This window comes from Thamnophis elegans, chromosome 16 (assembly GCF_009769535.1).
Source record: "Thamnophis elegans isolate rThaEle1 chromosome 16, rThaEle1.pri, whole genome shotgun sequence".
NCBI classification, from domain to species: Eukaryota; Metazoa; Chordata; class Lepidosauria; order Squamata; family Colubridae; genus Thamnophis; species Thamnophis elegans.
The window spans coordinates 10,169,473-10,220,606 of record NC_045556.1 but is presented as its reverse complement, the minus strand read 5'-3'; the positions used below and the strand labels follow the sequence as shown (position 1 = coordinate 10,220,606).

Below are 51,134 nucleotides of genomic sequence, written 5' to 3'. Positions count from 1 at the left end.
TTCCTTGCAGCTTTGAAAAGAAATATGAATGTCATCAATGAATTCAACATTGTTTGAAGCAATGCTAAGCTTTCCCTTTTAAGGGCAGATTCAAAAAAAAAATCACATAATACAATCAGGAAAGTTGGAAGAGATTTTAGAGTCTTCTAATCCAACCCCACACCAAGAGCAGGTATCCCAGACAAATGCTTGAATTTCTGAAGTGAATACTTAAGCAACCTCACCTTGGCTGGGTATTGCTAATCTCAAGGGCCATTTTTGCATGCCAGTTTATGCCAGGAATCCTGGCTTCATAAATCAAGATGCTAACAAGCAATGAGTTGCTGCCTAGAGCTGATTCATTCCTCGCAGTGTGTAAGCAGATAGGTGTGACGTTGAAAGTTAGAATTAGGGCCAACATCTAGATTTTAAGCCAAGCACAAGCACTTGCATGGACTGGAAAATAATCCTAAATTCAAGCATCATATAAAGATGTCCTTTCTTAGCTTATTTACCTGCTTAAAAGCAAGCAGTTAAATACTAGTACACTGTGGTTCAAGCTATAGCAGGAATGGATTTTACTTTTAAATGCACATCTTTAATATTGCATTGCACGTGATACAGACACAGATAGACACAAAATAGAGTTTTCTCAGGGTATCTTCAAACTTATATGTGTATACACACAAACACAATGCCATCAAATTCACATTTATATATCTATACCAGTATGCACAATGCCATCAAATTCGTATTTATAAAAGTTGTCCAGGCAATAGACTTGTAACCCTCTCCTTTCAATTCTCATCCCTGGAAATTTGAATGTTATCCACACAGCAACAGTTTCATCTTTATGATCATAATGTTTGCAAATAAATTTTCTCTGTGTGGACCCATTTTCAGAGGCATGGTTTCTGTCCCACCTTCAATGCACGGCTTGCCAAACAAATAGCGATCGATTTGTAATAGGTTGAGTGATCAGTAATAGCAGCAATCAGGGGGATGTAATATGGGTGTAGATTAAAAGAGGAAGGATTCAGACAAATGGATACTTTTGTATTAAGCCATCACTTTGCAATTTGGCTTAATGTGTGAGTGTAGTCAGCTATTAGATTTTACAAACAATAAATTTTGACTTGATAAAAGAAATGACCTCCTGAGTTCGGCTCCAAGTGGGGAAAAAGTCCCCTTCGGGGGGAAAAGGGCGGCATATAAATATAATAAAATCAATCAAAATCAAAATCAAAAGACACTGGAGACATGGAGGCTGCTTGGAAAGATGGTTTATTGGACCACATGGCTTGAGTCCTAAACAGAAAAGGTGATCACATGCTTCAATGTTGGTGGAGAAGAAGAGAAGGGCTGAGGAAGGGGTTTGCTAGGCTTTTTAAAACCTGTTCAATCCCACCTCTCTGTTTCCTGTTCCTGTGTAAGAAATGTATTCTGATTGGTTGTCGGACTCCCATGGGGCCATGCAGGGGCAACTCTCTAGACTGTGTTTTGAATCCAGGTTTGGTTGAGTTCTCAGATGCCATGTGGTCAGTTGGGGCCAACATTATCATGCTTTCCTGTAGCTGAAGTGGAGAAGTCTTTATTATGTAAAGTGGACTAGCTCGGCCTTCTTAATGGCCCATTAACAAAGTGGGGATGGGCAGGAAGCTACAGGCAGCTATTCTGTCTTTTAAAACATGTTTCTTTCTTTTCACATCCAGAGAAATATTCTGCCTTTTCAATATTTCCTAGGATATTTCATTTTTCTGGGAGACAGCTGGGTGATAACTTCCTACAGACTTAAATCTTTTTTTAACAGTTAGTAAAAAATCCAATACAACTGCTTGCTGGGGGTAATTTGCTTTCTATATCCCTGAAAAAGATCTTATATGGGTGCGAAATGTTTTTGTCATTTTTGCAGAAGAGATCCATTCTTGTTTGGATTAAACAAGGCTGTTGCAGTCTGCGCAGTTATAAGGCAATATTTAGTCCAAAATTCCAAGAAGGGCTTTATAGTTAAAATGTTATTTAGCATATGCAACATCCTTGGAGGACATGCTTTCAAAGTCCATTTAACCAGAAGCAATATTTTTCTGGTTATTTTTCTTAGCTACCCTCAGAGGAAAGGGGAGAATTTGGCATATCGGCTAATTGTCAGGGTAACATCTCAAATAAGCCTTGACAGGAAGTCCAGATAGGAATTAAAGGTTTGGTTCTATTACATGCATTTTTATTTTTATGATGGTTCATGACTATAATAAAATTTAATTAACTTAAACAGTTGTCCACTCGTAAACTACATTCCATTTGGGGAATCTATTAGCATGTTAAAATGGGTGAGCAAGATATTTATTGATAGATGTATGAATAAATTTGCAGGCACTTTAGCAAGAATTTTTAACCCTGGTTGCTCAAAGATAACAAGAAGTTACCTTTATGTTTAGTTATTGTTTAAAAATAAAAGTATGACTTACTGTAATTCAAATGGATTTTTTAATGTATTGAAAACAAATCCCCCCCCCCCAATTCTGGAGCTCAAGATAAATGAGCTTGGTATGTATGGTTTTTAAATCTATGCCAATATTTTTCAAATTTGAGGTGGACTTCAATTCCCAGAATTCTGGCTGGGGAATTCTGGGAGTTGAAGACCACTCCTCTTAAAATTGCTAAATTTGGGTGGGGGGAAACAACACTAATTTATGCCTTTAGTGTTATTTTTTTGTTTTGTTTATGAATCTCAATTTTAAGCACTATTGTGCTCACCCTTGTTAAATAAAAGCATTTAATTTAAAGGACTTAAAGTAATTTAGCCCGCCCCTCACTCCTCCGATTGGCTAAACCTCCCAGCCAATCGCCGATCCGCTTTCTCTTCCCGCCACCGCCCGCGCCAGCTTTCAAAAGCAATAGAGCGGTGCGAGGCAACCCAACTTGCTTTAGGGAGAGGGGAGGGGAGGGGAGCAGACGATGCGAAAGTCCCGCCTTCCACGCTCTCCAACGCAAGACCCGACAGGATGACGTCTCATCTGATTGGGTGGATGCGTCGTCCATAAGCGCAAGACCCCTCCCCCCGAAGGAACAGAGGGGTTCGGTTGTCACACGGAAGGGGAGGTAAAAAACAGGGTCTTCCAGCGGGGATGCGAAGCGCCGAAGAGAAGGTGAGGTGCCCGGGCTGCTCATCAAGGCGGGGGGCCTGTGGGGCGCGGGATGGGAGTAAGGCCCTGCTCCTGGGTAACGTGGACGGTTAGGCTCCCGTGGAAGGGCCCTCGGGTGACGGTTGCTGCTGGTTGCTATGGAAACGAGGCCTCGACCTCCCCTCTGGAGCGCTTTTCCTTCTCCCGAGGTGCTTCGGGGTTTCCTTGACGACCCATCCTCGGAGAAACTGTTTAAAAAGTTCCACGCAGGCAGTATATCTTAAAAAAAAGTTTCCACACACATAGAGAGGCCAGTTCCTCACTGCGGACTAGAACCTTGACTGTCGTGAGAAACAACAGCACGCGCTTTCCGAAATTTGGGGGGGGGGGTTGGGAGGGCGTGGATTCCCTGCTGTAGCTGTTCGCAGAGGTGGCCGCAGTAAAAAAAGGGGGGGGGAAGTTATTGATTCGGGAGGATTAGATATTATGGATTAGGTGGTCGTTATCAGGCAGATGTTTCTGCCTGGATTTGGCCTTTTTTAATTAGAATTAATTAGAATTCTTTATTGGCCAAGTGTGATTGGTATCCTATCCATTTCATGTATCCATAATCATGTTTATACTTATATCTGGTTATCTTATACATGCTTGACAAATAATAAATAAATCAAATAAAAATAAATCAAAATCAAACATTTGTCTCAGGTGCATAAGCTACAGAAAAGCTACAAAATGATAAATCATGACCCACCTCGTCATAAAAATACATCCATCATAAATCGTAAGATGTTAACACTTGGTGATAGGCATAGCATACTAAATAAGCAATCAAGATAAATCATACTGTACTGAGAAATTAAATAAAACAATGTAAATCGTAAAGATACAAGCAACAAACTTATTACAGTCATAAATAGAAAAAGGAGATAGATAATAGGAAAGATGAGAAGAAGAGTAATACAGCCTTACTATACAATTTGACAGTTTGGCTGGTTCCTCACTGTGAACTAGAACCTTGATAGTCGTGAGAAACACATGCTTTCCTAAATTGGGGTGGGTGGGTGTTGGGAGGGCGTGGATTCTCGTTTGTAGATGCTCGCAGAGGTGACCGTAGTTAAAAAAAACAAACAGTGATCCGGGAGGATTAGATATTATGGGTTAGGTTATTATCAGGCAGAGAATTAATTCAAATTTTTATTGGCTAAGTGTGATTGGACACACAAGGAATTGGTCTCAGGCGCATAAGCTCTCATTGTACATAGAAAGCTATCAGTGATAAAACATGACCATCGTTGTCATAAAAATACATTCATTATAAATCATAAGATGTAATACTTAGTGATAGCCATAAATAAGCAATCAACATTTAGGAAACTAAATAAAGCATTATAAATCGTAAAGATACAAGTAACAAAGTTACATACAGAAGTAGAAAAAGAAGATAGGTAATAGGAAAGATGAGATGAGAAGAAGAATGGTAATACATCCTTACTAAACAGCTTGACAGTTTGGCCGGTTCCTCACTGAGGACTAGAACCTTGACAAGATTCTATTTTTTTTAGCCTGTTCTGTGCATTCTGAGTAAATCAGAAGGATTCGGTTAACCACATGTACCTTGATGCAAGGTACTTTTTATTTTATTTTTTTCTTTATTTTATTTTTTATTTTATTTCACAAGTAAGGTAATAACATATGCCACATATGTTACTTGTATCTTTACGATTTATATTGCTTTATTTAGTTTCCTAAATGTTGATTGCTTATTTAGTATCCTACGGCTATCACTGAGTGTTACATCTTATGATTTATGATTTAATCCACTAAAACTGGTTATTGATATATAGATAAGGGATACATGAATTGGGAAGGGGTAATCTTATAAATAGCTCCTATTTTTGAACAAGGGTGACTTAACCCAGGTGGTAACACCTGTATCTGCCTCCACAAATTTCCTTGAAAATCAAGAGCTCAGTGATTAAAAGTTGTAGTAAACAAAATAAGAGTTACAGAATAATTGTGTTACATTGGATTTGGCATTCTTTTACCAAAGCCTTACAGGGTTAATTAATTGCACATGGAATTTTAAAATAGCTATTTTTCCCAGGTGGCCCAAGAAATAAGTTGGGAAGGATGTCGCTGGATTTTGACAGTGCCGCTTTACAGATGCAACATGAAGAGGACGAATATGACCAAGAGGATTATGCTAGGGAGCAAGAGGTAAGAGTTACCTGTTGGCAAAACTTGTCGGAAGTATTAGCAAGCCTGTCTGCTCTCAAATCTTTGCCTGCCATAATTTCACTTGAATTTCAATTTAAGAGAGGCTAGACGTCCCTTATTTCTGGAAGTTGTCACCAGCTACTTTTTCATTGAAGCTAATGTTGCATTGGAAAGATGACGTTTCTGTGACATCATAATCTTCTTGAATTTACTCTTTGGTTTCTCATGATGTCAGCCTTATTGGAGCTGCTCCTTTAAAATCTGAATAAAAGTCCCTTGCTCATTTCTTCTGACTAAAGCTTCTGTACATCTCCAGGTTATCTGCTGTTGCAACAAACTGAGTTATGCCTCTTGTCTGGAGTATTTAGTGATGTGGGTAGATGGAGACATATATGCTGTTTTATGCACTAGTTCAATATGCGTATCTTATAAGTTTTAATTTTATTCTCTGAAAACTAGAGCATGTGAGGAAATGTTTTTTGTTAAGCATTTTGCTGCATCTCAGGGATTCCTCTTAGAATTTTATATTTTTGCTGCAGGACATTAGAAAGATTAATATATCACAGAAAGGCCTGTAGATACAAGTGTTTTATTTTAGCAAAGCTGTTTGAAATAGATTTGGTCTCGGAGAATTATGGAGTGGTACATTAGCTGACGTAGTTGTTACAAAATTGATTTTTTTCTTCTTACTTCATTATAATGGGCGTATAAATAAAAGTAAAGGCTAATGCAGATAGGGTAGGACTTTATTTTAGATGTTTCCCTCATTGTGCTGAGTTTAATTGTGTTAGTGTGAAATAAGATTTATTTGAAAGTAATTAGAAAAGTCAGCTAACCTCTGTGCCAGGAATTATCCAGATTTTGATAACGGAGGAACTTTAAAGTTTATTACTCTAGTTTGTCCTCTCGTATTTCTAGGCTGATTCCCTCCCCCCCCAAGTTAATAAACACATTAAAGGCTCCATCGAAAAGGAACATGGTAGATTATGATCTGATAACCGCTTATATTATTATATACAGTTTTCTAGTAATGTTGTGAAAAAAAGAAAATGTACTGCACAGATGTATTAGTTGAAATCCATTCTATGTACCAAAATCTCACAGAAGGTTTAGAAGAACAGGTCTATTCTATTCAGGACTCTTTGCGCCAAGTAAGTTCAGAAGATTTTTTTGAAAATGTATTTAATTTTCTCAAAACTGAAGAGCGAATAGCTGAAAAGGAGGGAACTGCGGTGGAAATATAATATAGACAGCCCTTGACTTACTGCTACAATTGAGCTCAACATTTCTGTTGCTAAGCAAGACAGTTGTTAAGTGAATTTTGCCCCATTTTGTGCCACAGTTGTTAAGTGAATCACTTCAACGATTAAGTTAGTAACACAGTGGTTAAGTGAATCTTGTTTCCCCCTTGATTTTGCTTTTAAGAAGGTTGCAAAAGGGGATTCCATGACCCCGGGACACTGCAACCATCATAAATATGAGTCAGTTGCCACGGGTCTGAAGTTTGATCACATGACCAGGTAGATGCTAAAATGGTCATGGGAAAAAATGGTCATAAGTCACTTTTTTCAGTGCCGTTGTAACTTTGGATGGTCACTAAATGAATTGTTGTAAGTCGAGGACATTGTACATGAACTATCTGTTGCCTTTTCTCCCAAAAACTAATCCTGCACAGATTTGGTACCATTTCCATTCTACCATCTGCTTAAAAAATATAAGTTAAATATTAGCATCTACTCCAAATTTGAGAGAAAGACAGTCTCTCACAACAATACCATGATTTTAATACATGCTACGATATTACTCACAAACTGAACGGCTCGTTATTTGAAGTTTATTTTCAGTCAAAAGATCAGTAGTTAAAAATATACTGAAGTGCATTAATTGCAGTTGTCTCACAATGCCTGAGGTAAGCCGTGTTTGGGTATGTGAGACAGATAGCTGCTATGTGATTGAGAAGGGGGATCAGCACCATTGGGGAAGGGAAAGCTCATGCGGAAGAATTAAGATAGGCTCACCCTAGTCTTAATTGTTTCTGAGAATGAAATAGATAATCAGAGGTACTTTAATTGCATATCCTGGCTCATAGCAATAGCACTTAGACTTATATACTGCTTCCCAGTGATTTACAGCCCTCTCTAAGCGGTTTACAGAGTCAGCATCTTGCCCCCAACAATCTGGGTCCTCATTTTACCAACCTCAGAAGGATGGAAGGCAGTGAACAGAGGTAGCCTGCAATAACGGCATTCTAACCACTGTGCCACCACGGCTCTTTGAAATATCTCTGATAGCAGTATGTCCTATTGACCAAGTTGATCAAAATATAGTTCTTGAAGCTGAATCTCCTGGCAAGCAATAGCAAACTAAAAATGGATCCACTTTTTTATAATTATTGTTTAAAACACAGTTCTCAAAGCTGCAGGTGTGCTAATTATTCAAGTGGCAAGCTTTCATAAATTTATTTGTATAATGGCTCTTTAAGTTCCCTAATTTCCTTCCTTACCCTGACCTATTTGTGCTCTCTAAGAAACATTTGGGGCAGAACAGGCAAATAGCAAACCATTAGACTGACTTTGTAGCAACATCCTTAAGGTAGTTCTTTCAATGCAAACTCCTCTGGTATTAAAGTCTAGAGAGTAGGCAAGATACGTTTTAGTGCGAGATATTTGTCCCGTATTCCCATACGTGTGTTTCCCTTTCAGCTACAACAGCTACTGACAGATCTTCCTCATGACATGCTAGAAGACAGCGGAGATCAGCTTTCTGACTTCAGTGCAGCTGAAGAACATGAGCAGTAAGAAAGTGGTCACTTGACACCCCCACCCCTTGCTCTGAAAAATGTTGTAACTACATTCAAATGGCATGTACACATTATCTTCTGAAATCTATCAGGAAAAATGTTGTACTGTTTGTGTGTGTGTGTGTGTGTGTGTGTGTGTGTGTGTGTGTGTGTGTGTGTTTGAAATCACAATAAGACTATACAAACAAATGGGTTTCTAAACCTCCTTTTTTTCTGTATAGAGTGCATGAACCCTGGGATCAGGATGCCACCAAATGGAATGATCGCCCAGTTGCAACAAACCCTCCGAGTGTGAGTTTTATTTGAACTGCTTTTGTGCAAGCTTAAAACATCTCCCGGCTCATTCAAAATGAACATTAAAATATTGTTCCGTCTGATTTGTTAGAAGCTGAATATGGTGCTTTATCATCTGTCTATCTGTCCGTCCATCCATCCATCCATCCAATCTAATTCTCTCTACCTTATCTTTCTACCTAACTACCTACCTAGTATGCCATCATCATCTATCAGTCATCTATCATTTATCCATATCTATCTGTATCTCTATCTGAATCTGTCGTCATCTATCAATATCTCTATGTCTATCTATCTCCTGCCCTTGCCTGTTTGTCTGTATGTAACCTTTAACAGGGTGAAATAGTGCATTACAGGGCATCAAATTTTGAACCAAGAAACCACAAATGGGCTAACTTACACAATGCGTCCAAAATCCGGGACCCATTACTCTCGTAGAATTGAAATTGGGCCAATTTTGTAAAATATTTCCTGCGCTATATAGCCCAACACTGGCTATTCTCAAGGAAATACATCTCTGAATATAGCACCAATTTCTGCAGTAACGGCAGTATATTAGAAGCTCTGTCACTTCTGAAGGCATGGATGAATCTGTTAAGTTTCTGAAATAATAGCTAATACTGGTGGTTCTTCCTGATGTTGCACCTGAGAGCTTTTATGCTGGTTGCTAACCTAGCAATTACAGAACTGGAAGGAGCTTTGGAGGTCTTCTAGTCCAACCCTCTGCTCAGTTACGCTCGGAGTCATCTTCAATTGAAGGGTCATTGAATAAACGAGTGAATTTAACATTTTATTAGTTCTTATTCCCTAACCTCAGTTTGTTCCCTCTTTTACTCACACGAGTATGTTAATACTAGTCACATTATCCAACTGAGATAGTGTCCGCTATATTCACTTAAACTGTTTATCCTCAGGATTATGGGCAGGACCAGAATATGTTTGCCAACTGCTTTGTGTACGACCAAGGACACACCCCAAGTGAAATGCATGCGAGTGACTGGCCTGTCCATCATAACGAGGCAGAAGATAAAAGCATGTTTGAGATCTCTGGCAGGGCCAGTGAAAACGGATCTGAAGATGTCTATCTTGGAGATGATTTCAAAGCCCCCAGCCATTACCCACAAAATGGGGTGTATGCTGTGCCGCCCAATTTTCGAGCCTTCACAAATGGCCACCAGCAAGACTTCAGTAACCAGCATGGCGTTGTACCAAACTTTGTTGATTCTCCACAGGAACCCTTGAAGGTAGGTCTGTGTGGATGGCCCTTTATTATTTGGTTGTGTCCCGGTTTTCATATATTAGCAGTTAGTAGCGTTCCGGAATGAAACTAAAAAGGAATTATAATTTCTGCATTGTTCATTCATGATTTTTGGATACAAAATTAGAGCTTGTCTGAGAAAGAACGCAGCCTGATGTAACTTGGATAGGGCTTGAGATCCTGGCTTTTGTGCCTGTCGATATATCATCTGTTAATTACCAGGTTGTTCGCCTCAGATTCCCGCCCCCCCCTTTAATATATATTACCAGGTTGTTCGCCTCAGATTCCCGCCCCCCCCTTTAATATATATATATATATATATATATATATAAATTTTAAAAATAGGAAACTGACGTGCTGCAACTTCTGGCATCTTGCTTATCTCCAAGAATGATTGTAGGTCCCAGTGGGCTTCATAAACTTCGTTAAATAAAAATCTCTGATTTTAGTAGCTTGCCTTGCTACGCAGAAAAACATTTTCATTTTCTGCAGAATGATTAATGAGCCGCTTGGGCGTCCTATTTGAAGTCAGCTGTACTTCTATTTATCTGTTTTTACTATCGGCATTGTGGACAAAAATGTATGTGGTCCCTAAAAAAATGATACGGAGTCATTTGACACGAGATAGGCAGCAAGTAAACTTCATAATAAATAAATGGCACCGAATCTATTGGCACTTTTTAATTAAAACTAAACAAGTACATAGCACTTACAAATTGTATTGTTAAAGTTGCAGTATGGTGGTTCAGAAACCAACAGCCAATCTTTGGAGCCTTACAAAGTTGTGTATAAACCCTACCAGAAGAATGTTCAAAAAACAGCCCCTATTTCATCAGAGGCAGAAGCATTTGAAGATCTGCAACAAGAATTTCTGGGTACTGGTGAAAGTAAGTATGTGCTTTTGATTATACGTGTTGAGCTAGAATCCTAGTTTTTTTTTATTGAATCGGGTAATTGTTTATGAAGGTTTTCATTTCTTCTTTTGTGAGTCTGATAAAAAGGCTTTTCACCTTTCTGCTACCTAAGTAAACCACAGTACATAATTTAAAAGAAGTATCTAGTAAGGCTGTCCAGCAAAACTTACGTACTTCTGTCAAGAAGAAATTCTTGTTCTCGGGGATTTTATTGAAGTGTGCATTTGGTTGAGAAAACCCTGTATACTGTATGCCTGACGTGCGGGAAACTTAATGTGAGTTGCAGGTTCTTCAGACAACAGGCAGATTCTTCAGCTGCAGGTTCTGAATAAAGCAAAAGAAAGAACTTTAGGAGAACTTACTAACCAGCTGGAAGAAAGAGCACAGCAAATTAGGTACCTTTCCCATCAGCTTGCAATTATGAAAGGTAAATATGTCCAAAAGATAAGACTGCAGACGTATACTTGGGCCATGTCAAGTTTTGTTATATGATGTATTCACAGAACAACAGTTGAAAAGGAGGTTGGAGGTTTCTAGTTCATCCCCCTGTTCAAGTAGGGGACCCTAACCCAGAACTGATGGAGGACACTTCCCGTTTCCTTCACTTATTTGGTTAAAATTAAACCCATGTTAACTTTTATTTAAACCCGTTTAAGTTTTCTGATTGTTGATTGATAAGAAACAATGTTTGAAATGTAGCAAAACTTGAGAGAAATAAGTAAGCCTTCCTTCCTGCTTATGCTAAATTTAAGACAAGCGGTTACACAGTTGGTATTTTTTCCAAAAACAGCCCGTCCCAATGATTGAATGTGCTACTTTGTATGATCCACAGTGCAATAACCTCTGGTGATTTGGGGGAATTGCCTCCTAAATTGGGTGACTAAGTCTTGGGAGTGCTTGCATGCTTAAGTATTGATATATTCTGGATTAAAGATGCTTGCTTATTTGTCATATGTAGAATATTTCGTCAAACTTCATTCACCAACTATTTTGGGTAGTAAATAACGTTTTCTAAAATGCCATAAATTTGAGATGAAAACCTCAGAACTCTGAAATAGGTGCTATTTCGTTGAGTCCTCCACCACATAAAGTCTTCTATTTTAGGGTCCATTCTCCCCCCACTCCCGAAAAGAGTATGTTGCAAATGATAAAAAGTAACTGAATAGTAATGTAAATGATTTTTTTCTTTTTTAAAGATGAAAAGGATGGCATGTTTCTTAGCCTCCAAGAAAGTCAAAAGCTCTACCAAAATAGCAAGGAAAGCGAAGTTCAACTTGAAGGCCAAATAAAAGCTCTCGAAAGCCAAATTCAGACTCTGACAGCTAACGAGGAGCAGGTAAGACAATACATTTGATCGGGTAAGGGCTTTGAAACTGCTTGCTAAATAATTCATTTAGAGGGTACATGAAACAATAAAAGCTCAAAAATGCAGAGCATCATTCCTCAAGCAAACCATAGAGCACATTCTGTCTTCTGAAAAGCTGAATGTGGAGATGAAATTATGGGAAAACCAACATTTATTGAGTTAAGGTAACGTGGCTTGTTGGTCTTACGTTGATTTTGGCTCAGCATATTGTAAGAACATAGCTATTATGGTTAGTAAACTATTATTTATAGCTTGGAATGTTGCCTGGACAGTAAACCATCCTTAAGCCATGACATACATGATAGGGGGAATTAATCATATTCAAACTAAGGTTGCGGCAATATAGTTGAGTACATTTCTCCCCCAACAATTCTTGACCTACAGCCAAATTGGAGTAAAGACAATACAGATGTCCCTCTCTTACTGACTCTCTTGTTTAACAACCATTCAAAATTACCACTATATATAAAAAAAATATTGCTTGTTGTTAGACATTGTTTTTCAATTGCATCATGTTTCTCAGTGTGCTGGAAAAGAGATTTGTCGCTAATGTATTTATCCTAGTGTAGTTCTACTAATATCTTTATATTGATTGAGAGTTTGCTTACAACATATTAAAGGGAGCTGGGTTACCATTTTGAATTAAATCCCATATCTCTATGACCCATGGTGGCGCAGTGGTTAGAATGCAGTGTTGCAGGCCAACTCTGCCGACTGTCAGCAGTTTGATTTGCATCAGCTCAAAGTTGACTCAGCCTTCCATCCTTCCGAGGTTGGTTAAATGAGGACCCAGATGGTTGGGGGCAATACGCTGACTCTGTTAACCGCTTAGAGAGGGCTGTAAAAGCACCGTGAAATGCTTTAAGTCTTGAGTGCTATTGCCGTTGCATTATTTTGTTTGCAGTTGATCAAACAATCCAAAGTGACAGAAGTTGCCATGGAAAGTATGCAACAGCAGCTCTTGGAACTTCGCCGTTCTGACACTCTTCAGCGTGCAAGGGAGCAACACGAGGCTATCGTTGCCGCACTCAAGCAGAAACTGGAAGAGCAGACTTCATCTTTGCAACAGAAACTCGATGTGAAGAATGCATCCCTCCAGGAGCAGGTCAGATCCTTCCTCATAATACGAAAATACTCTCACAAGGCATTCACATTACGAAACATAGTTTTCTCTGCTCAATAAGCTTCATAGCCCCAAATCTTCATTTGCTAATTCAGGTAGTCCTCAACTTACAACAGTTCACTCAATGATGGCACAACGGCACTGGAAAGAGTGACTTCTGGCTGTTTTTCACCCTTAACGGCCATTACAGCATTCCCACGGACTGCTGGATCAGAATTCAGACACTTGGCAAGTGGTTCATATTTATGACAGTTGCAGTGTTCCGGCGTCTTGTGATCCCCTTTTGTGACCTTCTGACAAACCAAGTCAATAGGGAAGGCAGAGTCACTTAACAACTGGATTACTAACTTAACATCTGCAGTGATTCACTTAACAGCTGTGGCAAGAAAAGCCGTAAACTGGAGCAAAACTCACTTAACGTCTCACTTAGCAACATAAATTTTGGGCTCAGTTGTTGTAAGTCAAGGACAACCTGTATTATGCTTTATTTCAGTATGAGCAGGAGTAAAATAAGAGCAAATATCAGAATGAATGTCTTTACCTGTCTTGTTTTAAAGACTGAAAGAAGTCCTCCAAAATATCTTTAGCTCCCTGTAGTAGTACTAATTTAAACATATTTTATAATATAGACAATAAATTAATGCTTTTATTTCTAGATATACCCTATTATTTGTCACTTGGGATCTGAATGTTTTCTCCAGGGCTATGAAGCTTTTTTAAGTAGAGCTCAGAAAAATACAGAAGCCGAAAAATAGATATCAATGGAACAATTTTTTTGCTAGTAATATATAAACATTATGGAAGTAAAGATGAATAACAAAGTTTATTGGATGAATATGTAGGTGAAATTTATGAAGGCTTATAAGTTGTGCTCCATTTTTATCAGATAGAAATTTGTTGCCATCTAAAGGAGCATGTGAAACAGCTTGAAAGAACTCTTGAAGGAAGTAAATTAGAAAAAAATGAAATAATAAATCGCCTCTCAAGAAGTCTAGAAGAAAGCCAAAACCAGTGTGCAAATTTATTACAAACAGGTGTGTTATTTTTGCTTTTTTTTTAAAGAAACCCATCCTCAACTATATTTAAATAGTCACCTTTGCAGTAGTCGTCATAGCAAGATTAGTTTAGTCTTATTAGTTTAATCTCACTTCTCAAATTTTCTTACATGACTAATGTCTGAAACACAGCATTTTGTGTGTGTTTGCTTAAAACAGGAGTGGGAAACTATGGCCCTTTTATGACTTGTGGACTTCAGCTCTCACAATTCCTGAGCCAGCCATGCTCTGGTTAAAAGTCATAAAAGGGCCATAGTTTTCTCCCTCTGGCAGCTGAAAATCTGCCGCCAGAGGGAAGGGAAAAATGAAAAATTATTATGCAAGACGAATTTTCTTCTGAAATTCATCTTGCATAATAAAGTGAATAAGCAGTGGCAAATTTCACAGAATGGTACTCAAGTACCATTCCCTAACCAATCCAGGCTTTAAAAAAAATCCTGCTGGCTAAGAAGTAGCATGCCATGCTTCTCCGGAGGATATTTAAAGTGGATTATTTAGACATCATCTTCTTTTATTTTTAATCCTCCACTCTATCAAGGCAGCCTTGCCTAGCAGCTTCACAGTTTCCTTTGGCTTCGGGTGTGCTAAAGCAGGGCTCCCCAATCTTTTGGACCTCAGGGACCACTAAATCCATAATTTTAAATCCCACAGACTACTAATATGATCTGCCTAATGACTGGCTAGGCAGTCATGTGACTGGATGGGCGTGGGCATCTTGATGTCACTCATGTCGAGGGACGCCTCTCTGGCCTCTACTCGCCCCTCCCCTTTCAGCCACTCCTCACCTGCCTGCCCAGGCTCCTTAGGGCCCCAATAGGAAGCAGTTGCTGGAGCTAAGCAGCCACCAGGAGAAAGAGTTGGCAAAATAGCTGGCTCAGTTCGAATTGGATCTGACCGAGAAGGAGGCTCAGCAGAAGCACCTCACTGAGGATTACGAGCATAGGCTTTCCAAGCAGAGGGAAGACCTGCGGGAGTGCAAGGCCAGTACCGGCGCCTGGACGCTCAGTGGGCTGAGATGGTCAGCCAGTTCCAGGCCATGATGCAGTCCCACTGGAACGAGGCCCTCCAGCTCTTTGCCACGAGCGGCGCTTCCCTCCAGCCTTCGCCCAAAGCCCCCCACCAGGAGGCTGAAGCAGATCCCAAGTTGGAATTTCTGCCCCTCTTGTGTCCCACACAAAAAGACCCCGAAGGGCGAGACTGCAGACATTTATTGCATGTATCTGACCCAGGGCTGTAGTTTGAGGATCCCTAATTAAGTGCAATATGAAAAATGCAAATAATTTTTCTGCAGACCACCAAAATTTTCTCGTGGACCACCAGTTGGTGACCCCTGTGCTAAAGAAAAGCAAATATACTTGATTTACTTCTCTGTCATTATTTTAATTTTAATATAGGAGATAAGCTAAAGCGAAATTACACAGTTCCAAAAGCTAGAAACAAAACAGTTCCGACTCTTTCCACCATATGACTACAATATCCCTGTACTTTCCTTGAACCTAGAGCATGGTTTAAATTAGTGAAAATGCGCTGTTTCGGTTGACCTTGTATCTTTTTCTCTTAAACATTTTTAGCTTATATTCATAAATTCATTCTTATTCCTTCCAGGCTTAGTAACGGAGACAAATCAATTACGTCTGCAACTTCAACAAGCTCACTCTGCACAGTTGTTAGGCAATGAGATGAACAAAGCTCTTCAGGTTCATAGTTTTTTCTTTTCTTAAATATTGTAGGAATGAATTGATGTGGATCAGTATAAAATTAAAAGTGCCATAGAAGAAATGCCTCCACTGTATAGCTTAATGGAAAGTGGATGATTGTTTTATCCTATAGTGCTCAAAATGAGATTGAGTTTATTTCCCATTTACCTGACTCTAACTGAATATCCCTATTTATAGGAAGAGATAAAGGACCTAAAAGAAGAAATTGTTCTATATGAATCAGCCGCAAAACATGGTGTGTTTCTCAGTGAACCAGCTGGAAATCTAAATGTGGAATTAACAGATTCATACGTAGATTTGGGCATTAAGCAAATCAGCAAGAAGACCAGATTACAGAGGTAATTACAGATTAATGCCCTTGTCATTTAAAACAAAATACATATTAAAGAACTTTCACAGAGGATATCTCTCCACTTTCTCAGCTTCTTCCAATTGCTGCATTTGCAAATAATGTAAAATCCCACTCCCTCAGGCTAAAATAATTTTACATGAGAACTTTCACTGAGTCTCCTTCAAGAAACAAAATGGGAGACATTTTGGTATGCATATTCTCTTTATAGCATAGCTTTGGTATGTTGTATTCTCTTAAGCCCTTAGCATCCAGTAACATGCCACTTCGGGTGTATATATGTGTGTGGTGTGTGTTTGTGTGTGTGTGTGTACACACACACACACACACACACACACACACACACACATACATACACACACACACATACACACACACACATATAAATATATAAATATATAAATATATATATCAAAGCTATCTTGAAACTTTCTCCAAGCACCATGGAATGAATTAACACAATAAGAGTCGAGCTCTGCGCAACGAGATGAGTTCCTGTTCCTTGCTCCAGCTCCTGCCACCTAGCAGTTCGATAGCATGCAAATGCAAGTAGATAAATAGGTATCACTTTGGTGGGAAGGTAACAGCATTCCGTGCGCCTTTGGCATATAGCTATGCACAGAAAACATCTTCAGACAATGCTGGCTTCCTCAGCCAAGAATCAGAGATGAGCACCATGTCCTAGAGTCAGACATGATTGACAGGAAAACCTTTACCTTTTCATTTAGTGCTAGATCAAAATAAGACATAACTGCCCCCATCTCCATGCTTAATCGTGGTTTGTTCAGCCATAATTGTTTGGGTTCACACAAATGAAAATTAAATAAGCCTGTTATGACCTGGTTCACATATCATGTTAAGACATTGCTGCTTCTACTTTGTTTTAAAAAAAATAACTACAATAGCTAAGATTCACACAGCAGATGAAACAATCATTGGTATCCGAAAGCACTGTAATTTTTCTGCAGTGGATGAGCGCATTGTCTAAATACAATTAGATTTCAGTATGGCTGAAAAGCAAATTATAACAATAAATTTTTTAATTCGGGGTAGTTTATGTGCAACCTTAGGTACTCATTTTATACAGTTCAGAATTTCTAATATAATCTATATGATTTCACTTCTCACCTCTCTCATCTTTAATATTTGACAGTTGTTCATTGAATAAAGAAACAGATAAAGGACTTTCTAAAGATGAAATAATTTTAGAGCTGAAGGTAGAAATGGAGCGGTTACTGAGCAGTAACAAAACAAAGAGGAGCCGGATTTCTCGACTGCAAAACGACCTTGAAGATTGTCACAAGTCCATACAAGAACTGAAGCAGCAGCTGGTAAAACCCAATGTATGCGAGAGGTGTTACTTGTTTTGCATGTCAATGAGGAATATAATTTTCTATTTTATGAAAGTGCTTTAGTACAGCGGATTGCAGGTTAGTGACCTGTTATCAAAAGACCCCAATAAAGGAAATAGGAGACAGCAAATACAATGAAAAATCTTATTTTAAGATTCAGAGGTATATTTCATGAGCAATTGGGAACATGAATAGCCATAATAGCATTACTGACATCAATAACCCATTGCAATGAGGTCCAGAGACGATAGCTGGGTCCTCCAAGGAACAGCTATGCCAGTGGCCTCGAACACATCCCAAGACACTCTTTTTATACTTTTCTGCGCACATTTTACCATTTCCTTTTACTGACCGTCAGTTTGCACATCAGTTAGCACATTATTGTGTGCGCATGTGAAATCTCCTTCCATCTGCTTACTTTCAGTTCTCTATTTCTCAATATCTTAATGTCCTGTATCCAAAATAGCTTCTGAAACAGCTTTTTTTTGCAAATACATGTTATAAGTTGCTTTAGTACAGCGGATTGCAAAGATTGTTTTATTCTTGAGTAAATCATTTTAGCTAAGCTTGTTAATATATATGGCAATTCGTTTGAGGCCTAACTTTATTTTGCGCCTTTACAATCAAACTTTTAATTTTATTCCACTTACAGACCGTAAGGAAGGCTACCTGTTCTCTCTCTTTCATATAGACATTAAAAAGTTAGCACTTTAGCTCTGGGTTTTTAAATTTATTGGACAAAATGCAGTGATTGTGGTAAATTGGAGTTGCTAGAATTTTTTCTTACTTGGCCAGATTGGGGGATATTTCCAATTTATCCAACCTAATCATTTTTTCTCGTTGTACTTGCATAGCTCAGTTATGACTGACTTTGTCTCAGTTTCCCCCAGGGGTAGCTTTGATGAAAATACAAGTTTCACCACAACTTCGGAATGCATTGGGTGGACAACTTGTTTTGATAAGGAATACGCAAGAAATATTGCAGTGAATTGTGAATTAATATTTGGAAGACAGGATGTTGGCTGTTAGCAGAATAAGCTGCTGCTTGCAGAAATCCCTCAAGAAAAGATTACTGTAGACAACCTGAAATCTTCCAGATGTTGCTGACTTTCAAACTCCAGAAAGCTCCCATTGGCTTTGCTGAATGAGACTGCTGAGAATTTCAGTTAAGCCACAGGTTTCTAACATCTGAGTGAAAAAACCCCAGAAACATTAGTGATGAAACAAAATTGCTGCTTTGTTTGCTGACAAAAAAGTGAATTTGTAAGTAATTGTTTGTTTTATACGCGCTCCCTGCCAAAAATCTGATGGAGGGAGACAGTTTCTACTCAGAGCTTAGAAAGCTCACGGAGAGAAAGCAGCCTTGTAGTAGAGAATTTGGAAAGCTGTAGGAAGAAAAAGAACGATGACAAGGGATTAGACAGATATAATTGAAGTAGCTAACACTCAACGATCATGTAAGCAATAAACGTTCATTTTTTTTCTTGAGAAATGTGCTTTCAAAGCTAGAGCACGCTTCAGACATCCCGTTAAAACATTCTATGTTTTTCCTTGTGATTCTTCATTCTTCACAAAGATGCCTTCTTGGGTAGCTATGATCTATACGTGATACTAATACATCCATGTGGGAAGCACCAAGGTGCTTCTGTGGTGAAAGGATTTGCTGGTTAACATCACCATTGCTGGGGGGAATGCCCTGTTGGAGGCTCCTTCTGCGTCCCTGTGAAGTTGCACCCATTTATCTACTCGCAGTCGCCTGATTTCGAAGTCAGCAGGAACTGGAGCCTGTGACGGGCGCTCACCCACGCTGTGGCAGCAACGGGTCTCCAACACAAGCCTGCCGATCATCAGCCCAGCATTTTAACCTGCACTCCCCTATCTGTATGTGATATCCTTACGGATTTATTTAGTGCTATAGTTATTTAGTGCTGTGGTTTAGCTAGTGTATGATATGGCTGACTACACTTGAATGCCCACTGCGGTTCAAACTCTACCCATGATGTAAAGGCATATTGACCTAGAGGTGAAACAACTCAGCTTTAGAGACCCTTATTTGTCTGTTGTACCATTGGAGCATTTTTGAATGCTACCCATTCCTGAGTGGGGCAGAATTTATTTAACCAACAAATTTGTCCTTTGGGGTTTCGCATAGGATCAGCCATCCAATAAAATGGGATTTTTTTTGACACGGATTTATCTCCAGGTGCTTGGAGTGGCACAGTGGCCTAGTGATGGAGCTCTCACCTCACAATCAGGAGGCTGTGAGTTCAATCCTAGGTAGAGGCAGATATTTCTCTCTCTCTCTCTCTGGACACAATGAGAATACATCTACTGAACAAAACTCTGCATTGGCGACAAGAAGGGCGTCTGGCCAATAAACACTCAGCTCCATTCAGTTACCCAGACTCCACACTGATGCAGGGAAGTACGGGATCATTAAAAGACAAAAAAAGAAGAAGTTGTCTACCCATTCCTATTCTCCTTGCTGTGTTTTTATTGCTCCTTTCCCTGTTGCAGCAGAGATAGGACAGAACGCTTGAGTAGATTATTCTCAGCAAGACATGCAATTGCACTGTCATATTGCCCAGTCCTTCATTATCCTTGCCTTGTTCCATTGAACACCAACTTTCTTCTATACCAGATAGTTAAAGAAACACAGCCCAATGATAGCTTGAGATCAACCCTGACTGCTCTTTAGAAGGCTTTAGAAGATGAAGCTCAGATACTTTGGCCACCTAATGAGAAGGAAGAACTCCCTGGAGAAGAGCCTCATGCTGGGAACAATTGAGGGCAAAAGAAGAAGGGGATGGCAGAGAAGGAGGTGGCTGGATGGAGTCACCGAAGCAGTTGGCGTGAGCTTGAATGGACTCCAGAGGATGGTAGAGGGCAGGAAGCCCTGGAGGAACGTTGTCCATGGGGTCGCGATGGATCGAACATGACTTAGCAACTAACAACAACAAATGCTTTCTTATCTTTACCATCTCCTGTAAATTGTAGTGGGACGGTATACATTTTTACAATAGATTCTTGGTTGTATAAAATGCCTTCTGATGAGGGAGCGACTTCAGCTAAGAAGTAACAAGTATTCTCCCAACTTCTATTTTATATTAGGCCAAAGGGAAAAACATGGAGAGTCCATCTGATTCCACTGATTGTCGTTCCTCCGATGAAATGCTGAGGCTCAGAAAGGAAAACCAGGAATTGCAACAGGAGATTGAGGTACTTTTTTCATGTCTCAGGGTGAAGTATCATTAGTGTCTGATTGGATAAGATACTCCCATGCTGTGATCCTATTTGGGAGGGAAGATAAAGCGAGAGGATTTGTCTTTATAAAAATCAGACAAATCTGTTTAAGGTTAATTAGTTTTCTGTAAGCTAAGGAGCAGCAAGTGGACCATTAAACATGCGACATCTTCAGAGGGAATGAAAACCAAGAGATAGGCCTCAAGTGTCCCTCTCACGAAAATCGTAGCATCCTCCACTCCAGGGGCATTAAACTCACGTCGCCACGGCTGCCTCATGTGACATTTCGGGACTTGCTAAACCAGGCAGGGGCGTGGCCAGCACGTGATGCAGCTTGCCGGGAGTTTGACAGCCCTGTTCTACGCACAGAAATGCCTGTTTGTAGAAAGGCATTCATAACAGTTCTTGGAAAACCAATAGATTAACAGAATTGGTGGGGACCTTGGAGGTCTTTTAGTCCAACACCCTGCTTAGGCAGGAAATCCTATACCAAATGTTTGTCCAACCTCTTCTTAAAACCTTCCAGTGTTGAGGCATTCACAACTTCTGGAGGCAAGTTGTTTCACTGGTTAATTGTTCTCACTGTTAGGAAATTTCTCCTTAGTTCTAGGTTGGATCTCTCCTTGATTAGTTTCCACCCATTGCTTCTTGTCCTGCTCTCAGGTGCTTTGGAGAGTCCTTAACCAAGCTGAAGTTCCACCAAAAGTTAGATAGATATGTGGCTAGAAACCCATGAAATTAACTCTCCGATTCATTACGGGCCACAACTTGGAAATGTTGATTTGCCTTATGTTGTATGCAGAGAACTATGTTAGTAATAAAAATCAGGAGTCTGAAGCATCTTTTCTTTCTAACACATTTTTAAAAACATGATCTATCTCTGATGTTGAGGGCCATTTTTATGCAACACACATAGAATGAATAATGACTTGTTTTAAGAGGCATGTTACACACTCCCCAAAGAGAAATGCATTTTCTAAAAAAATTTTTTTTACCACTGCTTACTTTCTTCATTGTAATTCTTTTTTGTTTTGTTTTTGCATCTATGACCTAGATAGGAATCTTACGAATTTTTCTGTCCCGTCTCAAGGGTCTGATAATGTTGTTTATAATACGTAATTCTTAAAAAGCCAGAAAGATTAATAGTTGGAGTGCAGTGCCGTATTGACACAACCTGCGTGCTGCCAAAAACGATTGCAGCAGCCTGGGAATATGTTTCAAAGAAATAAAATATGAGGTCATGTTTAATACTCTCTCTTGCGTCAGAGCCATAATGCACGTATTCAGGAACTTCTGGAAGGCAAGGAGCATCTGAAAAATGCCAATCAAGACCTGTGCAATCAAATGAGGCAAATGATCCAAGACTCCGATCGGGATAAACAAGAAGCCCTCGACAGGTGACTTGGGAGGGAAAGTAAATGTGGAGTGGTCTTTTATTGGTCCTAAATTACCTTCTGTTTTTCTGTTTGGAGGAAATAATGTAAGTGATTATGCTCTTTGACCAGAGGTGGCATTCAGCCGGTTCTGACCAGTTCTGGCAAACTGAGAGTGGAAATTTTGAGTAGTTTGGAGAACCGGCAAATGCCATCTCTGGCTGGTAAAACAGAAGCTCTTCTGGAGAGCTTTTGGTGGTTGACTGGACGACAGTGTCTTTATTATCATACACTTATCTTTTATGTACCCTGTTCTTCAGATTTGGATGCATGTGACTGGTGAAGCTTCATTTATACTATACTATAAGCCCTGGCCGGGGACGCAATGGCTCAGTGGCTGAGCTTGTCGATCAGAAAGGTCGGCAGTTCAGCGGTTCGAATCCCTAGCGCCGCATAGGAGTGACCAGTGGTGGGATTCATTTTTAAAAAAATACTTGTTCTGTGTGCGTGGCTTGGTGGGCGTGGCAGGGAAAGAATACTGTAACATCTCCATTCCTACCCCACTCCAGAGGAAGGATACTGCAAAATTCCCCATTCCCTCCCGATCAGCTGGGACTGGGGAGGCAGAGAATAGATGGGGTAGGGCCAGTCAGAGGTGGTATTTACCGGTTCTCGGAACTACTCAAAATTTCCGCTACCAGTTCTCCAGAACTGAGCAGAACCTGCTGAATGCCACCTCTGACGGAGACGTCTTTGGACAGTGCTGGCTCTTTGGCTTTGAAACGGAGATGAGTACCGCCCCTAAAGTTGGGAATGATTAGCACATATGTGCGAGGGGAACTTTAACCTATAAGCCCTGGACTTTTCCAAGCAATGAATTAAATGTTTCCCTTTTCCTCCTCCAGGTGTGAAAGAACCTACCGCCAACATTACGAAGACACAAAGAAAAAGCTCCTTGAGGAGACTGCAGGAAAACATGCTGCAGAGAAAGAAAAGCTCGTCCACGCTTATGAAGAGAACATTGCTCAGTTAAAGTATGAATGTATTGGAATAGTTAAAATGGAAACATCTGAAATAGGTTTATCCTCCATGGAGGTTTCTTGTCCTGACGGACATCGTCTTCCATTTCATATTTTCTTCTTCTTCTTCTCCAGGTTGGATATCGATGACCTGAACAAAGAGATGATTGTAGTGAAAGAATGTTACCTCGCCGTCTGCAAGGAGAAAGATGAGCAGGCCGCCCTTCTAAAAGCAGCATTTGAACAAGAGCAGCAGCAGAGGGAGGGAAAGGTACAGAGCTCCAAACGACCTTAGTTTATGGCAGAGAGAACGGTTGCAAAATAGCAGGATTAAACGACAGTCCCGAGAATCTTTACCTCTTCCTAATTAGCGGGATCTATGATTACACTTGGTAGCCCTGGGGGCGCAGTAGTTACAATGCAGTATTGGCAGAAAACTCCGCCCACAGCTTGGAGTTCGATCATGACCGACTCAAGGTTGATCCAGCCTTCCATCCTTCCGAGCTCGGTAAAATGAGGACCCAGATTGTTGGGGACGATAGGCTCACTCTGTAAACTGCCCAGGGAGTGCTGTAAAACACTATGGGGCAGTATATAAGTCTTAAGTGCTATTGCTATTATTGATTTTGGAAGGATGGAAGGCTGAGTCAATCTTGAGCCAGTCAGAATTGAACGCTGTTGTGATCCGCCAGCAAAGCTAGCAGCAGATTCGGACAGTGAGGAGGTTGGGGAGGAACCTGGGCCAGTCCTGGAGTCTGGGGAAGGCTCTGATGAGGGCTCTGTCGAAGTCAGAGAGGAGGACAAAGCTGTATGCCAGTTATCAGTTGCCTTCAGAGTCAGACAACAGTGAGGCAAATGAACAGCTGGAGCCTGTTCCCAGTGTGCACATGTGCAGAGCTGCCAGATGAAGGGAACAGCTAAAGAACAGGGGTCAACTTGGGAGTAAGGCCACAGGTGAACGATGAATGGCCCCTCCCAGAGGAAATAAAAGAGGAGCAGAAGGGGAGTGGAGTTTGCAGGGGACAACTAGTTCACTTAATTGGCTCCGAGACTCCTTGCCAAGTTTTTCAGATATCGGCCTGGCAGCTCTCCAAGCCAGATAAGGTCTGTGACTGTAAATCCTCCTTTGAAAGACTTTGCTGAGCAGAATTCACAGCAAATTAATAAAAGATTTTTTTGTTGGGACAAGGAGTCTGCTTCAGGCTCTCGGGAAGCCAGGCTGTAGATAGCGTGCAATACTGCATTCTAACCACTACACCACCAGGCCTAATGTAATCATACATCCCACTTCAATAGGATAAAGAAATGTTTTTGAGTAAGAGATAGTACTTTAACATACACAATAAAAAATTTGTGCAATGAGGGGAACTGCAAGAGGTTGTTACTTTTTACCTCTTTAATCAACACAACCTCTTCTCCGAATGATGCCCTAACATCTACTCTTAATGTTAACAGTTACTGGTGGAAAAGGAAGATTCTTTGAACAGACTAAAGAACGAACTAGAAGAAACGTACAAGAATTCCATGGAACTCGCGAAGAACCAGTGGCAGAAGGAAAAAGAGACTGACGTAAAGCAGCGTATTGACAGTGAAGTGGAACTTGCCAAAAACATTTGGGAGAAAAAACAGAAAGAGGTGTGCTGGGGTTTCTACTTCTACCCTCAATGAGAGCCTCCAGTGTAGTTTCACAGAGACTGGGCGGGTGGGGTTGTGTAGAAATTCACCTGGATCTTGAACAGCTTATTCATCATCTTTTCATAATCCCATAATCCCTTGCGGGGTGGAGTCTGGGCAACTGAATGGAGCTGAGTGATTACTGGCTGGATGCCCTTCCTGTCACCAATGCTGAATTATATTCAGCAGATATATTCTCATTGTGCCCAGAGACAGAAATATCTGCCCTCTACCTAGGATCGAACTGACAACCTCCTGATTGTGAGGTGAGAGCTCGACCTTATAGGCCAGTGCGCCACTCCCCTTGAAGAGCTTATTCCTGGGTTTTAAAAGCATAGCTTTTTCAGTGGCACAGATAATTCAGCTTCTACTAGTATAAAATGGGTATCCTTCTGATTTCAAGGAAGCTCGGGGATATTTTTGTACTAGCACTGATGATGTTGCCTAGTTAGGGTAATGAAACGTCTGCAAGAAAACAAGCAAGCTCAGAGAGCACCAAGGACCCCTCACTTAATTTTTGCAAGTATTCTCTGAAAACATCTCGATCCTTTCTCTGTGCAAGTTCAACATTCAGCTCCTACTCCTTCTGCTTACTAGGAAAAAACAACAACAAGCCTCCTTGTTTTATTTAGGTTTTTTTTCTCCCCGCCGCAAAGATTTTCCCTAAGAAATTTATCTTTGGTTTAGCGCAGTCTTCTGTTCCCTACAGAGCCAAGAGCAGGCTTGTCATGAAGTTGAAAAAGAATGGCAAGAACGACTGGCCAAGGCTTTGGAGGAGACCAAGAGAGCAGCAGTCGAACTCAAAGATCACGGTAGCCAAACGGAGGAAACCCTGAGCCAGCTAATTGCAGAGGCGGTAGAGGAGCAAACGGTGTCGTTTCGGGAGGCTCTGAAAGCAAAGGAAAAGTCGTTGAGGGAACACGAAGCGAACTATCACGAGAGCATTGCCACGCAGGTGACAGGCGGACGTGCGGGTTTATTTTTACGGGGTTCCCGATAAAACCAAAACATGCATAAGTTGAATCAGTGACATATGAAGTAAATAGGAATAGCACTTAGATTTCCATACCGCTTTACGGTGCTTTACAGCACTCTAAGCGGTTTACAGCAGGGATGTCAAACTCAAATTCATTAAGGGCCGCATCGGGCTTGCGTTTAACCTTGGGGGGGGGCAGGATGGACGTGGCCAGCTCGATGTCACTCATGTCTGGGGTGCTAGTGGTGGCCTGAGTGCTCTGCCTGCGAAAACGGGCTCCTGAGCTCCAGTTTTGGCTACAATGGCCTCCTGAATACTCTGCCAGCGAAAAGGGAGCTCAGAAGGATTGCCCAGGGCCCTCACGAGTTCCGTTTTTGGCTGCGACAGCATCCTGCAACCGTCTGCCAGCAAAAAAAGAGCTCCATTTTTTGTCAGCATCCAAATATCATCCAAAATTAAATTAGAGTCCAAGGCAAAGTATTCCTCCAAGTTCCAATTTATTAAGAGAGACATGTTGGCACATCTGTGGATATCCGAATCTGAAAGCTTCCCGGTTTTCCCACCCAGTTGAAAGTTCAAGATCTTGCCCCCCCCCCCTCCCCACATACACACATAAGTCCATCCCATGGTCCAATCTCCCACTGCCATACTGGCAGTTTCCACCCATCCAGTTCCGGTCAGGCTCAGAAGCGTAGAGACAAAAGATGACCTTGGGCTTCTACAAAGGAATTATTTATTTTGACAACAACACATTCTACTCCTTATTATTCCCCCTCCCAATTCCCCACTAATGAAACAGCATAGTAGAAACGAATATTACTGTGGCAGGCCTGACATTTTTGCTCACATGGGCCACTCCTTTGCTGTTTCCAAGGTGGCCCCACAGGCCTTATCTAAGCATCCCATGGGCTGGATCTGGCCCCCAAGCGTTGAGTTTGAAACCCCTGGTTTACAATGTCAACATAACGCCCCCAACGATCTGGGTCTTCATTTTACAGTCCTGGAAGGATGAATCAACTTGAGCAGGTCAGAATCGAACTGCTGACAGCCGGCAGTCAGCAGAAGTAGCCTGCAGTACCAATTGCTTTAGGACTAAATCTTAAAAAAACCCTAAGTTCATCCTTGACTTAACAGAGCAACAAAACTATGTGTGTTGCAAGTAATCCTCAAGTTACGACAATTCATTTAGTGAGCACTTGAAATTACAACAGCCCTGAAAAAGGTGACTTAGGACTGTTTTTCACACTTACGACCATTTGCAACATCCCATTGTCATTGGGAAGTTTGCCCACTGATTCATATTTATGACGGTTGCAATGGATCTCCTTTCCAACCTGCTGACGAGCAGAGTCAATGTGGAAGCCAGGTTAACTTAACAACCGTATCCCTAACTTAACAAAACCACAGTGACTCGCTTAACAAATGTGGTAAGATATGTCGTAAAATGCGGCAAAACTCAGCAAACATCTCACTAAGCAACAGAAATTTTGGGCTCAAATTAGGAGTTGGAGGTACCTTTAATTGAAACCGACCTGAAACTTGATTTTTCTTTTTTTGCTTTTTTCTTGTGGGAATGGCTTCTTCTTGACCTTGGCTTACTCATTGTAGGTGGAATTGGCTCTGACCAAAGCTCGTGCGTTGTGGCTGCAAGAACTTACGGATCTTGAGGAGTACAGAAATCACTTGAAGCTAGCCAAAGCAAAGTGGGAAAAGGAATCTGAAATCAGCACAGCAGAAAAGGTAGTGGAGAACGATTTCATCGTGACTTAAGCGGCCAAATGTGGACAAGATGACAGTTTTGTATTTTACTGCCTTAGATTAGAAAAAAACTATGAAATTCAGTTGATGGGATCGGACAAATGCCTGGGTATCCGTTTAAATTTTCCAAAGAGATTGATATTGAAGCCTATAACACCACAGCAAGATTGTGTGTGCATGTATCTGTCTGTCATCTGAATTAAATAATTTTAAAGTGAGTTTGAGCAAGTTCAGCTTGCAGTATCTAATTTCAGAGCTTTTAAGATGCCATTGGAAATGGTATTTATCAAATAACCTTAACCAGTGTAAAGCTTTCCAGCTTGTTAATAATAGCTACTTGATTTAAAGAGTCCTTTATTCTTGTCTTCAACAGTGCAGCCATATCCTTTCCCTCTGCCTCTATTAAAGTACCAACTTCAGATTTGTTTCCAACTAGTTAAGTGTGGTAATACCAGGACTAACCATGATGATCGCAAATGAAATAGACTGGAGGATAAAAGAGAGGAGTCTGGCTCTCCTGGACAGCCACCCTCCTAGGTTAATTTCAAACTTGAGTTAGGCCGCCCACATGAAAGCATTCAAAGAAAGCTTTAGGCATTATGCTGCGGGGTGGGGTGGGGTGTTGTCCTCGAAATTTGGCAACTTCAACTCCCAGAGTGGATGGCTGCAGAATTCTGGGAGTTGAAGTCCACAAGTCTTATTGGAGAACCCTGCATTTAAGGCATTACTAAATAATAATAATAATAAACATCTATCCATTGTCTCTTGCCTGCTTCAATATTTTAATTGCTATGCTTTTTTTCCTGACTTGTCTTCCATGTTCCTCTCTTAGATCTTTATCTCTGTCTACGTTTGTTTCTTGAATGTTCAATATAGATATTCTTGAATGTTCAATCTAGATATTCTTGAATGTACAATCTAGATATTCTTGAATGTTCAATCTAGATATTCTTGAATGTTCAATCTAGATATTCTTGAATGTTCAATCTAGATATCCCTTCCGCCTCTCCTCTCTTCCACTGCCTAGTTGCTAAGATTTCTGTCCAGATCCCTCCCTCCCTTTCTAACACATCTCCCAACTCTTTTAATATATTTTCCCCCGATTTAATTAATCACTATTATTTTCATTGTTGTCTCCTCTTTGTCTTCTTCCTCTGCTTTCATTTCTTCTGTTGACTCCTCCCTTTCCTTGGTCTTTGCGCATCATCCCTCGTATGGTATTTTCCATTTTTTCCCCATAAACTCCTTAAATCCTTTCTCCGTGGCACCTTTTGCATTTTGCAGAAGTAATTCCATCTCCTTCGAACTTCCACAGTCCAAGAGCTACTTATTCAGTCCTTTGGCTACCCTTCAAGGAGTGCACTAGTCCAATTCTTATGTCCCATAAGTAAACAATTGTTCCATATAGATAAGGCATTACTGACCGACTTCTGTGTGGCCTCTTTAGGTATCTGCTGTTGAAGAGAAATGGAAGAAGCAGCTTGAGAACAATGAGAAAGCCCAGAGAAGAATCCAAGAGCTTGAAGAGAAGACACTGTCCCTTCGAAGGGAGCTGGAGCTGAAGGAAGATGAGACCTCGTCGCTGATTAAAGCGGAGCTCGCCAAAGCTCATTCCCAGTGGATTAAAGAAAAGCAGGAGGAGATTCTCAACATGCAAGACCAAAACGAAAAAGAGTGCCACGCCCTTCTACAAGACCAGAAAGTTAAACTCGGTGAGATGTTTGCAAAGGCCAAAGAAGACCTTGAAAACCGAAAGGAAGAATTGCTGGGCCAAAAGGAGGCCGAGCTGAAGGCGTGCCTTGTCAGGAAGCAACAGGAATGGGCTGTTCAGGAAGCCAAGAGGCTTCAAAATGAGATCCATCAGTACGAGGACAGGATTCTCGTTCAGGTAGAACTGCTCGTAGATGACCTTCACAAGGATTTGGTCCAGTGGGCAAGCTGTGAGCACCCTTGGGAAACTAAGTGGGACACGTCTCCTCCTCTTCAGATCAATCTCCAGTTCAAAGACAAACTGACATTTTGCTTGCAGAAAGCCTACCGAAGCACAGTCAACGCCATCCTTGAAAAAGCCATGGAAAAATGGAACCAGGTAACTTTAACATGGCCTTAGAAAATGATCGGTATTTTGATTTTATGGTCCTTTGTTTTTCATTTTTTAGCAGTACATTGCTAGAGGAAATGGAGTGGCTTGTGAAAGTAAAAAAAACCCCAAAACGCTGGTATCTTACCATATCAATATAATACAAAAATATCTTTAAAGCAAAAGAATCTGTATATTTGCACATTTTTTAAGTAGTTGTTGTTAGATGCAAAGTCATGTCCTCCAGGCCATCCTGTCCTCTACCATCCTCTGGAGTCTATTTAAGCTCCCGCCGACTACTTCAGTGACTCCATCCAGCCACCTCATTTTCTGTCCTCCCCTTCTTCTTTTGCTCTCCGTCATTCCCCGCATGAGGCTCTTCTCCAGTGAGTCCTTCCTTTTCATTAGGTGGCCAAAGTATTTGAGTTTCCTCTTCAGGATCTGGCCTTCCACAGAGCAGTCAGGGTTGATCTCCTCTAGGACTGACCGGTTGGATGGCCTTGCAGTCCAAGGGACTCAATGCAGGAGTCTTCTCCAGCACCAGAGTTCAAAGGCCTGAAATCTTTGGTGCTCAGCCTTTCTTATGGTCCAACTTTCACAGCCATTCATTGCAACTGGGAAAACCATAACCTTGACTATGCATACTTTGGTTGGCAGGGTGATGTCTCTGCTTTTTTTTTTTGGCTTTTTAATACTACTTTTAATTAATTTCCAAAGTCAAACAATTGCAAACTGACTTGGAAAGGGAATAACAAAGCAAAGTAAAAGTGTCCAAAATATAGATAACCAATTTTTAACCAAGAGCACACCAGTTGATGACTTGCAATAAATCTAAGGTTCTAGATTCTCTGCTGAGAGATTCTCTGCTCCCGATGTCACTGGGTTCCATGCATTGTTCTTGCATTCCACTTTCCCACTCCCCCACTTTTTATTGAGAGGAAAGTTTCACTCCTGACATGTTACACTTGAATATATTCTCATCTTGAGTTGTTCTTTTCCCCAGAAAGAGAACTGAAGTGTAGTTATTCAGTTTTGCTGTGTCAGATGTATATATAGTTAATCTTTCTTTGCTGGGAAGAAAACTAGATTCTTCTCTACTCCGAATGGGGTAAGCAAGTAGGATTTGGTAAAAACCAGGAGAGATCAACTTGACAGCCTCCCTTAGATTTTTCTAAGAACGAGGAATACGTTGGGTGATCCTTCATTGTAGGAGGGCTAGCATTTTAAGAGTGAAATGTGCTGAACCTTAATTTCCACTGTTGTCTTTTACTTTCTCGGCAGTTAGTAATTTATTTGAACTTCTGACTTTCTCTCCGTAAAGGGAGGTGTATTTTGGAGAGCTGTTAAAAAGGAAGTGGTCTGAAATAGGCCGCAGCGTAGCATCACTAAAATTTAGGCAAATAACTAAAGACACTCATTGCATCTAGAATAAATATCAATTAATCTACAGAAACCATCATGGCAGAAAAAGTGATAAAATCAGGCAGAATTTACTTAACGACCAAATTGCATAGTGACAGAAGCTCTGTCTCCAATTGCGGTTGTAAGTCAAGGACTACCAATAATTAGTAGTAGTAGTTGTCGGTATTAAGATAAAGCTGTCCTGATTTTTTTTTAATATAAGATTAATTTGAAAGTTGGTTCTCAATTGCTGTCTATTCTTGTAACATTTTTATGTGTTCCTTTCTAGAAACATGAAGATCTGGGCTCCAATTTCAAAGATTTGGATGACTCTTGCATGCAGAACGGTGAAGGGGAGGCTGGAGACAAATTCAGGCGTCCCACATATAACATTGGGCAGCAAGTAGAAATCCAGCGGATAATAAGAAAACATCCTTCTTTACAGGAGACTGAAATAGATTTTGGTATTACACTGCATCTGTTTCCTCGCTTTAATTTGAGCCTTGCTAATTCTATTTTACCTAATTCATAAATTCAGTTTTTACAATTGACTGTACTAGCCAACAGAGAGGCTGTTTAGAGCCGGGGTATCCAACCTTGGCATCTTTAAGACCAGTGGACTTCAACTCCCAGAATTCTGGGAGTTGAGTTCACATGCACGGGTCCTAACGTTGCCAAGGTTGGATACCCCTGGTTTAGAGAAAATAGAGAAATGCACAGATATTAAAGAATACCTTGCAAATAATGTTACTGTGTTCTAGAGTTAAAGCTGGGGAAGTCCATGAATATTATTCATGGCATATTTATTAGGCACTGGATGACATCTTTGTAAAGTAAAATCTAGAGAGCTCCTTCATTAAGTACTGAGCTGGTAGTCCTGGCCAATTTTCTGGTGGGTATCAATGAATGCTAAACTTCAGAATATTCAGAATATTCTTTGGTTTTCAAAAGCCTTTATGCAAGTATGGAAAACTGAGGCTTTGTACACTGTAAACCTAGAATTACAGACCTGTAACTGGAACTCAAGAATGCTAGTTCAAATTCACTAATTCTTCATTGTTAAAAAGGTGTACATGATGAAACGATGCAGCTTCCAGAAAAGTTTCTTTTAAAACAACCGCTAAAGATATCCATAATAACCACAATCTGGTGGTAGGACCATCTTGTCTCTTCAGTTGTTTGGTCAGCCCAAAAAATGACCACTTGCTTTTTCATATTTTGTCGGTGCAGGTTGTAAATGTAAAAAAAGAAACATGTCACAAGCCGAGGTTTGTTTTGAGCATTATCAACAGCAGCTAGAAAAAAAGGAAAAAGAATGTGAGGACTTGAAAAGGAAACTCGACAAAGCTTGCAAGCATCTCCAGCTGGCGGTGAAGGAACAAAAATCGAAGTCTGAACAAGCCCACGGTCTGTACCGTTTCCATGCTGATGTTGAATAGGAAGTGCTGGTTCACTTGTCCCTCCGTTTAATTTGATCCTTTGTTTGATGACAATTTAGTGCATAATAGAAGGATGAGGTGGCTCATTGGCTAAGGCACTGAGCTTGTCGATCAGAAAGTTCGGCAGTTTGAATCCCTAGCTCCGTGTAATGGAGTGAGCTCCTGCTACTTGTTCCAGTTTCTGCCAACCTAGCAGTTTGAAAGCACGTAAAAAATGCAAGTAGCAAAATAGGGACCACCTTTGATGGGAAGGGAACAGTGTTCCGTGTGCTTTGAGTCATGACAGCCACATGACCACAGAGACGTCTTCGGACAACGCTGGGTCTTCGGCTTTGAAACGGAGATGAGCACCACCCCCTAGAGTCAGGAATGACTAGCACATAAAGGGGAAACTTTACTTTTACTTTTAAGTGCATAATAATAGAAAATGGTCATTCTAATGTAGTTTAATGTTTCGGAATGTGTGTGTGTGTGTGTGTTTGTGTGTGTGTGTGTGTCCCTTATTCTTACAAGCACAATATAATAACTTGCTGTTTCTATGATCTAATAATATATTGACATATAAAATAAACTTCTATTACACTTGTTTAAAGTTTTTTCTAATTAGCTTAATGCTTTATCGTAGAACATAATCATGTCATTTGCAGTTAGGTTCTCAATGGTTCTCTTGTTAAATGGCTTTTATAAAAATAACTACCTACCATTCTCCCAGGAGTTCAGTTACTCTTTCCAGGATAGGAACATTTGCAATTGGCCAATTCAGAGTCTTGTTATTAGTAATTTTGATGTGAAGTTCTGTATCATTTCCCCCATTTATCCTATTACGCCCCTTTCAGATGAAGTAGTTTGGTCAATAGAGATGGTTTGGGCCTGTATTTGTTATGAACCTTGGAATGACTTACACTATTTTGATATCAGTGAGTTTGATGAGACCCTGTCAAAGAGTAACGACTTTTTGGGTAACGACCCAAAAGATTACTAGTAGAATAACAATCCATTGGAATTCTAAATAATAATAAAAACAAACTATTATGCAGCACCAGGTGAAATGTAATGCCTAAAGAGGTTTTTTTTCCTGTCTTTTTTTTTTTTTTTTTTAGAGAACGAAAAAATTATGAAAGCCCTCGTGGAAGAAAACTCTTCCATGAAGAACCAACTTGATCTGAAATGTGTCAATATTCCTCCCAGGTAGCCCACACATTATAAACTTTATTCTAATATAACTTCATAAACTTTCTGGGCAGTTGTAACTTCATTCTCGGTTTGGGCATTCTGTTTCCTGCACTGCCAGGTCGTCCTCAGAAGGCTGCATTTCAAAGCCTGGTTGTTTGTGTGATGGAAAAGCTTTGGAAGAGATGCGTTCCCAGTATCTTAAAACAGTGAGCAAAATTAAGAGTAAGTAGTAAAAAAGATGATGATGATGATGCCAATATCAATTCACCCTTGTTCTTAAGCTTACAACAGGGAAAATTCTAATATCTTCTTCTCTTCTTTAATTCCTCTTTTACCACTTCTGGCGCCGAGGAGACACAGAGTCCTGGTTCTTGCTCTGGTTCTGGTGGTGTCAACCATTGTTGTAGTGTATCTTTGATGCTATCTCTCCATCTTCTGGGTCTGCCTCACGTTCTTCGATCTTCCTATTTAGCATTTGCCATGGGATGGAATCCTCTAATATGTTACCTACTGTAGTGTATTTTGGAGGTTGTGACTCTTTGAGAGCTGTATGCAATGAAATTCATTTTAATGTGTGCCAATTAGCGTACATGCAATAGCAGTAGAACTTATATACTGCTTTGCAGCCCTCTCTAAGCGGTTTACAGAGTCAGCCTCTTGCCCCCAACAATCTGACTCCTCATTTGACCCACCTCGGAAGGACGGAAGGCTGAGTCAACCTTGAGCCTGGTGAGATTCGATCTGCCAAATTGCAGGCAGCCGGCAGGCAGCAGAAGTAGCCTGCAGTACTGCACTCTAACCACTGCACCCCCATGACAAAGTGACAATAAAAGTTACTCTAAGTTCTACTACCCGTCTTCATATTTCAAGTCTTGTTGAGTATGTACTGGTGAAACTTGTAAACAGTTGTGTTTGTAGTAGTACTAACACCGCAGCTTAGAAGAAAGAGGAATAAAAATAGATTTCTGATCCTGTCTACATACAAGGAATACTCATTCTCTGTCCTTTGTCTGCTCACCGAAACAATTCGCTACAATTCCCAATTCTATGCATAAATCCACACTATACGGACGACGTGAAAGTTGTCCATTGCAATTCTATGTTTTATATGCATCACCAAATATAAATTGGTGTTATTTGTTCATAGGTGACATGCTTCGTTACATCCACGAAAGTAAGGAGAGAGCAGCAGAAATTATAAAAGCTGAGGTTTTACGGGAACGGCAGGAGACCGCCCGAAAAATGCGCAAATATTATCTTATCTGTCTTCAACAGCTTCTGGTTGATAACGGCAAGCATGAAGGGTGAGGCATTTCAAATCATGCTAGATGTGAAGAGAACTCTCAGCAAACTCAAGGTGTTTTTGTGGATTGATTTTTTTTAAAGTGATTTAAAATTATATTGCTCTGGTTGTATAGTGCATGCAACAATTTCAGGTGAACTGCAGAGACAGAGAAAAAAAAAGATCTGTTATCTGTTTCATAGAAAATAGCAGATATATCTTATATTCATGTATTCCTTCGTTCCCTCTCTGCCTTATACAGAAATGCGGGTTCATTCAGCATGTCACAAATTCCATAGAATTGAACTGAATTCTTTATTGGCCAAGTGTGATTGGACACACAAGGAATTTGTCTTTGGTGCAGATGCTCTCAGTGTACATAAGGAGAATAAAATACATTCCTCAAGAATAAAAAGATACAACATTTAGTGATGGTCAAGGTTACTAATAAGCTATCAAATGGTACTAGTAAACAAATAAAACAATATAAATTGAAAGATACAAGCAACATGGTTATAGTCATAAGTGGGAGGAGATAGATACTGGGAAGGAAGAAAAGAATAATAGTAATACAGAGTAAATTATTTGACAATGTTGCAGGAATTAGTTGTTTAGCAGAGTGACGGCATTCGGTCCTTGTGTCTAGTTGTTCTGGTGTGCAGTGCCCTATAGTGTCGTTTTGAGGGTAGAAATTTCACAGCCCTCTTTTTGACTCGTGCAAAATGGAAGGCAGGCTGGTAGCAATTGTTTTTCCTGCAGTTCTAATTATCCGTTGAAGTCTGTGCCTGTCTTGTTGGGTTGCAGAGCCAAACCAGACAATTATAGAGGGGAAGATTATTGTCAATGCACCACATGTGGTACAATGAAATTGAACATAAATGAATGGATATGATACTAAGGGGGATCCCTGTAGCAAGAATAAATCTTTCTTTCTTCAACACTTTAAGAAAGTTCAAAAATGTTTTTTTTTTGTTGTTGTTGTTTGGATTCTTAGTTGACTGAAAAAGCTTTTTAAAGACTGGATTTTTTTTTTAAAAAAAAAATCAAAATCTTGTTATTTTTGCAGGGCTGAAAAGAAAATAATATGTGCTGCTGGCAAAATTGCTACAATGGCTAAAATATTAGAAACCCCTGTCCGGAACTCAGCACTAAATAAAACTCCATACTCAGGTATACTACTAATTTTCACACGTTTCACATCTTTTTTTGTTTTAATAGAGAAGGTAATATTTACCACTTAGAGGATGTTGAGTTTATTTGTGGGAAGTTTGGCTTGTTTTAATTCCTTTTTGCTTTCCATGTCGCCTGACAGCCCTTCCCCAAAACTCCAAAGCGGAAGAACCTCAAACGAGTTACACTCAACATTCCAAGTCCACCCCAAAAGAAAGTCAAACGCACGATGAAAGCACGGGCAAAAGACACACGCCGCGTAGCTTGCAACCGCAGCTTGATGCCGAAAGCGAATCATGCCTAGTTTCTCAAACCCAGATGACCAGAAGAGCTTTTAAGCAGCCGGACGAGACTTCAGTTGGTGCTGCACCTGGAGGAGCTTTCGGCGAGGAAGAACTTGGGAACAAATTTCTACCGGGTAGAGTTGGAACATTCCAGGATACTTCCCCTTACGGGTCTCAAGGAAAGCTACCCAGTACCCATCTCGTTGTAGTGGATGGTTTTGACTTTGGAGCACCTGGCGAAAAGTATAAGCGCCTAAATGAAACAAAGGTTGGATGTAGCCAGTTGGCTAGACAATGGAAGGCGGCAAAATCTGGGAAAACCTCAAGCTTTGAAGTCCAAGAAACTCCCGTAAGAGATGAAGGCTCTTCGGATGAGTGGAGCTTATTAAGCGAGACTCTTCATGTGAACCACAGTGGTGGCCTCCAGCATCCAAAAATATACTCCAGCGGGCCTCGAGACTGCCATTCGGCGCTTCCCATGACCAACACCCGTTCCCAGGTCAAGGATGAGACTTCTGGTTTTTCACCCCGTCTCGGTGGACACCACGAGAAGGAACTTATCAAGAATCAAAATTGCACCGATGGCCATCTGGCCACAAACTCAAGTTGCGCACCGTTCACAGGCTTGGGCACCGTACGTCCCGCCGGCGTCCCTCCGAACCACACTGTGCTCTGTTCCGCAGCCGGGAAAAACTATAATTTGCTACAATCCAGGAAACACATACACAGGGTTATGGATTGCCAACAAGACAGCGGCTTTGAGAGCCCGCAGATTAACTTTGATTAATTCCCCAACATTGGAAAACTCGGACAAAAGAGATGCTTAAATATATTTAAACGAAAGGGTGTGGAGAACGCGTGTGGTGATGGCCTTATGAGTGTTTTTGTTTGTTTCTTTTATATTTCGACCGTTGTGTGTGGGCTCAACATCCTAGGTACCTGATGTTGTTGTTATAGATTGCCTCTCTGTGTGTATGCGTGGGTTGGTGTGTTGTGTTTTTCTTTATACGGCGGGGGTAATATTGAATTGTGTCGTGGGAAATTATCTATTTTTGCACTTGAGATTAGTGTGCAGTCCAATGCAAATTTTTTTTACATTTTATTTATATAAAAATAAAGCAAATACTTTGTGGGCCTAACGTATCAACCCTCAATCCCCCCCCCTACCAAAAAAAGCTGACAGCCTCTTTTTGTTGGTGACTTAATACTTCCTTTTTTTTCTATAGGCATTAATAAATATGGCAAGAGAAGTCGTAAAATGGGGTAAAACCAATGGTGGGTGGCAGGCGGTACGCCCCGGTATGCAGCACCGTATACTGTTCCAGTACGGTGCTCCGGAGGGCCCATCCGCCCGCCCGAGCTCCTTAACTGTATTTGAGCTCTTCTGTGCATGTGCACGGAGCGCCTGGCGCCTGCGTGACACTCCGCCAAACAGTTGGAGCGTCGCGGAGGCGTCGCAAGAGGTAAGGACACATGCGCACACGTTCATGTGGTGGACGCCGAGCCCCATTGCAACCGTATCGGTTGCAACGCGATCCGGAACCCACCACTGGGCAAAACTCAACCAATTTCTCACTTAACCACATAAATTCTGGGCTCAATGGTCATAAGTTGAGGATTATCTATGTTTAGCAAAAGCGGATAGATTTCAAGGAAGCATCCAGTCAAAAAAAATTCAGATTCATGAGGTTCTACAATTATTATTTCATCTATAGAAATGAATGAGTAGACATGGGTGGTTCCCAGTTGCTCCAATTTAATGTAGAGTTCCCACAGTGGAGGGATTTTTCTCATGATTATTGTAAAAGTTATGAATTTGAGAGCAACACTATCATTATCCAATCAGGATTTTGGTTTGTCTTAGAAAGTAACTGCAGGTTCTTCCTTATTTCTTTAGCATAACCTTTAATTAGTTTGCGGGCATGGAAGGGTTTTGGTGTTTTTTTTTTCAGTTGATCTAAACTTTGTGAATTTTCAACAAATATAGTGGGTTTTTTATGGCTCTCTATCACCGCCTAGTGGTTGGCAAGGCCATCTCAAAGAAAATAACATAACAATATTTCACCTTAGCAGCATTAATTTTTCATGTCAGTGTAAAAAGAAAATTATTCACAGATTTCGTATCTTGTTACTGTTGGAATTATCCTATTCTCCATGAAGATGATCTTCAGGGATGTATTTTGAGTGATGTTTTCATAATAATCCAAATTGTGAAAGTGCCGTGTCATATGTCTGATGTGTCAAAACAACATATCGAAGAACCAGGTTGGCAGAAGCTTCTTAAGTCACCTTTCTGGCATGGTCACTTGTGATGGAGAAGTAAACCAGTGTGCTTTCTCCAAATCTGGGTTTACACATTATCTGAATAGTGGCTTCCTGGTTTTTTTCTAGGTCCTTCTCATGGTTCTAATCGATCCATGGAAGTCTCAAAAGAAAAACCAAGACATGCCAAAAATAATAATAATAATTGAAAAACGCGTGTAACTTTGCCTAGTTGCATGTTTAATAAGCCAGGATTTTTTTAAAAAAATGGCCTGTGAATAAAGTCTCTTGGGTTGAAGGCCAACAAAAGAATAAGCATCCCTTTAATTTTCCACCCTACAAATTTAAATTTTCTCATTGCCACTTTGCCTCTGTGTGACAGATTTGCGCCTGTTTTCCTTTAAACAGGCAGTTCTTCCACTGACAATGGTTGAAATGAGGGGTGTCCAGCCTAAGACTTAAGGACTCCCAGAACTCCCCCAGCCAGCATAACAGAGTTGGAAGGAACATTGTAGGTCTTCTAGCCCAAGTCCCTGCTCAAGCAGAAGACCCTATACCATTTCAGACAAGTGGATGTCCAATCTCTTCTTGAAAACCTCCAGTGATGGAGCACCCACATCCTGTGAAGGCAAGCCATTCCACTGATTAATTGTTCTCACTGTCAGGAAATTTCTTCTTATTTCTAGGTTGGTCCTCTCCTTAGCAATAGCAATAGCAGTTAGACTTATATACCACTTCAGAGGGCTTTCAGCCCTCTCTAAGCGGTTTACAGAGTCAGCATATTGCCCCCAACAACAATCTCGGTCCTCATTTTAACCACCTTGGAAGGATGGAAGGCTAAGTCAATCCTGAGCCGGTGAGATTTGAACAGCTGAACTGCAGTCAGCTGAAGTAGCCTGCAGTGCTGCATTTAACCACTGCGCCACCTCGGCTCTTGAATAGTTTCTATCCATTGCTTCTTGTTCTGCCTCTCAGGTGCTTTGGGGAATAGGTTGCCTCTTTTATGGCAGTCCCTCAAATATTGGAAGACTGTTGTCACCCCTAGTCCTTCTTTTCGTTAAACTTCTTGTGCCATATCCATCATCGGACATTGGCGGTCGTGTTGGCAATCCTATTTTTGTCAAAAGCACAAAAAAGTGCTGGGTTTTGTCTAAACCAGTCCCTTAGGTTTTGAAGCCGTGATGTTGTTCTGCCTGGACCTCGTTTGCTTTCCATTTTTCCCTGGAGAATTAAGTGAAGTATGCTATATTTTTCCAGGTGTTGCATCACATGTCCAAAATATTATGTAAAATTTCATTAAGCTAGACATGCCCAATTCCTGCCACCGTTCTTTGTATGTTTTATCCTCCAGTCCCCTGATCCTCTTTGTTGCTCTTCTCTGCACTCTTTCTAGAGTCTCCGCATCATTTTTATATCATAGTAACCAAAACTGGATGCAATATTCTTCGGTGTGACGTTGACCAAGGCATTATAAAGTGGCACGAACACTTCTAAACTGGCAGGAAATTGCTGTGGGTAGGCAAAAAGTTCTGATCAAAATTAATGGTGTGTCTAGTACCGGAAGAAGAGCATTCAAAATATTTGCAAACCGAGTGAGATGAACGTGGAAATGTGTGTTGTTCCCACAGTAAGGTGGGTTCATTGTAATCCCTCTTCTCCAATACCATGGATGTTACTTGAGCTACATCAGTGGGACACTCCCGTGGAGATGAATCATCTCATTAGCAAGGGACTGATTGGGGTAGAGGCTAGAGACAGTAACGCCTATTCCCACAACGGACATGTTGTTTTAAGGAATGTGAGGCCTGATTCTGCAGCTGCAACTCTTCGGGTCAAGTAGGAATTTGAAAGGGATGAAACTGGGGGAAACTCCTAATTCATTGTTCCAATTTGGCTGACCCACATTTTGTTTGTACAGTAACAACACCCACCGAGGGGGGGGGGGAAAGAGACAGCTTTAAATTCTCCAAGCCACAAAGCTTACATCTAAACCATCCACAAGCAAATTATATCCGACGCACAGAAGAATTGTTGGTGCTAACAATTTGTACATATTAAGAAAAGAATAGAATAGAATAGAATTCTTTATTGGCCAGGTGTGATTGGACACACAAGGAACTTGTCTTTGGTGCATATGCTCAGTGTATATAAAAAGATACATTCATCACAAATCATACGGTACAACACTTAATGATAATCATAGGGTACAAATAAGCAATCAAATCATACTAGGAAACTATAAATTGTAAGGATGCAATCAACAAAGTTACATTCATAAGTGGGAGGAGATGGGCAATAGGAACGATGAGAAGATTAATAGTAATAATGCAGTGAATAGTTTGACAGTGTTGAGGCAAGTATTTGTTTAGCAGAGTGATGGCATTCGGGAAAAAACTTCTTGTGTCTAGTTGTTCGGGTGTGCAGTGCTTTATAGTGTCGTTTTGAGGGTAGGAGTGAAACAATTTATGTCCAGGATGTGAGGGGTCTGTAAATATTTTCAGAAACCTCTTTTTGACTCGTGCAGTGTAGAAGTGCTCAATGGAAGGAATGGAAATAATTGTCTTGAAGTTTATGTACTTTTATTGTAGGGTTCTCTGACCCAAAAGCCATATAAAAGTTTTGATTTGATCTGAACTCGCATTTTCTATTTCCTAAGCTTATGGGATGGCGATTCAAAGCAAGGAAGTAGAATGGTTTCACCAGCCTATATAATAAAGTCTCAGTTTCAAGAGATAAAAATGATTTGGGTAGTTAGTTACACAGATTTGTCTTTTTTTTTTTCTTGAAATATGCCACAGGCAGCCAAACCCACAGAAGCTTATGGCAGCTTAAAGAGTAAGAGTTTTGCCATATTTTATCTCTTGGTCCTATAGTAACCAAATTTCCAGTGTTCTTTTTCATCAGGAAATCCCAAGGCTACAAACTAATCTGAGAAGGCAAAAAGCCACCCCAGAAGAAGACAATATTAAACCAAACTATTCCCAAGTCGACTTATTTGGACATGCCTGTCAACTTATCAGAAGTAAAGGATGACTTGTAGATCTTTATTTTTATTTTTTAAAATTCTGCATATTTGGGCATTCTGCCACTTCTCTATTTGTGTCACAAGAAGGAGGGTAGCCTTTGCCCCACTTCTCCAAATATATATATATATATATATTATAAACTTTTGAGTTTATAATATATTCCAAAAAAGATGTGGAGACTCTAGAAAGAGTGCAGAGAAGAGCAACAAAGATGATTAGGGGACTGGAGGTTAAAATATATGAAGAATGGTTGCAGGAACTGGGTATGTCTAGTTTAATGAAAAGAAGGAGTAGGGGAGACATGATAGCAGTCTTCCAATATCTCAGGGGCTGCCCCAAAGAAGAGGAAGTCAACCTATTCTCCAAGGCACCTGAGGGGAGGACAAGAAGCAATGGGTGGAAACTAATCAAGGAGAGAAGCAACTTAGAACTAAGGAGAAATTTCCTGACAGAACAATTAATCAGTGTAACAGCTTCCCTCCAGAAGTTGTGAATGCTCCAACACTGGACGTTTTTTAGAAGATGTTGGATAGCCATTTGTCTGAAGTGGTGTGAGGTTTCCTACTTAAGCAGGGGGTTGGACTATAAGACCTTTAAGGTCCCTTCCAACTCTGTTACTCTAATTCCAATTGAGTTTGGAATTAAAATATAATCTGGTTTAATTTTAGCCTTTGTTATATTCTGCACCATGGAGAAACTTGGAAAGTTACTAAATCTAATCTCCATCTGCCATGAAAACCTGAGAATTTAACACAGGCTTTCAGAGAATTAATCCACTTCCATGGTTTTTTTTTAAAGCCCAGGTGAGACATATATACACATAATTTAAGCTTTCCTTTAGGCTTTGAGGGCACACATATCTCTTCAGGTGAAGCTTTTCAACTCTTGATGAAAGCTTGTTCTCAGTTCAGTTCCAGTCTAGTCAAGATTTGGCCTATGTTGAATACCAATGTTGCTCAGGTAGATATTTCACTCATACAAGGTTTCTTTTTTAAAAAAATCATTGATTTTACAAGCCTACTATGCAACATTTCTTTGTTTCCCTGTTAAATGTCTGTACCTCGTAAGCAAAAATATTTGAGAGGAAACAAGAATATTTTGAACTCTGAAGCAAGGCTGTTTCAGATTTCTCTTCCAAATAGCCAATCTTCCTTCATGAGAGTCAAAATTCAAGTTTTTATGGCGAATCGACGAAAGCCTCCTTTCTGTGTCTTTCTAGTTGGATATTTTAAGAACTGGACCATCTTGGCTTTGGTGCTGAAGGAGATGAGTCACCAATGGTGAAGATCTGTGCAACTTTTTGATCCAGAGTCTTGGTTCAACAATTGTTTTTGTTTTTTTTTCCTGGTTAAGATGCTCATGTTTCAGCAGTTCTGCAGAAGATGGCGTTGGGTAAGTGCACCTTACTATGTAGAGTGAGATAAATTGTATTTGCTGAAATTGCTGCAATCCCTGCTTCAAATGTCTCTTGGAGATAAGACACATGCATGCACCTCCATTCCCCATGATATCTGGTTGCCATAATTTTGAAACCAATCATTTTCAGAATATGTTCTCCAGTAGAAGATGGTGGTTGAAGCCAGAATGTAATTAACTAGCTGTAGAATATATTCATTTGTGTGTCATAAGGTCCCACAGAGGATTCCTAATGTTTTTATTTTAAAAAGGCAGAATTTAATAGCGGAGACCTCTTAGTATTTTATCAGATGTATTTCTCACCTGCTATTTAGGAGCTCACGAGGGCAAAAATCATGTTTCCTTTCTCTTATTTCCCCCACAACATCAGTTTCAGGATTGGGTTGATGTTACGTGATCTCTTCATCACAGTTCCAGGTTATCAGGACTAGTGATCTGGTGTACAATAATGTAAACAGCAATTACTATTCAGAATTTATCATAAGGAGTGGTCTCTAAGTAATATGTGATAATTAGAATTTGCCTAGCCCTAGACAGTGTGTTCTGTCATTGCTGGAAACAGCCAAAATTCTTCGCAAAACTTTTCAGTGTTTTAAAGTCCTATGTTTTTGAATTTTCTTTTCATACTACCTTCTATAACTAACTGGACTTTGGGAGGTGGTATATATGTATGTATGTATATGTGTGTATGTGTATGTATGTATGTATGTGTATGTATGTATGTATGTATATGTGTGTGTGTGTATATGTATATGTTTATATATATATATGTGTATATGTGTATGTATGTATTTGTGTATGTATATATATATATATGTATGTGTGTGTGTGTGTGTGTGTGTATATGTATGTATGTATGTGTGCTGATAAATAAATAAAGGGAGACTAGTATAGATCTATTTAGCTCTCATCAGCTAGCCATACCCTTACTGGGATTCGAACCTGTGCTGTATTGCATCTTAGGCAGATGTGTTAACCACTAAGCCACAGAGCTCGACTCCTTATCAGCCAAGCCAGGGTGAAAGGTATCTATTTAGATTTAGTAGGAAGTAGTGATCTCCCATATTTGGGCATACCCCCGATATATATATATATATATATATATATATCTCAGAGGTTCTACCAGTATATCAGAGGTTCTACCAGTTCGCACCTATTCGGTAGAACCGGTTCGTCAAATAGACCCGGAAAACAGGCCACTCCTACAGAAGAGATTCCAAAATTTTTTGAAACGCATTTCTGCCTGGATGGCTCCCTGAATGAGCCAATAGACAGAAAAGGGAAGCAGTATGCTCCCTCCCATATTTGGGCATACCAGGCGTTGTGATACAGTGTATGTGTGTATATGTGTGTGTGTGTGTGTGTGTGTGTGTGTGTGTGTGTAAAAGATGCTGAGCTTGTCGATCAGAAAGGTCAGTGGTCCAAATCCCTAGTGCTGCATAACGGAGTGAGCCCCCGTTACTTGTCCCAGCTTCTGCCAACCTAACAGTTTGAAAGCATGTAAAAATACAAGTAGAAAAATAGGGACCATCTTTGGTGGGAAGGTCACAGCATTCCGCGCACCTTCAGCATTTAGTCATGCCGGCCACATGACCACGGAGACATCTTCGGACAGCACTGGCTCTTCGGTTTTGAAACGGAGATGAATGATTAGCACATACGTGCGAGGGGAACCTTTATCTTTACCTTCACCCAGTGGTGGGATTCAAGCCAGTTCGCACCTCTTCAGGAGAACCGGTTGTTAACTTTCTGAACAGTTTGGTGAACTGGTTGTTGGAAGAAATCATTAGGGCAGGGACGGGCTGTTAAATTATTTGAATCCCACCACTGCCTTTACCTTATTACCATGTAGCTCCATAGTTACTACTCTGGATTAACTAAAGGTGGGAAAAAAAGGAGGAATTGGATTCTACGACAGATACGAAGGAGAGACCCCAAGGGGGCATCACATATCCCAAATACTCTAACTTTCACTTTTTTACGGTTTTGATGATTTCCCTTGGCTTTCCCAGGCGCCTTAGCCTGTCACTATATCTTAGCCTACATCAAAATATCTGAAGTTGAGATTTTTATCATGCACCATTGAGCATCTCAGTAGCCTTGGTGGCGCAGTGGTTAGAGTGCGGTACTGCAAGCTACTTCTGCTGACTGCCAGCTGCCTGCAATTTGGCAGTTTGAAGCTCACCAGGCTCAAAGTTGACTCAGCCTTCCGTCCTTCCGAGGTGGGTCAAACGAGGACCCAGATTATTGGGGGCAAGAGGCTGACTCTGTAAACCGCTTAGAGAGGGCTGTAAAAGCACCGTGAAGTGGTATATAAGTGCTATTGCTATTGCTGTCTCTCCTTAGAAACCCAAAACCATCAATCTATCAAACCTAAACTGAATTTGCTATTAAGGTTGCTAACTCTGCTTCCAGATCATCCGTTCTCTTTTCTAAAACGAAGCCCCAGGACCAAAACTACATACATTTTCCCCTCCGCTGTCATTCTGCTTCAGCTAAATAACTTGTTTGTGTTGACCTTTGCAGAAATAAGGACTTTTGGATAGTTTTCCCTCCTCGTTTGGGATAATGCTGAGGATATTTTGCACTGGAAGGAATTCAAAAAACCGAGGCCAAGAACAGACAATTTCTTCAGCGCTAAGAACCCGGTATTCCCTTCTGGCAAATTCACCAGTGACACTTTAAACAGTAAAATAAAATAACACCACCCCCCCCGTCCCCCCACCAAGCAATGGATGAGCTCTCGCCCAAAATGCCATGTTAATTGATAGGTGGTCTGCATATTTCGTGCTATTATCTCATATACTGTCATCCGCATTGTTTTAGCAGCAGGGCAAGGCAACAGCAAAATACATCACCACAGCCGTCCCAATGGACCCAGAGAAAAAAAAATCATGAAACTCTTTAATTGACTTCTTATGTGGGCTGAATAACTCTGAGAGCAGTTGAAGACAGATTCTGAGAAATTCGAGCTGCTATTAAGATAAGCCAGTTTTGTTTTCCTTCCTTGGGGATGGTTTTCTAGGATCCTAGGCAGGGCTTCGTGTCAAAATGCGGCGGTGTAATTCGGGCTTAGCCTATGGAAGGAACCGAACCACAGGGGTGGGCAAGCCATCTTTTATGATTATGCTTAAAGTGTGAACGGAGCCATAGCAGTGGGTGGGATTCAACATTTCTTACTGCTGGTTCTGTGGGCGTGGCTTGGTGGGTGTGGCAGGGGAAGGATACTGCAAAATCCCCATTCCCTCCCCACTCCAGGGGAAGGATACTGCAAAATCCCCATTCCCTCCCCACTCCAGGGGAAGGATACTGTAAAATCTCCATTCCCTCCTCACTCCAGGGGAAGGATACTGTAAAATCTCTATTCCTCCCACCTCCAGGGGAAGGATACTGCAAAATCCCCATTTCCTCCCCACTCCAGGGGAAGGATACTGCAAAATCCCCATTCCCTCCCCTCTCCAGGGGAAGGATACTGTAAAATCCCCATTTCCTCCCCACTCCAGGGGAAGGATACTGCAAAATCCCCATTCCCTCCCCACTCCAGGGGAAGGATACTGTAAAATCTCCATTCCCTCCCACCTCCAGGGGAAGGATACTGCAAAATCCCCATTTCCTCCCCACTCCAAGGGAAGGATACTGCAAAATCCCCATTCCCTCCCCTCTCCAGGGGAAGGATACTGTAAATCCCCATTTCCTCCCCACTCCAGGGGAAGGATACTGCAAAATCCCCATTCCCTCCCCACTCCAGGGGAAGGATACTGTAAAATCTCCATTCCCTCCCACCTCCAGGGGAAGGATACTGCAAAATCCCCATTTCCTCCCCACTCCAAGGGAAGGATACTGCAAAATCCCCATTCCCTCCCCTCTCCAGGGGAAGGATACTGTAAAATCCCCATTTCCTCCACACTCCAGGGGAAGGATACTGCAAAATCCCCATTCCCTCCCCACTCCAGGGGAAGGATACTGTAAAATCTCCATTCCCTCCCCACTCCAGGGGAAGGATACTGTAAAATCCCCATTCGCTCCCCCCTCCAGGGGAAGGATACTGCAAAATCCGCATTCGCTCCCCCCTCCAGGTGAAGGATACTACAAAATCCCCATTCCCTCCCCACTCCAGGGGAAGGATACTGCAAAATCCCCATTCGCTCCCCCCTCCAGGTGAAGGATACTACAAAATCCCCATTCCCTCCCCACTGCAGGGGAAGGATACTGCAAAATCCCCATTCGCTCCCCCCTCCAGGGGAAGGATACTGCAAAATCCCCATTCCCTCCCCACTCCAGGGGAAGGATACTGCAAAATCCCCATTCCCTCCCCACTCCAGGGAAAGGATACTGCAAAATCCCCATTTCCTCTCAGGAGGCAGAGAATAGATGTGGGTGGGGCCAGTCAGGGGTGGTATTTACCAGTTCTCCCAACTACTCAAAATTTCCACTAACGGTTCTGCAGAACTGGTCAGAACCTGCTGAATACCACCTCTGAGCCATAAGGTCTTTTTTTCAATAAGGTAAATGTAAAGGTTCGCCCAGCATGTATGTGCTAGTCGTTCCCGACTCTAGGGGGTGGTGCTCATCTCCCTTTCAAAGAGCCAGCACTGTCCAAAGTCATCTCCGTGGTCATGTGGCCAGCATGGCTAAACGCCAAAGGCACATGGAACGCTGTTACCTTCCCACCAAAGATGATTCCTATTTTTCTACTTGCATTTTTACGTGCTTTTTGAACTGCTAGGTTAGCAGAGGCTTGGACAAGTAACGGTAGCTCACTTCATTACCCGGCACTAGGGATTCGAACCGCCGAACTGCCAACCTTTTAGATCGACAAGCTCAGCGTCTTAGCCACTGAGCCACCGCATCCTTTTTTTCAATAAACCAGGTTTAATAAAAACAAACATAAAGGATGAACCCATGCAATCTGTTCTTCTTTTTTTGTCCAATATTGTCTGTTTCCATTTTTAAAGATAACGTCCTTGTATAAGTTTTATCGATAATTACAACGATAAATTATAAATGATTTCCAGATTTGTTTTGCTATCAATCTTCAGCCCCAGGGGGGAAGAATATGTTTTATCTCTAATGAGATTGACCGAAAGTGGCTTTTTACAGCTTTATTCAGTCAAATGCAAGACAGATAAACGTTGCTGTTTTCTTTTAATGCCAGATTGGATGGTTTTACTTAATACCTCATTGTTTCCTAAGAAAAATATCCTAAAAGAGAAAACTAATTGTGTTGGGTTATATGTGGTTAAGTTGGTTGTTTGCAGGCTGTCTGAAGATCTGGGCATTTCTGTAACCGCATGATTTGCTTGCTCTGAAATTCTGAAGAATGAAATTCAGACTGTTAAGCGGGTTTATATAATTATTTATTAATATCGTTTGACAGTTTCGTTGCTTGCTGATCCAACCTTGGCTCTCGAATCAATATGTGAATTCCCAAAGGATGGCATTTCAGTTAACCCTGAATATTGGTCTGCGTTTGGACGGCATGCCACATGCAACCCCCACTTTTGTCCATTTGCTACTATTTTACTCCTAATTGTGACCGTCTGTTTAATTAGAACCTTACAGACATTTGTTTTGTCTGAACTAGGATGGCCTTTGTTTCAGTTTACAGAAATTGGAACTGAAACTTGTATCAGGCCTCAAGAGTATTGCAAATTCAAATGGGAATTTCTCCAGGTACAGGAATGCAGAAATGGATTAATAAGATGGGTCTCATTTGCCTGTGAACCTCATCCACATAGCATGTGTGAATAATGGCACGGTTTTAAGGAGGTGTGTTTTTAAGTGTGTCCTTCCACTGCCCTTTTCACAGCTCTGTGTTCTGACCTAGACTTCCTGAGCCAGTGGAAAGCACACGCTTAGTCCTTAAAACCCTCTTTTTATTTCAACAGCAGTGAATTAATGTTCATTCACAGCCCGTAATGAGTCACAAACAGTTTGTAAAGAGTCTGACAGAAGTCTGCCAAAGTCTTTCAGGATAAAGCTGATAAGCACCCACCTTGGACTATGTTTTTCCTTGAAGACATTTCACTTCTCACTCAAGAAGCTTCTTCAGTTCAGACTGAAGGAGGGTGGAAGGATTTATTCCATCCTCCCTAACTAACGACCAAATCACTGCAAGGAATATAAATCCTTCCATCCTCCACCATTCAGTCAGAACTGAAGAAGCCTCTTGGATGAGAAGCGAAATGCCTTCAAGGAAAAGGATCTTTAGGACAACCATGATCTGGATGACTGAGATTCTGCCTAGATATCTCGAGAAGGAATATTATAATGCAATGAATAAACTATTAAGGTAAAGGTAAAGGTTCCCCTCATACATATGTGCTAGTCGTTCCAGACTCTAGGGGGCGGTGCTCATCTCCGTTTCAAAGCCAAAGACCCAGCGCCGTCCGAAGACGTCTCCGTGGTCATGTGGCTGGCATGACTAAACGCTGAAGGCGCATGGAATGCTGTTACCTTCCCACCAAAGGTGGTTCCTATATTTTTCTACTTGCATTTTTACGTGCTTTCAAACTACCAGGTTGGCAGAAGCTGGGACAAGTCACGGGAGCTCACTCCGTTATGCGGCACTAGGGATTTGAACCACCGAACTGCTGACCTTTCTGATCGACAGGTTTAGCGTCTTAGCCAGTGAGCCACCACATCCCTATTCAATAAAATATTAAGCAACACACACACACACACAAAAAAGAAAAATGCAACTCCTCTTACACAGTGACCAGTGGAGGAAATTTCATTACATTTTGGAGGAATCGAAAAGAGCTTCTTTTGGAATTCAATGCCACTCCGAATTCACAAGGTCCCCTTTCACCCCAAATAATGAGCCGGCTGGGGTATTTGAGGTGACTTTTACATCCGCATAATTGTGGTTCCTTTCCCATCGATGATTTTGAGGCCAAGAGGCTGCTGAAAATCCCAAAGGAGCTCTTAGCTTTTCCTAAAGTGACCGTTAATGTAAAATTGGCCGGGGATGTTGCAACTTGACAAACTCCCTGATTTTTGTCATCTCAGGCCGGCGGGAATTTAAGAAAAAGGAAAGGAAAAAAAAACGGGGAAAGAAATGTAGACAAACTTCGGAACCCATGCCAAAAAGTGTGGGCTTTTTTTTGTACGTGTGTGCAGATTGCATGATATGCAGGCCTAGATTGTGTTGTGTGTGTGTTTCTGTATATATATGCATACACACACACAAACATGCACACACACAATTCTGCCTACTTGCAGCCAAGAATTTTGGCAAATGGCACCGTGCGATTGTTGCTCCTTGCCTTCTGAACAACGGAAGTCAACTTGGAATGTCACATTTTGCAATCGGGCGTCTATTTTTAATTTCACCAGAATCCGTGGCCTGCAGGCATTCGTTCCACGGGATAGGCACACTCGCTCCAAAGGGCTTTCCCACCCCAGCCTACACCCAGAGGAGACGGCCTCCTCATGAGTGCGATGGTTTTGAACATAAGCGCCCGGGGGTGGGGGGGTGGGGGTGGGGAGAAACGCTCCATTGGCAAAGGGTCATTTTGCTTTCTTGGCAGCCCGTGCCTTTATAAAGCAGAACAAAGGGCCTTCCTGTGAGCCTGACACTGGCTTTGTGGCTAGTGAAGATGTGGCATGGAACAGACGTGCACATCTGGTGCCGTTTAACCGGCTGCAGGAAAAGAAGGGAATTGACTATGTTGCTCGGTGCTGAGCAGCGGCGCAGATGCCTTTCATCTGTGTGTCAGGGCAGGAGACCCAGACCCTGTTGAAGGATTGTTTCATCCAGAGTGACCAAGAGACTGGGAGGTGTAACTGCTCAACATCTGGAGAAGGCAAGGGGTTCACCATTCTGGATTCAGAACGCGGGTCCCAGGATGAGCAATAGGCCGCCAAGAGGTGTGGTACACAACTGCAACTCCCACCCATCCCCAATGGGGAACAGTATGAGTGAGTGAGGTTGGGTCCAGATGTTGCATTAAGGCATGAATGGAGTTGGCTCCGTGTGCTCTATGCAGCCAGCAATTTTTCTGCTTTG

General features: G+C 41.1%; 1 protein-coding gene across 1 annotated transcript; it reads left to right on the top strand.

Moving 5' to 3' along the window:
- The first annotated feature begins 3,039 nt into the window (after positions 1–3,039).
- Positions 3,040–37,550, top strand: CEP152 (centrosomal protein 152). Its single transcript, XM_032233536.1, has 28 exons — positions 3,040–3,125; positions 5,206–5,318; positions 8,021–8,112; positions 8,340–8,409; positions 9,327–9,656; positions 10,401–10,557; positions 10,871–11,011; positions 11,781–11,920; positions 12,855–13,055; positions 13,960–14,107; positions 15,734–15,825; positions 16,024–16,184; positions 17,349–17,538; positions 20,659–20,766; positions 22,057–22,187; positions 23,069–23,197; positions 23,318–23,453; positions 24,638–24,817; positions 25,566–25,811; positions 27,441–27,572; positions 29,038–29,679; positions 31,361–31,535; positions 32,302–32,478; positions 33,611–33,698; positions 33,802–33,905; positions 34,831–34,987; positions 36,032–36,135; positions 36,278–37,550. Exons 2-28 carry the CDS (start codon positions 5,232–5,234, stop codon positions 37,204–37,206), a joined length of 5,247 nt encoding a protein of 1,748 aa, XP_032089427.1. The 5' UTR covers positions 3,040–3,125; positions 5,206–5,231; the 3' UTR covers positions 37,207–37,550.
- Positions 37,551–51,134: the final 13,584 nt, after the last annotated feature.

What these genes read in the sequence shown, in the direction of transcription:
- CEP152 (XM_032233536.1), top strand. Translation starts at nt 5,232, where the DNA reads ATGTCGCTGGATTTTGACAGTGCCGCTTTACAGATGCAACATGAAGAG. An exon ending in ATTATGCTAGGGAGCAAGAG is followed by an intron (nt 5,319 to 8,020) that starts GTAAGAGTTACC and finishes TTTCCCTTTCAG; the next exon opens with CTACAACAGCTACTGACAGA. An exon ending in ATTTCTGGGTACTGGTGAAA is followed by an intron (nt 10,558 to 10,870) that starts GTAAGTATGTGC and finishes TGTGAGTTGCAG; the next exon opens with GTTCTTCAGACAACAGGCAG.